Source organism: Siniperca chuatsi, linkage group LG15 (assembly GCF_020085105.1).
Source record: "Siniperca chuatsi isolate FFG_IHB_CAS linkage group LG15, ASM2008510v1, whole genome shotgun sequence".
NCBI classification, from domain to species: domain Eukaryota; kingdom Metazoa; phylum Chordata; class Actinopteri; order Centrarchiformes; family Sinipercidae; genus Siniperca; species Siniperca chuatsi.
In genome coordinates, this window is record NC_058056.1 from 5,067,172 (window position 1) to 5,139,260 (window position 72,089).

The window sequence follows — 72,089 nt, forward strand, 5'->3', positions numbered from 1 at the left end:
TGTTTTCTGCAAAAGTTACAGAAAACAAAGGCCAACAACTTTATACATAAAACATTTATTACTATCACTAGTAGAAAGACACAACGATAACACAATAAAATGCTAACTACACATACAACAATGTTATACCATTGTAGAAAAGGTTTCAGTCGTAGTCATCTGAACACTGTTTTCAGAATCAAATTCGAATTTGATTCTGATGATGTCCAGATGACTACGACTGAAACCTTTTCTACGATAGAACACTCTTGGACGAATGAGGGACTACACCGTCAACAATGCTATACTAACATAAATGAATAAATGCAACCATGAATAAAGATGAATACAGCAATGAACAACTATTAACTGAATGAGGACTAGTGTAGATACAGTGAATGAAATGCACCGTTAGGCAGCTGAGAGGTTTTGGGAAGTGCTTGTGAAATAGTTTACGATTCCATATCATGATTATATCAAAACGAGATCCTACTGTTAACCTAACTCTAAATTACATTTAGTAATCTATTAGCATCAACACCAAATATCACAGGAAAAGTAAAGTTTCACCTGTTGGTTCAGACAGCCAGGGGACAAGTTGCGCTGGAAGGGAGGACAGAGGATGATCAATGTCAATTCTCGCATGGAGCTCTCGAGCATCCTCGGGTGCACTCAGTCCCACGTGACGACTTGGCTTGAGTCGGATGGCTCTCTCTAGGCAGCAAGATGATAACATCTTCATACAAGTGGCTGGGTGTGCAGGATTCAGAGTTCGTCACAGTTCTGACTTTCCTAACTTTTGTCATGTTAGAAACGCAGGCAGTGAGCAGCCAGACTAGAGCAGGGTTTCTTGTAGAAAGTTCTTGCTTTCAAAGTTGGCTGGATGTTGGCCTTCAGCACATTCCATGCGGCTTGGGTTGATCTGCAGGGCGTTTGTTCCCCCCTGCTCTGGCCCACAAGCCAGAGGAAGAGGAGCTGAAGTTGACCAGTGAACTAAACCAGGGCAAAAACAAAGAGAGCAATCCCTGGGGTCACTCCTGGTTTTGTAGTCTTCTGTCCAGGGGGGCGGCAGTCTGATGTCAATGGCTCAAAACCATACTCCACCCCCATCTATACTTTTCCTGGCTTATTTCTTTCCTTGCTCTAATATATTTCTAAGGAATTAATCAAGTTTGTTACCAGTTTAATTCTCCCATGTTTAAAAGCGTGACACTTTCTGCTGCTGAATGATACCAGACACACACACAGATATATATATATATAGGATATTATCCAGTTAAGCAAGTAATAGACTGTTAATCCAGGTTTAAATGGAAGTCATGTACAACATCTGTTATTTATGACAATACATATACATATGCCCCTATATATATGTATACATATACCTACAACAGCAAATGAAATAGTAAAATAAAATTAATGCATGTCAGTGTCCATACATTTCAGTGTACACCAGAATATCTTCTATTACCTTGTATCAAAAGGAATGTGTCTCTGCCTTCTCCCCCCCCCCCTGAGAGGGGTGAAAAGAGGAGGGGTGAAGAAGAAGTGGGGCTAACAGGCACACGGACCGATATCTTATATGTCCCTTCTTTGTTTTCGTAGTGTGTTGTGAACTCTCAGCCCACATCTGGAAGTGTGGGGTTATTGACAGTTTATCTTTAGTGAAGGCTGTAAATTGGCCAGTTGTCACTCATCTTCCCTTTAATGACATACCTGAGTTCTGCCAGGGCCTGTTTTGTGACCCAGAGGGAAGTCTTGTAAACGACCAGGCTGGGGAGAAGTTCATTATGGAAGATTTAAAATTGTTCATCATCATCATTCTACACATCCTTTATCATGTTAGCATGCTTATGTTAGCATACTATGATAGGCTTAAGAATCATAACTGTGTTATCACTGGTTTACGGTCCTTAGACCTGCATTAATTGATTGCAGCATTCAGCATATTATTGCCATATAAAGTTGATTTGGCTAACATTTTAGCAAACATTTGCTTATTTACACATCCAGCATTATCATTCGTTTGGAGTTGTCTTTCTGTCCTCCTGATTAATCTAAGTAAATGGACTGTACTTGTATAGCACCTTTCTAGTCTTCCGATCACTCAAAGTTCTTCACACACTACATATCACATTCATACACGATTGAAAATATGAGCAGCATACAGTTTCAAAGTTTTATAAAAATGTTCTTCATTATATTCGCCACAGTAAAGATATATAATTTGAACATTTATTATTATAATATGTTAACCATGTTACAGTTCCATAACTGAAGGTTTGACCATAATATTATATCTCTGTAACAATTATATCTTCCACCATAAAGTCATAGATAGTATTTTTGACATTTTGACCATAAAGTTATATTTCTACAACATTTAAAATTTTGACAATAATTTCATACTTTTATAACATTTAAACTAATATTATACTTCCATAGAAACTAAAGTTTTGAACATGTTGTGATTGTGGAACAAGATTTTGTAGAGGTTCTTTAACAAATTAAGTACTGACCTTGATATATTTCCATACAAAAGTTTTGGCAATGTTTCATAGATCTATAACAACACAAGTTGTGAGCATAATGTCATTGTTCAATAATAGATGGACTTACAAATTCTTAACAGTATAAAATGATTACCATAACAATATAGTGCCATTCCCATGCATGCAAATAGAAACATACATACATTAGAGGTTACCCTTGATATTTATTCTCTTACAGCACAGAAACAGACCTGGACAGATGCATGCCAATATTAAAAAACACAGGCTGATCTTTTTAAAGCCTGCCATAAAATAGTATCATTTCTTAAAATGACAAGTATTTTAAAAAATAATTGAACAATAAATAGTAAAAACCTTCTCTTTAAAGGTGAGTTAGGGTTAAAGTTGTGAAACAAGCTAAGAGGACAGTCCAAATTATTAAGAAGATACTGTTTTAAGCAAGACTGTGTAGCTTTTAACAAAATAAAAAACAATCTTCCTCTTACAAATTTAAAGTTATGTTCATAAGCACTCTTGCACAATTAAATACACTTAGGGGTTTTGCGGCTACCTTGCTGTCTGTTATGACCACTAGCTTATGGTGACTAATGTTAGCTACATAGTAAACGCTACCTAAAGCAAACTTTAGGTAGCGATTGCTTTGTAACAGACATTACTGAGTCAGATTACTGACTTGATGACTCTTTTCTACTTGTGCTGCTGTTATACTATATTTTAGCATTTACCATTATCCCTTATTTTTCAATTATTGGCCACATTGGCTGTTAAAAGCTACACAGTCTTGTTTTAAAGCTAAATATTTCTAAATCAATGCTACTATGCTAACATCTCAAGTCCATGGACATTATATTATGCTGAACAAAACACTGTAGAAGGTTGGTAGTTGGTAGATTTCTGTCATTTTGTAAATTTTCATGGCATGGACAACTTTAATATAAAACCCCTACCCAGTAGCCCATTGGAAACAGAGAAACATTTTCCTCATCAGGTAAGTCATCAAACATCTGTAAATCCATTTCTATGTCAGTAATTGTACAGCTGAACTTAAGTATTCAACCTCCTAATTTAGCACATTGTGTTTATGCACTGAACAATTAGTTACCATGCACTTTGGATTTGCTCTTACTGCAGTTGCGATGTGGTATCAGCACCACTTACTGTGTGCTCTGTGCTGTTACTTAATCTCACAGGGTAAAATTAGATGAATGTGTCCTGAATTTAATAGTCATATTGTAGATTGCCTCTAGGAAGAGAGAAGAATCAGCATAATGGAGCATACATATGCCAAAATGACATCCTTTTAAAGGAACAGTGGTACCATTTTCTAATTAGTCACCTTTTATAAAAAAGTTATATTGAGTTGTAATTAATGGTTTTATTAATGGTTAATAAATAATTTACTTTAGAGATCATTAATAAGGCATTACTAAGAACAACAAAGAGTGTAAATTAATCTATTCTCAAATTTTATATTGCTGTTCCTGCTACTGTGTGGGAGTGATGTGCTACACCTAATTAAACAGGTAATTTAACAAGTAACCTTATGGTAATAGTTGACTGTGCAAAAATATTGTACCTAAGAGTCTTGCAGGTTGGCCCACCTGATTTTCTCTATGCCCTCCCACAGTATGATTTATGGGTTATAACTAATCTATAAATCATTGCTAAATAATTCATTAACCATTAATAAAGCGATTAGTTACAACTACCCTTTATAAAGGGCATCTTATTAGAAAGTGGTACCATAATACTATTGTTTTAAAAGAATACTGGCAAGTTCCCCTCCAAGGGTTCGGTAACCAAATACACTATTAATTGATCTCCTGAAGCATAAGAACCTTTTGTCAATCTCAAACTACACCTCCAATGTGTTGCCATGTCTACAAACCAGAGAAATGTAAACAGGGCATTTGCAGTGTCAAAACAGATGTCAGATTCATGTTGAGCTCTCACATAGTGTCGGTTGCTGTATCAGAGCTCAGTGAAATCACTTGAGAGAGAGAAGAAGTCTCTTCAGTCCTCTCTGTCTTTTGGTTCTGCTCTTCCATGGCTATCGCACAGCTGGGCTTTCCATCACTGTCCACACATTTGAGACACATTGAGTGTCTGTTATTTTGTACAATTAAGGGTATTATAGGTTTTTCATCTGTCTGTGTGATTAAAATTGTGTTTTTGCTGGAGGTGTCTGTTTTTAAGTTGTTGAGTGTGCTGGTGTGTGTGAGGAGCATCACGGTTGGAGGGTCATTGGTGGCGACCTCATGGGAATCGGTGGCTGGGTTGCTGGGGCTGGCGTTGCCGCGGTGACAGCAGCAGCATAGTATCCTGGCAACAGGCCGGAATATGGCTCTGTACAGGCCGTGGCGGGCATTTTCGCTTACGAAGCAGTATAGAGCGGGGTCAGCCACACAGTTCAGGGTGGTCAGCAACAACGACAGGTGGTAGTAGTTAAATATTCCTGAAAAATAAGAATACAGGCCACATAGTTAAGACAAAAAAGTTTTCATCCTTAATCACTGGATTACTAAGAAACTGTACCTGCAATAAAGTTACAGTCCCGCTCCAGCAGGGTGCGTACTAACAGGAACACATGGTAGGGGGAGAAGCAGACAAGGAATATGAGGATGGTGCTGCTGACTAACTGCCTGATCCTCATCTTCTGATCCGGCTGTGTCCCAGCGCTCCGACCCACAGCACGAAGGACACACAGGTAGCTGATCTGGACAGAAAAAATATGCATCAGGATCGGTGCCAAGATAACCAGCTTGACTTCATATTTCCATTGAATAATTTCCCTTTCTTCTTCCTCTCTAAAAACCTCTATATCGCGTCTCCTTTTTTTAATGACTTAATTTACACAATTGAACTGACACCAGATTTATATGTCTGAAGATAGTAATATAGGTTTGTATGCTCAAGGTAGTATACACAAAGCAAAAAGAAGTTAATTAAATATAGCCGCAAGTGGCAATTCGCGGGTTCAACCCCTTTTTCACTCAACAAAAGGAAGCAGCTCAATCAGCCAGATCTAAAGCTGCGAGCAGCAACGAGTGGGTTTCAGGCTCCACAAAGCCGAACAAAGTCACTACAGCTATTTTAATTCTGTTTAAAGAAAGAGTGAGACCAATCACACTGATTTATAGCCTGATTTTGTTGTAAGAACAAACTTGGCACCCAAAATCGGGACACATGGACAGAGCAGATCAAGCTGGCAGGCAGGCGTGGTTGAAGGCTGGGCTGGTCAGGTGAGGACACGTTGAAACTGGTACCAGAGTCCGATGATCACGAAACAAGGAAGTAGTGGCTGCTGGCGCAGTATGGAAGTCTCGGAGAACCAAGGACAGACGGAAGCGGTGATCACTGGCAGAGCATAAATTGGGTACGAGGACGATCTGGCGCTGGTAGTGTGGATGAGCCCGGTAGATAAATGGTGGTGGTTGATGATGATGAGGATCAGGTGTGCCGGTAATCAATTGCAGCCGGGAGATCTGGAAGCCAGCCCAGAACACAGACACGCACACACACACTTACACAAACAAACGGACAGGGGACCGCCAGGAAACACAAGGGAAGGCAGATACACAAGAGCACAAAAGGATCAGGGGGGCATCGTGGCTAACTATGACAGGACCCCCCCTCTAATGGGCACCTCCTGGCAACCCTCCCGGACCCTTCAGGGTGAGCCTGGTGGAACTCCCGAATAAGTTGTGGATCCAGGATATGGGAGCGGGGAACCCAGGATCCACCGATTCCGTCCCCCCGACCGACACAGTGCAGCTCGGGTCTCTCTCCAAATCTTGTGGCAGCGGCGAAGATGATGTTGAATGGATGGGACCGCCAACTCCCTCTCCTGGGACGGGAACAGGGGGGGCTGGTAACCTAGAGACGCCTCGAAAGAAGAGAGACCAGAGGCAGAGCTGGTTAGTGAGTTGTGAGCGTATTCTATCCAGGTCGACGGGTTAGTGGCAACCATGCAGCGCAAGGCTGCCTCGAGGTCTTGGTTAGCCCTCTCGGTCTGACCATTGGATTGAGGATGGAACCCTGGATGGGAAGAGGACGGAGCAAGCCTGCTGGTGGTTTATGGGAAGCCTTTCCTTGGGCGCAGATGCAACATGCTGCGACGAAGGCCCGGGTGTCCGCCTCCGTAGTAGTCCACCAGAAGTATCTCCTTAACAGGGAGAGAGTGCGAGTGGTTCCAGGATGGCAGTCGAAGCGTGAGTTGTGGCCCCACTGAAGTACCTGGGAACGGGCTGAGTCTGGGACAAATAGTCAATTAGGGGGCTCATTCCCGGGGTCAGGTTGGTCGCGCTGAGCTGCTCTAACGATGGACTCTATCTCCCAAGTGACGGCTGCCACCACGCAGGTTGACAGGAGAATGGTTTCCAGTACAGAGGAGCTATCCAGGGTGTAATGTTGCCGGGAGAGGGCGTCCGGCTTGGTGTTTTTTGATCCTGGACGGTATGTAAGGGTAAACTTGAAGCAGCCAAAAAACAGGGCCCAACGTGCTTGGCGGGAATTTAACCTTTTAGCTGTCTGAATGTACTCCAGATTCTTATGATCTGTGCATACAATGAATGGCTGCTCCACCCCCTCTAACCAGTGTCGCCACTCCTCCAGGGCTAGCTTGACGGCGTTCCCGACGTCATAATTCCGTTCAGCTGGGGAAAGTCATCGGGAAAAGAAGGCGCATGGATGCAGTTTCTGGTCAGAGGGGGAGCGTTGCGAGAGAATCGCTCCGACGCCGATGTCCGAGGCGTCCACCTCTACCGTGAACTGTCGGGAGGGATCAGGTTGGATGAGGATAGGGGCTGACATGAAGAGGGCTTTTAATTGGTTCCAGGCAACATCTGCCTCCGGGGTCCATGCGAAAGGGATCTTGGAAGAGGTCAGTCTGGTCAATGGCGCTGCCACCTGGCTATAATCCCGGATGAACCGCCGGTAGAAGTTGGCAAATCCCAAAAACCGCTGTAACTGTTTGTGGGTGGTGGGTATAGGCCACTCTGCCACTGCTTGGGTATTGGCAGGGTTGGTCCTCATCTGCCCGCTCTCCAGAATGTACCCGAGGAAACCTACTGACTGCACATGAAATTCACATTTCTCCGCCTTGACAAATAGCCTATTCTCCAGAAGTCGTTGCAGGACTTGTCAGAAGTGGAGGACGTGGCTGGACTGATCTGTGGAGAAAATGAGAATGTCATCCAGGTAAACGAAGATGAAATGATTTAGGAAATCCTGCAGCACATCATTCACCAGAGCCTGGAAGACCGCCGGGGCGTTAGTGAGCCCGAACGGCATCACTAAATACTCGAAGTGGCCCAGAGGGGTGTTGAACGCTGTCTTCCACTCATCCACCTTCCTGATGCGCACCAGGTGATAAGCGTTCCGGAGGTCCAGTTTGGAGAACACCATGGCCCCCTGAAGAGGCTCGAACGTGGAGATGATTAATGGCAGCGGGTACTTATTTTTGATGGTTATTTGGTTTAGCCCTCGGTAATCGATGCAGGGGCGTAGCGTCCCGTCCTTCTTTGTCACGAAGAAGAACCCTGCCCCTGCTGGCGAGGAGGATGCCCGAATAAGACCCACACAAAGTGAATCCCCGATGTATTTCTCCATGGCCTCCCTCTCCGGTCGTGACAGATTATACAGACGGGTTGCTGGCAGTGGAGCCCCGGGAAGAAGGTCGATGGCGCAGTCATATGGACGATGCAGTGGTAAAGACAAAGCTAGATCTTTGCTAAAGACTTCGCCAAGGTCGTGGTACTCGGGAGGAACTTGATACAGGTCTGGAGGATCCACTCTGGGCGAGGTGGAGCTGCTCTTTGGTGGTGAGTTGCAAGACAGAATGGACTCCAACTCCCTATTCTCCCCTTGGCCCAGTCAATATGGGGATTATGGAGATGCAACCAGGGGAAGCCCAGAACCAATGGTGTGTTGGGGGACGAGATGAGCTGGAATTGGATCCTTTCTCTATGGTTTCCAGAGAGCACCAGGGATATCGGAACTGTACGGTGAGTGACGCGAGCCAGAATCTTGCCATCCAGGGCCTCAGCGTTACATGGGCTCTCCAGTGGTTCCGTGAGGAGACCGGCCTCTCTGGCCAGCTCCGCGTCCAAGAAGTTACCCTTGGCGCCGGAGTCTATTAGAGCTCGTAGGGGAAGACACCCACCTTGGACGTAGAGTGTGGCGGGGACCTGTAGTCTGGGTGGACCTAGGTTACGGGGGTTGTCGTGGCTCACCAGAACCCCCACTGCGAACGGTGAGCCTACTCTTTTGGCCTCCGGAGACACTTGTCCCGGAAGTGCCCCTTGTCGCCGCAGTAAAGGCACTCCCCTGCAGCAAGTTGGCAACGGCGGTCTGCTGGCGTCAGGTGGGTCCGACGTAGTTGCATCGGTTCTCCCTCTGCGTCGGTTGAGGTCGACAAGGGCTCAGGAGCTGGGGCCGAGCTAGGCACACTGGTACGGCGATGGATGGTGGTAGCCGCATGGCGAGAAGGAAGGGGATGAAGTCTGTTGGAGCACTCCCGGGACCGCTCGCGCATGCGATTGTCCATCCAGATGCAAAGTGTCACCAACGCGTCCAGCTCCGTGGGGTCCTCACGGGCAGCAAGCTCATCTTTAAGGGTGTCATTAAGACCAGCAATGAACGTGGTGATGAGCGCCTCCTCATTCCATCCTGAGTCCATGGCTAAGGTGTGGAATTCCACAGCGTAATCCGCCACACTGCGGTTCCTCTGACGGATCCGCAGCAGCCGCTTACCCGCATTTCCGCCGTCGTCAGGATGGTCGAAGACCCTTCTCATCCTCTCCAGAAACTCAGCAAAAGACAATGATGAGAGGGGTTGACGGCATGAGTTGCCTCCGCCCAGGTTAATGCCTCGTCCCGTAATAGACCCATTATGTAATTCACCTTGAGTCATTGAAAACAGGTGTTTTCAATTACTCTGGCTCATTAGACATCTCGTCACATTAAAGCTGGTTGGAGCTATGCTTGGTGTTACATGATGTCACAAAACTCTGTATGTAAGAGTGAAAACAAGATGCAACAAAACTAACAGGAGAGAGAGGGAGATGCCAATCAAGTACAGTTTGTACACATCTACAAAGTTGTGACAAGAGGTCTAACCAGGGCTGGGTCCTTGCCTGGGTTCGAGTTGGCCCACAGCCCTTTGCTGCTTGTCATCCTTTCCCCTCTCTCTCTCTCTCTCTCTCTCTCTCTCTCTCTCTCTCTCTCTCTCACCCGTTTCCTGTCTATCTTTGGCTGCAGTATCAAATGGAGGAAAAAAAATGTTTAATAAATCTCAAATTAAAAATGCAATAAAATGCCACTGTATCAATATCTTATCAATAAAATGTGACCAATAATAGATTTGTAAAACAGTTATCCCACCAATAGAATGGCCAGTGGGAACATGAAACCAATAGTGAAGCGATAGTAGTTGATTGGATACTCCCACGGCTTCATGGGGTAGTGCTCGAAGCACACTGATTGGTTCTTGCGGTCTTGGCTCAGTTCTTTATGGTGGAAGAAAACCATGCCCACAGCGATCTCTTTTAGCCAGATGATGGTGCTAACGAGCCACGCAGCACTCATAGAGCGGAGAGAGGTAAACCTGGAAACAAAAAAATGAGAAAAAAGCATTAATTAGCATTAAATAAATGCTAATTAAGTTTTAAATTGATAAAACTGCATAAGCACAGAGGAACAGTGGTGGAAAGTTGAAAGAGCTTAAGGTAACAGTGGTGGTGACCTGCTGCTTGCATTTTTATCATACCAAATCAAAATTACCTTAAAGGATGGACCACAGCCAGGTAGCGATCCAGACTGATGCAACACAGGAAACCAATGCTGATGTAGATGTTCTCATAGAGCAGGAAGCCACACAGCTGACACAACCATTCCCTGTGATGCCAGTCATCATCCTGAAACAACACAATGCACATGAAACTAGACTCTAGGTAGATGAACAAACAACTGGTAGGTTACACGTGGATAAAGGCAGATGAAACAGGAGTATTACGTAGATAAATGAAAACTAAAGGTATAATTAGACTGACAGCACATTGTATAATGAGAAAAAATTTGCCTACAGTGTGAGACTGGTGTAGATCACCAAAAAGCATTTTTTATTCAGATAATCATTAGGCTTAAGAGCTGCATAAAAGTGCTGCTTAAACTGATAACACAAGTGCATATACAGTAATGTAATAACCTGCCTATAATGTAATGTAAAAAGGCTTGTGTCCCAGCAGCATCAGATCATCCGCAGATCACTCCTTCTGATCCAAAGCCATGTGGAGGCCCTCTCTGCAGCCTCCATGGTGGACTTGATGGCTTTCCTTTTTGTAGCCCTAGTGATGCCTGGTAGAGTGAAGACCTTGCACAGTGTGCATCCAGCAAAGCCTCTACACCCCACTTCAATGGGCTCGCAGCGAGCCTTCCAGCCTCTCCTCTGGCAATGATCCACCAGCTCCTGGTACTTGGACTGCTTCCGCTCATTTGCCTCTTCCATACGGTCCTCCTATGGAACTCTCAGCTCTATAAGGAGCACCTGTTTTGATGAGGCTGATGATAGCACCACGTCTGGCCTCAACAAAGTTGTCATAATGTGGTCCAGAAACTTGAGCTGCCTCACCACATTGACTTGCAGCTCCCAGTCCAACGCAGAGGTGAGCAGACCTGCTGATCTAGGCTGTGACTGAGGTTGCTCCCCAGCCCTGACAAAGGCAATGTGGACATGCTTGTTATTAGAGACGGCTTTGGAGATGGCCTCTGCAACTGTCTTCAGCACCTGGTCGTGTCTCCAGAAGTAGCGGCCCTCCCCCAGGGCTGTAAGACAGCTGCTAAGGATGTGTTCGAGTGAACCTGTCCCATGGCAAAGAGGACAAGCTGGAGAATCACTCTTACCCCAGCTTTACTGGGCTAGGTAGGACATCAAACACAGCTTGGACCATGAACTTGATCCACTGGGGTTCTGCTTGCCTGATGTCAGCCCAGGACATCTGTCTCTCCAGTGCACCCTCCCCCCATTGTGCTGGTCCGTTTCTCCTCGACACCTGCCCGCACCTCCTCCTGGACCAGATGGTGTCTCTCCTTGCCATGAGCCTTATTGTAGCGTGGTTGTGGGATGGCTACCAACCCTGCCCGTCCACCGTGCCCACCAAAGCCCTGTGTCTCAGATAAGACTCTGCTATCTCCAGGCCCTCCTGGGCTCTCCACTTCCTGCCTGTCCACACCATAATGCCTGCTGATACCACTCTAGAGTCCCTGGAGTCCCGATAAAGCAGCGCCTCTCTTGTGTAAGAAACCCTGAACTCCTCATTGAGACTGCTGATAGGGAGCTGGACTTTGTTGCTCCTCCCATGCAGTGCTGCACTGCTTAGGCTGCACAGCAGCCCCAGCCATCTGCAGAGGTAGCTACTGATCTTTCTCGCCAGGGTCTCCATTGTCGACAGGGTTACCTCATATACCAACAGAGGTCAGAGGACTCGAGGTAAGATGCAATGTTGGTAAATCCAAGGTGGCCCAGACTTGTCTACAGTGGTGAGACAAGTCTCAAGCTCCTTGATGGTTTCTTGGATTGCCGCTGCATCGCTGAGGCTACAGTCAAAGACCTTGCCTAGGCTTCTTTGTGATTTATGGGATTGCAATGCCATTCAAAAAGAAGCAAAATGTGTCTACCACTTTTCCCTTCTTCAACACCATTTGGCTGGTTTGAAACTCATCCTTGCCCAGGAGATGAGCTTTTCCAGGCCCTGGAGGATCCACCTACCACCAGGCACCACCGTTGTGGTGACAGTGAGGTTGTCCATAAAAGCTCTGATGCTGAGCTGCTGAACACCAGACTTGGACAGAGGGCCTCTGCACTCAGTTTCAGCTGCCCAGAGCTCAGAATCTGGTGGTCCATGTTCATGGCAAAGGTGAAGAGAATAACTGAGATGGTGCACTCAGTTATAATTCCCTTTTCAAGCTGGTGCCATCCTTCTGGATAAGACACTGAAAAAGATCTTCCCCTCCATGCTGAGAAGTGAGATCTGAACTGCTCCAGCTTGGTTGAGTTCTCTTCCTTAGGTATCCAAACGCCCTCTGCCTGCCTCCAGTGGTCCGCTACACTTCTCCTGAACCAAATCACATGCAGAAGTTTCCAAAGGATTCTGAGCTCTGGGCAGCGCTTGTTCATCTTATAGGGTACTCCACTGGGTCCTGGAGTGGAGTTGGCTCTGGCTGCAGTAACCACCTCCTAGACTTCCTTCCAGGTGGGCTCCACCGTAGGAGTTTTGAGGGGCCCTAGCTCTTGCTCTCTTTCACGGTCGCTCAGGGTGTTGTGCAGGAAGTGATCTACCACTTCCTTACAGCAGGCAAGATGGTGATTCTGTTCTAACACCTGCTTTGTGAATCCCAATGGATCAGCTATAAACATAGCTTGCTTCCTGGATCTCTCTCTCCTCTGTCTCCTGTGCCATTCTCCTCCTCCTTCCTGATGATGTTACAGAGCTCAGACAGTGGTGGTTTCTCTTCCTCAGTTGCTACCTTGAACTGTCTTGCCAGACCAAAGCTCTTGTCCCAGTTGGTGAATCTTGTCTGCTCTTCAGTTCATGGTGTAGTTGGATCTGGTGGTCTTGCCCTCTTCTACTCCAAACCTCTCTGCCGCAAAACTGACATCATCTGAAGCTGTCTGTCTACATCTCCCTTTGCTGATGATTCTGGCCGCATCAACCTGGCGCCACTCTCTGAGTTGGCTTGCTGGTGGCCACTTGATCCAACACTGCTGAATTACTTTGCTGGGAGCAAGAGAGCTTAGCGCTTGGAGGTTCCGTGGGGTTTCTCCAGGCCGGTGTCCTCCTGCGTCTCACCAGGAACATTACCTCTGCACTGAGCTGCAATTGCATTATCAGTTTCTTGGCTTCCAAGAAAAAGTCAAACCTGATGAGCTTTAGCTATAAAGGCAGTTATTCCATGTAAACAGGTACTTTAGCCTCCAGAGCTGTAGAGTCTGGATGTCTACTGCCCACATGTTCCTGCTCAACACCTACTGCTACAATTATTATTAGTCTTATTATTATTATCATTATTATTTTATTTGTATTATTACCACTACCATTACATTATTATTATTTTAAAATTCTATGTGGAATTTGTATTGTGCTACTGTTTGCTTTCCTCCTGCTCTCTCTCTCTCTCTCTCTCTCTCTCTCTCTCTCTCTTTCTCTCTCTCCAACCGGCAGCAGCAGCAGATGGCCACCCACCCTGAGTCTGGTTCTGCTTGAGGTTTCTGCCTCTTAAAAGGAAGTTTTTCCTTGCCACTGTCGCCAAGTGCTTGCTCATGGTGGGAATTGGTGGGTCTCTGTAAATAATATAAAGAGTACTGTCTAGACCTGCTCAATAGGAAAAGTGCAATGAGATAGCTTCTGTTATGAATTGGCACTATATACATACAATTTAATTAGAATTGAAATTAGTTTAATTGGGTTTAACATAATTCTAAAAATTTGCACTATTCAAGCTTCTACATCCAGATCAAGCTATTGAAGTTGATGCACAGCGGTACACTCTTGACAAGAAGAGTACTATTAATTTGGGAGCCATCCTTTAAGCATGAACAGAACATTTTTAAAGGCTTCAACATGCTAAAAGACAGAAGGAAATTGCAATGTTAAAGAACTGTATTCAGACTTTTTTTTTTTAAATGCAAATAATTATTTGAGTGAGTTACTATTCTATTCTAAATATGAATGAATCTGAATCATGATCAGCTTTATTGGCCAAGTATGTGTACACATACAAGGAATTTGACTTTGGTTTTAAGTTGCTCTCAATGTACTCACACACAGTTCAAAGAACAATTTTCAGGAAGATAGAAATAAATATACATACAGGTTAAAACAAGGACATCAAAGCTGAACTTCTTCTTCATCTTCTTCTTCTTTCAGCTGCTCCCATTAGGTGTCCCCACAGCAGATCATCTGTTTCCATCTCTTCTTGTCCTCTGCATCTTCCTCTGTCGTACCAACCACCTGCACGTCCTCTCTCACCATATCCATAAAGCTCCTCTTTGGCCTTCCTCTTTTCCTCTTGCCTGGCAGCTCCATCTTCAGCACCCTTCTCCCAATACACCCAGCATCTCTCCTCCGCACATCCAAACCATCTCAATCTCGTCTCTCTTGCTTTGTCTCCAAACCGTCTAACCTGAACTGTCCCTCTAATATACTCATTCCTAATCCTGTCCATCCTTGTCACTCCCAAAAAAAATCTTCATCTTCAACTCCCGCACCACCTCCTGTCTTTTCGTCAATGCCACCGCCTCCAAACGATACAACATAGCTGGTCTCACTACCATTTTGTAAACCTTCCTTTTTACTGTTACTGTTCTGTCGCAAATCACTCCTGACACTCTTCTCCATCCACTCCGCCCTGCCTGCACTCTCTTCTTCACCTCTCGTCTGCACACCACGTTACTTTGAAGAGTTGACTGCAAGTATTTAAACTCATTAATATTCAAACTCACCAAAGCTGAACAAAGATAAGTAAAAGTAAACATAGATATAATACAAGTGGGTGAAAAATAGGTATATATATATATATATATATATATATATATATATATATATATATATATATATAAAAATATACATATATAAAAAGCAACAATGACCAACAACATACAATTTCTATATACAAGTGTTTCTGTAAATTGTAAACAATACAAATAGTGCAAATAAATAAATATTGAATGGATATGCATGAAGTGGGTGGTTATGTACAGTATATGCATGTATACATGTCTATATACAGTATATACAGTGTGCAGGATTCATATTTGACAGTGATGGATGATATGTACATGTTTAAAACAGTGTGTATTTTAAACTGTTAATATTTAATTTGTAGGTAATGGATGTTGGATGTGGATGTTTGTTTTCTTACACTATATGACCAACTTAACTGTTCATTTAACTGAGGGATGGCTTGTGGAAAGAAATTGTTCTTGTTTTCTGGTTGTTTTGGAGTATAGTCCTGCCCGTTTCCTGACTCTGGAGATGTATAAGTCCTGAATGGAGGGCAGGTTGGCACCATTGATTTTTTTCTGCAGTCCCGAGTCTCGTTATAGTCTGTTCCTGTCCTGTTTGGTGGCTGAACAGACTGGATGATTGCAGAGTAGAACTGGATCAGCAGCTCCTGGGGCAGGTTCCTGAGCTAGCACAGAAAGTACATCCTCTGCTGGGTCTTTTTGATTATGGAGTCGATATTGGGTGCCCACTTTAGGTCCTGGGAGATGGTGATCCCTGAAACCTGAAGATTTCCACAGCACACACTGTGCTGTTGAGTGTGGTGAGAGGGGGCAGTGTTGGGGGGCCTCCTGAAGTCCACTGTCGTCTCCACAGTTTTAAGCGTGTTCAGCTCTGGCAGGGGGTGCAGTTGATTGTGTGAGTCTGAGTTGGAGTGGGTGAGGGTTGTGATTGTTGCCGTATCAAACTGATAGTAGAACATATTCAGGTCGTCAGCCAGTTGATGGTTCTCCACAGTGTGGGAGGATGGTTTCCTGTAGCTAGTGATGTAGGCCTCTCCACACTGACGTGGGGTCGATGGCTGTTTTTCATCTTTACAGTTCTCTTTGCTACTCTGATCTCCATTGTCAGTATGTTTCTGGACTGGTTGTACAGGATTCTGCCCCCACTTCTGTAGGCCTCCTCCTTGGCCTGACAAAGCTACCTTAGTTTAGCTGTAAACCATGGTTTGTTGTTGTATGTGCTGAAAGTTTTAGTCCGCACACACGTCCTCACAAAAGCTGATATAAAATGTCAGTGAGTTCATCTAGGGCTGTAGCTACAGCCTCAAAAACACTCCAATCAGAGCAGTCAAAGCAGACCTGTAATTTCACCTTTGCCTCGTTGGTCCATCTCCTCACACTCTTGACCACAGGCTTAGCAGACTTTATTTTCTGCCTGTAAATTGGGAGAAGACGAACCAGACAGTGATCAGAGGGTCCCAAAGCTGCATGTGGGACAAAGCAATATGCATTCTTAAATATGGTGTAGCAATGGTCCAGTGTGTGCTGTCTGTATTTTGGCAGTTCGTGGCTGAGGTTTGCTCTGTTAAAGTCCCCAACAACAATGAGCAGGAAGATGTTTGTGCTCCATGGAAGTTATCTGGTCAGCTAGGTGTTATAATGCCTTATTAACACAGGCCTGGGGTGGGATGTATACACCGACCAGAATAAAGAAGGAAAACTCCTGCTGTGAATATAACGGTTTACAGTTAATGTAAATGGTCTCTAAGTGAGGAGTGCATGTTATCCTACTGTGATATCTGCACACCAACCTTCTTTTATGTAGAAGCAGATTTTGCCTCCCCTCCTTTTTTTTCCCCGATAACTCCATTACGCGGCCCATTCGGAGGAGTTGGAAGCCCAGCAGATGTAGTGTGCTATCCAGGATGTGCTCACCAAACCAGGTTTCGGTGAAACACAGGACAGCAGATCTGGAAACCTCTGTGTTTGCTCTGTTGACAAGCAGCAGTTCATCCATTTTGTTGGCCAGAGAGCAGATGTTCGCCAGATGTATTGATGGGGGCACACTTCGAAATCCCAGCTGTTGCAGTTTAACCGTTTCCCATGTCAGCGTCTCCTGCAAATCCCATAGAGAGCTGGTGCTCCTCTGACTAAAAGCTCTGCAAAACGTTCTGGTTGTGTGGAGAATAGTGAAAAAGTTTGACAAGTGAAATGTCAAATGTTCAAAAGTTCCCCCCTGGTCAATGTTATCAGAAAGGGAGAGCTGAAAACTGAACAAATAAACAAAAACAAAGTACCAGAGAGTGCAACACCAAGGCTGCCATCTTTGCTCTTTTGTTTATATTTTGTTTTTATTTTAAAGATGCTGCATTCAGCAAATCACAGATATGACACAATAAATGAGTGGTTTTAGTTTACCTGAAAGATGTACTGTAGCCACAATGGCAATGATGCCAGGTATAACAGATCAGACACAGTGAGGTTCAGTAAATAAACTCCCAGCTCATTCTTCTGCTTCAGCTGCACAGCAGCGTGGTACAAAGAGTACAGGTTAGAGGGAACACCAATCTAGAATGAAGAAGATCATTCATTGTGATTATTTAGATTCTCTGCCCTCCTCTTCATTACCTGATTACTAAAGTATGTGTTTAGAATACTTGCCTCCCCTCTGCTCAGACAACCCTATTACCAAACAAGAACATCCATATTGGATGATTCTGCAAAATCCTGGATTACATTCATTACAACCTTATTAAAATTCATGCTTTCTACAACATCTGGTATGGTTATTGTTAGGAAAATAAAACACAGTTGAGGTACAGTATGATTAAAGTAAGGGAAAGATCATGGTTATGGCAAATAAAGCATGGCAGGTTATGGTTAGGCAACAAAAGCACCTGATTAAGGTTAGGGAAAGATTGTGGTTCCGGTTACTAAAAAGGCAAACGTTAATTACAGGTCTGGGACAGAACTCTTGTGTCTGCATGAAAGTAGGACTCACTACACGCCCATCTGCCACACTAACCTCCACCTCGCTACATAGAGGGCACACTACTTCCTACATTGGCACTGAATGTTGACATTGGATGTAAATTGTGAGTTACAGAATTGTCTTAAAGCTGACACTTGACTGAAGTGATTATACATTAATGAAGACATTCTTATGAATATTAAACCCTAGCCCTATTTCTAGGAAAATACACCTAATAACATACCCAAAATGAATCAGCAATAGCTCTTCAACCATAAGGTATAGATGCATATATGTGGTCCTTTGATAGATAATAAGCTAAAGAATATAAATCCAATGTAAGTAAACCTATGTCTATTACCATTCCAGAGTAAATGGAGATACAATAAAGAAAAGAAACAAGATTTTCATCCTCGCCTAGTATGAAATCTAAATTTCAAGGCAATATAACCATCATAACAAGGGTCCAGTGGCTAATAATGTAGCTGGATGTATTCTCAAACTACTTGACTACAAATGTAACTGTAAATGTGATGAAAATACACAAAAATACAACATCTGGACTGGAAAACAAAAAATCAAAGAGTATTTGGAGGGAAAAAATGGTTACAACAGTATTCTCCCATCGTGCAACACTTTGGGGATATCAACTTAACGTTTTAATAATTTAATTATTCTAAAACTCTTGTAAATGTAAATAAGACATTTGGTGTATAATTACACTGTTTTTATCTATGTTAAAATAGCCATTATTGAAGGAAAGAAGAAAAATATCAATATAACAGGTGACTCCAAACTTTTGAGGGGTAGTGTATGTATTTCACAGTTGGAATTGCAGGAGGGGCGGTGCCGCAGTGCCCTTAATGGACCACACGCCACTGCCTAACCGGCATGATTGTGGGTGGACACAGGGGCACCCAGAGGAGGCCCATAAGGTCTAGGTTTAAACCCAGAACCTTTTTGCTGTGATGTGACACTGTGCACTGCCCCACATCACACCTCATGAACTAAAAACTATCAAAAATGTCCACCTACAAAGACTGCTAATGCTGCAATTTGCACACATTAACTTAGCTTGTTCTTTAAGCATCAATGCTACCATATTGTGTATTCAAGGAGGAACTAGGCTTTCTAGAGCTTGAGACATGACATCACACTGACCTCAATTTAGAAACAAATCATTTCATCAATCAATCATTCAGACACCTCAACAGTTATGTTCAGGTATTCAAGATGTAAACACACTTACCAATAGTACGAGGATATACACACAGGAGAAAAGGTACTGGTGAATTTCATGGCTGATGGTGCAGTTAATCACGTCCTCCTCAGACATGGTGAACACACATCACACCCCACTCACACTCAAGCTACTTCACACACTCAAATTAATATTTTCAGATATGTTCACACATACATGTAACACACACACACACACACACACACACACACACACACACATCTTCATGTTGGTTGAGCATTCAGCGATGGCTTAAACTTGTCTCATTGGGTTGAGTATTTGTCTTCTCTGATTGGGTAGTCCAGTTTAATTTGGTCACTGTGGAACACAGAATAATTTATTTTATTATTTATTTTAGTTTATTAGAGATTAGAAACATTTTATTGTATATTATATTTGGTCCAATCACTGTGATGCTTCTTTGATGTGATGGATATAATGCAGTATGATTCCTTTCAGAGCCAGTGTTGCCAGATTTGATTGACAAAAAAGGAGCCCAATCAAAGCCTAGAACCCGTCCAGTCGACATAAAAGTAGCCCATTCATTTAGGATACATAATATATATATATATATATTTGGCACTGCAGTTATTTATATATAGCTGAATATAAGCAAGAGAAACAATAGTTACTTACATTACATACAATCAGTTCTAGGACACACTTCCAGTCTTCTAGATCTAAGTAGCCTAAATTATCACAAGCCACCCAAAACTATTTTTACCTGCTTAGTTAAATAGAATGTAGCCCAATTGTGCAGAAAACCACCCAATCTGGCACCACTGTTCAGAGCTTAACAAGACTAAAGCTACCAGTATATTACACAAATCACAGTTTAACCACTGAGTAGTCTGCAGAGGGCCCAAAGAATTTTTTTTTTGAGGAGAATATGAATGTCTGTACCAAATGCCATGGCATTCCTTTACATTAAAATGTAGCCAACCCAATGTTTTTTTTTAGATATTTCACTAAAAACTACAAACCTAACAGAGGAACTAGCAGAAAAGTCAGGGGATCACCAATGTTATTAGGATTCATTATTCAAAACAAAATCATGTAACCATTATTCACCTAGCACAGCTTAATTTAAACTGTTCTGTGTGGTTGAGACAGAGAGAATCGAAAGTAAAGAAACACATTGACTTCCTGTTTAAACCACAAATGCATCCTGTTCCTATAAGTAATTTCCTTTTTGTCATAATTTAACTAATGGTGATCGTGTCAGTGATTAAAATCTAGCACTATCTGTCATTACAGAGTCAATTGAGTACATTTACATTTACTTGCATGCATATACTGCTATTGGCATGTTCAAGAGCAGTGAGATGAAAATGGTGTGACACTGTGTTGTAGTCTACACAATATTATTATATCAATAGCCCTTAACCAGAGATACAATGTGAAATGGCTTTTGCTTTTCAAGATCACATTATGAAATTAAAATGATAAAGATTGCACCCTTCAACCTTGAACTCTCATTGAGTTCAAGGTTGCTCGTATACACTGCTCGTATCAACATGACAGCAGTTTTATTAGCGTGGCCAACAAAAAGAGGAAACCAAAGTCAGGATTTACTCTTACAGGCTTCCAGACCATGTTACAAGAGGTGACACTCAAATGCTCCTACTTAACTACTATTACAAACTGATAATGGCCAAGAGAGAACAATGACTGATGAGCAGTCATACTGTTGAGATGTGAGTGTAATGTGAAGCACGGCATTTCTAGAAAAATATATCAGCCTCTATGTACAGGCTAAGCTACAGTTAGGAGGGAAAATATAGGTATGATCTATATGATGCATATCCAGGATTCATCTTACACTGGTTAGATTACAGCAGCAGACTATACTGTACATGTTTAAGTTCCAAAAACCCTGATCTGATGGCTGCCTTCTGGCTAAAACCTGCACTGGGGCTACAGAGAACTACAATATCCTTCATCCAGTCTGCATTATTACAACTGAGACAGCAAAAGCTCCTCATTATGCATCTATCTTACCATTAGCAGGGGTGGCCAACAGTCCTCCATCCTGCATTTGTACCGCGTCACTACTTCAGCAGCAGCCGTTGTAATAACAGCTGCTTATGCTACATGTTTCAGGATGTTCTGTAACATCACACAACTAGAGGAAGTTCACATGTTGATTCAATTGATGTCTGCTGACTCCTCCCTTACTCTGACTGTTGTATGATGTAATGTTCATGCTCAGACATAAACAAAGATGGTGAGAATTCATTCACTATTTAATGTGAATAATGGTCTGGGCCTTTTATTAATGTACTACACAAGGCTTGTTACATATATGTAATGAATACATTGCATTACGTAGCTGTGGGCCCCTGTTTAACTCACTCCCGGAGTTAACATAAGTTCACAGTTCACTCTTGAGTAAGAACAATTTGATTCAGTAAAATGCACCATGTAAGCATAATATATACTGAAAAAATACTTAAATTACATTTTAACTCCACTCACCACCCCATTTAAAGGGCAGTAGATGTTGTATGGCACTAGAAAACTTTAAAGGGGATGTTGAAAAAGCACGTTGGAAGGCAAGAGTACATTTAAACACAAATATTATTGCACAAGAAGCGGAAATTCAACAAAAATAACTTAAAATTAAAAGAGAAAAAAAAACAACACCTAAAACATGCAGCTTCACAGCAAGCTGCCACATAGACCAGTGACTGGCTTTTTACCTTGTCAGTCTCACCTAACTTGAACCTAGCATCTGCTCAGGTTACCATAGGGTGGGCTAGACAGATACAAAGCTTTTAAAGAATATAGAAAAACAAACACATTAATATATGATGACTCTGTTACTGCTGACAATCTACTGTATCTATGGGCACAGACATGAGTGCACCAACTTAACAGAATATTATTTACTACATAACAGTTTCACCCTTGGTCCCTCAACTTGACAGTGCCCAGTCACTCACTGCTAGAGCACCTAATGATGCACACCTGTTTTCACTGTCAATGATTAAGGAGGTAATCTGCCCCAATATCACAAAACACTAACAAAATACATACATTATCACAGCAAGGCTGAACTAACAGAACATACCGTTGTGAAATACAAACTACACAACTTAAACTTATGTTCTGCTATTTGTGTAAACTGACTAATAAATATTGTTGGAAAACAGGGCCTAGTGAAAAGGGAGAGGAGCAACCTTTTCACAGGGCCCCTCCACAAGACTGGTTATTCAGCCTAGACTCAGATCATGTTTAACTGTACATAGTGGCATCTTTTTACACTGTAAATGCGTACAAGTACTACGTACTTGTTTTCACTCTTTGTACATATCATGCAGTATCTACTGTACACTCATTGTACTGCACAAACTATTTAGTGGTTCTGTCCATACTGTACATGTCAGAGTTACATTACTGACATAATCATAGCTGCATTCACTCACACTACATTTTGTATATTAGATATTGTTCATATTATACATATCATAATTACATTCCTTCATATTATACATACTTCATATAGGTTTATTGTTCATTCTGTACATTCATTCATCTTTATATGCAGTATTTCTACAGTATATCTACTTTGCTACAGTTTTCTACTGCGTTTTGTTGTATTGGTATCAAAATCTAAAAGAGTTATGTAATACACAGTACATTCCATCCATCCATACAAAAGCAGGTTAAATATTCACATTTATTTAACAAAATCCCAACTCAAGGTCCACCTACTAGCTTTTTCCTGGAGCTTGCAACTGTATCACATTGTCTTCATCAACAGATGGAGTTTGCTCATGCAGGTGGTTCGGCTGACATGCCAAGTCAGTAGAAAAACTCCTAATGAAGACCACGTGTTAATGTTGAATGCTTGTTGTTTTCTCAAACTGCCATTTCAAAAATGAAAGGTCAGGAATGACATTTCATGCTGAGTGAAAAAGATGTTTTTTAATACATTTTGGGGTTTTTTTTTCATCAAATCAGGACTTCAGGTTAGTCCAAAATGTATGCATAACTGTGGGGTAGTATGCCTACATCAATAAATCATTACTACAATACAGCAACCGAGGTAGAACTTACTCTGCATCTGTCTTGTATTACTGATATGGCATTTCTCTCCTCTCAAGGGTGGAGTAGTGGTGCAGCAAACAACTTCTTCAGACAGAACTTTAGGAAAAACCCACCGTCTAACTGCATGTTAGATGACAACCACCATATGTTCTATGCCTTCACTTCTGCAGTTTTGGAAGTCAATTTCCCCCACTGTCGTTGACATGGATATCAGCACATAATTTAAGATGAGCTATTCGATAAATGCCTTTTTTGCCTTCACTGTTTTGGCTGCACTATTTTCTTAACTACACTAAACTCTGGCATGTGTGCCTACAAGCATAAACCTATATGTGTATGTCATGGTACAGTTGTACCATTCCTAGTGTATCTGTCTGTTTGTCCCCTGGTGGTTCCCCTCCTGTGTTTGTCTGTATGTATGTGTGTGTGTGTGTGTGTGTGTGTGTGTCTGCTGGCAGGGCGCGGCCTCCGGTGAACTTCCAATCAGAGACTGACACACCTGCTACTCATCTGCTGCTGCTCACCTGCTCTCCATCCACTAATCAACACCTTGCAGTATATCTACCCGGCTCTTCTCACCAGTCTTCGTCAGATCGTCCGTTTACCCAAGTGGTTCATTCCTTTCACCTGCCTCCAAGTTACTCACCGGCTTTCCCAAAAGATCTCACCACGGATCCTCTGCTGCTCCACCTCAGTACTCTGTCCTTGCTCCGCCTGCCTGCTCTCACTAGTCTCCTGCAAGATCATACTCTCCAGCCAGGGCAGGGTTTTTCTTTGTGACCAAGAAGGACAAATCTCTTCCTCCCTGCATCGACTATCGAGGCTTGAACAAGTGAACAGTGAACAGTGAAGATCAAGTATCCTCTTCCCCTGATTAATGCTGCTTTTGAGCCGCTAACGGGAGCCATCATCTTCACTAAGCTCAACCTCAGAAATGCCTACTACCTGGTCAGGATTCGCGAGGGACACGAGTGGAAGACGCCGTTTAACACACCCGTAGGCCACTACGAATACCAGGTTTTGCCGTTTGGTCTTATCAACACACCTGCAGTCTTCCAGGCATTGATAAATGACGTTCTCAGGGATTTCCTCAATCGGTTTGTGTTCTGCAATTACAGCAGGGTTGCGGCACCCCTAACCAAACTCGCCTCCTCGTTGGCTCCATACATCTGGACCCTGTAAGCAGACCTTGCATTCACCAGACTCAAGGACCTCTTTTCTTCAGCACCCATCCTCACTCAACCTGACTCCTCCCGGCAGTTTATTGTAGAAGTGGATGCATTGGACACTGAAGTGGTGGCGGTGCTCTCTCAGCATTCCAGCGCCGACCAAGAACTCCATCCCTGCACTTTCTTCTCCCGTCGACTTACTCCAGCTGAACGCAATTATGATGTGGGCAAGAGAGAGCTCCTCGTGGTCAAGCTGCCACTGGAGGAATGGAGACACTGGCTGGAGGAGTTGGAGTTTCCATTTGCAGTGTGGACTGACCACAAGAACCTGGCCTACATTCAATCTGCAAAAAGGCTAAACCCTCGACAAGCCCAGTGGGCCCTGTTCTTTGGCCGATTCAACTATTCCTTAACCTACAGGCCAGAGTCAAGAAACATCAAACTTCTCTCGCCAATACATGGCCGAAGACTCCTCTCCTAATCTGGGCACCATCTTCATGCATCATTGTTGCTGTCACCTGCTTGATTGAGGCCTAGCTGAGGGAGGCCCAGCAATCCTAACCTGATCCAGGTAATGGACTACCCGACCATCTGTTTGTCCCTGACACTGCACGTTCCCATGTGCTTCAATGGGGGTACACTTCTAAATTTGCCTGTCACCCAGGTATTAATCGCACGCTGTGCTGTAGAGGCCGCCCTGCGCTGTGTGGCAGCCACCAATCCCAAATCCTGGAGCTCCCATCGGACCTGGGTAGAATATGCGCACAGCGCGCTAACTAGCGCAGCCACAGGTTAGTCACCTTTCAAAGCCTCCTTAGGTGGTGTCTGGTGTCTTCCAGCCCTTTGTGCCCGCCGTCCAGCTCCCCTCCACCCGTCCGGATCATCGATGAGCGCCAATTCATAACAGAAGTTATCTCATTGCACTTTTCCTATAGAGCAGGTCTAAACCATACTCTTGATAATATTATTTACAGAAACCCAACAAATCCCACCATGACCAAGCACTTTGCGACAGTGGCAAGGAAAAACTTCCAGAGAGAGAGAGAGAGAGAGAGAGAGAATTTTAAAATAGTAATAATGTAATGGTAGTGGTAATATTAATAAGTTAATAATAATAATAATAATAGGAATGACAGTCATAGGAATAATAATGACAATAATAGTTACAGAGCCAATGACAACAACTGTAGTAGCAGTTGTCGAGCAGGTAGAAATACCTGCTGAAAGCAGCAGGAAAGGAGAGAGGAGAGAAACGAGAAAGCACAAAACTACGGGAGAGAGAAGATGTCGAGTTAGTAACATGCATTAATGGGATAACAATGCATACAGATGGAGAGGGAGAGAAGGAGAGAGGAAAGAGGTGCATCATGGGAAGTCTACTGGCAGTCTAGGCCAGCAGTTCCCAAAGTGGGGGAGTGGAGGGTGGGGGGGTCGCAAGATGATTTCCAGAAACTTTATTTATTTTTTATTTTTTTATATGTTAAAAAAGGTTGTAATGATGCGAGTATAAATTTATGATAATTAAAATAAACTGGAAATAAAACTTTGTTTGATCTGATTAATTACGACAGTTAAGTGACAGCGTCAATCACAATTTACAGCACAACAACATGCGCTAGCTAGATGCACATTTAGTGTCTTGCTAAACAGCGATCGTCTATTTTGAGATCTAAATTTGATCAAAAATGAAATCGTTAGCAGTCTAATATTGAGGGTCGCGGTCTGAAAAGTTTGGGAACCCCTGGTCTAGGCCGCAGCATAACTAAGGGATGGTTCAGGACTCACCCAAGCCAGCTCTAACTATAAGCTTTATCAAAGAGGAAAGTCTTAAGCCTACTCTTAAATGTGGAGATGGTGTCTGCCTCCCGAACCCAAAGCCTAGTTGGAATGGGATCAAAGAGACAGGTTGATGGCTTAGATGAATTTATTGTCGAAGTTAGTTAAAGTCAATAGGAGCAAATCAGTCAAAATATATATCAGGTTTTACAGCTGTTTCTAAGGTTCCTGTGTTTGAAGATAAATCAGTACTGGTTGAGGGCAGGACGTGATGATTTTTTTCTATATATAGTAGTTAAGATTGTATTATTAAAGAAGCTCATGAAGTTGTTACTACTGAGTGTAATACATGGCTCAATAGAGCTGTGATTCTCTGTCAGCCTGGCTACAGTGCTGAAAAGAAACCTGGGGTTGTTTATATTTTCCTCTATTAATGATGAGTAGTAGGCAGCTCTGGTATTACGGGTGGCCTTCCTATATGTTTTATGACTATCTTGCCAGACTAAATTAGATTCTTCCAGGTTGTTAGAACACCATTTCCTTTCAAGTTTTTGCGATATTTGCTTTAATTTGCGGGTTTGGGGGTTATACCATGGAGCTAACTTTCTTTGTTTTATTATCTTCTTTAACGATAGAATCGAGTGTCGTTCGCAGTGAGCCTGCAGCGCTATCAACATGATGGTCATTTTGGGAGGGCCTGAAATTAGCAAAGAAGTACTCTGTTATATCGAGACATAGTATAGAATTAAATGCAGATTGGATCACTTCCTTAAATTTAGCTACAGAACTATCAGATAGACATCTAGAGTAGTAGTTTTTGCCTAATGGCGTGTAGTCCAGTGATAGGAGTTCAAAAGTTATTAAATAATGGTCCAATAATGAAGGATTCCATGGAAAGACTATTAAATGTTAAATTTCAATGCCATAAACCAGAACAAGGTTGTGGGTGTGGTTAAAACAGTGAGTGGGTTTATGTACACTATGACAAAAGCCGTACAGATCTAATAATGAGATAAACACAGTACTAAGGCTATCATTTTCAACGTCCACATGAATATTGAAATCACCTACAATAATTACTTTATCTGTTTTAAGGACTAAACTTGATAAAAACTCTGAGAATTCAGATAAAATTTCAGAATAAGGACCAGGAGTGTGATACACTATAACAAATAGAATTGGCTGTCGTGTTTTCCAGGTTGGGTGTGAAAGACTAAGAACAAGGCTTTTGAATGAGTTATAATTTAGATTAGGTTTAGGGTTGATTAATAGGCTTAACTCCTTCATTCATTTATGCTAATATATTCTTCATGACCCAGCCAGGTTTCAGTAAGACAAAATAAGTAAATCGTTCACTAGTACAGCTTTAGATAACAAAGATCTGATGTTTAAGAGTCCACATTTAATTGTCCTATTTTGTTGTGCTGTTTCAGCATTTATGTTTAAGTTTTTATGTATAACTCCTTCTGTTAACTTTTGATTTTATTAATTTAAGTGGTCGGGGGGGGAAACACTGTCACTAAGGAGTTTTGGGTGGGTAACTGCTCTGGAAGCGCAGAGAAGCATGTAGAACTGCACCTCTGCTTCCTGGTCATGATTCTGATTTCTGGACATAAAAGATGCTCCATCCAAAGTGGGATGAATGCTGTCTCTCAAAATAAGACCAGGTCTTCCCCAAAAAGTCCACCAATTATCTACAAAGGCCACATCGTTTACTGGACACCAGCTCGTCAGCCAGCGGCAGAATGAAGACATGCAGTTAAACATGTCATCACTAGTCAGGTTTGGCAGTGGCCCAGAGAAAACTATGTAGTCCGACATTGATTTTGCATATGTACACACCGACTCAACATTAACTTTAATGACCTCCAATTGGCGTAATCAGGAATCGTTACCACCAACTTGAATAACAATCTCAGTGTATTTACGTTTATCTATAGCCAGCAGTTTTAAATAGGATTCAACATTGCCCACTCTGGCCCCAGGAATACATTTGACTATGGTCGCTGGTGTCGCTAACTTCATGTTTCTCAAAATGGAGCTGCCAATAATCAGAGTTGGTTTCTCAACTAGTGTGTCGCTGAGTGGGAAGAACTTGTTAGAAACATGAACAGGTTGGTGGTGAACCATGGGCTTCTGCTTAGGGCTTCCTTCAGACAGTCACCCATCCTCCCTGGAGCTGCCGGGAGATGGCTAACAGGAGCTACCTCTGGTCGGTCTGCACCTGCTACTGGGGGCTGGCTAACTACAGCAGCTAATGATTGAGTTCCCATGGTGCGGAACCGCGTTTGCAATTCACTAAGCCTCACCTCCAATGCTACAAATAAACTACATTTATTACATTTCCCATTATCACTAAAAGAGGCAGAGGAATAGCTAAACATTTGACACACCGAGCAGAAGAGAGCAGGAGAGTGAGAGGGAGAGAGAGAAGCCATTGCTAGCTGCTAAGATAAAGAACGGTAGCTAGCAAAAATTAATAGCGTGTAAACTGTGGGATTTAGTGAGAAAATTGTTAAAAGAAGAGAGCTATGAGTGCTTGAGGGTAAATGTACGTTTAGATGTATAATAGTCACTATAATTGACAATTGAATAATGAATCAAAATTAACTGTGATGAGCTAGAGCAGCAAATATACGCTACTAGTAACACACAAACACCGGTGACCGGAAATGAGACAATACGCTTACCACACCACGTTAGCACATCTTAGTTCTCAGTTAAGAGAAGTAGCCAATGGCTGCTGGACGTGCGTCACCGAGGCAGGCGTCTCCAGTACCTCGTGGACTGGGAGAGATATGGCCAGAGGAACGCTCTTGGATTCCCCGATCATTCATCATGGACAATCAGCTAATCAAGGACTTCCACCGGCTACATCCTGACAGATCTGGTGGGTCGCCAGGGGGCTCCCATTGAGGGGTGGTACTGTCATGGTACAGCTGTACCATTCCTAATGTCTCTGTTTGTCCCTTGTTGGTTCCCCTCCTGTTTTTGTCTGTGTGTGTGTGTGTGTACGTGCGTGCGTGCGTGCTGGCGGGGAGCGGCCTCCGGTGAACTTCCAATCTGAGACTGACACTCCTGCTACTCATCTGCTGCTGCTCACCTGCTCTCCATCCACCAATCAACACCTTCCAGTATGTCTACACGGCTCTTCTCACCAGTATTCGCCAGATTGTCCGTTTACCCAAGTGGTTCATTCCTCTCACCTGCTTCCAAATTACTCATCGGCTTTCCAGAAAGATCTCACCACGGATCCTCCGCTGCTCCACCTCAGCCTGCTGTCCTCGCTCCACCTGCCTGCTCTCACCAGCCTCCTGCCAGCCCGCTGTCTTCGCTCAGTCCACCAGGTCACGGCGATTACTCACACACCTGGTTACTCCTTATGTTTTACAAATAAACCAAACCTAAATACTTCAATTCCTTCTGTGCTAGTCATGCTTTTGGGTCCAGTCTCTGTGTACCATAACAGGGTACATGCACACAGTCAAACACACCTCAAAAAGTGTGTTAGTGTGTGCAAGTATGAGTGCTTTCACAGTCATTTTGAATATTAACACCTGCACAATCATCCAGTGCAATCTCAGTTTGTTAGTCTCTGGTCATCCACTCATCCTGTGTTCTGTCTCTCTTATATTGACATCAAAAAACTAATATTTGAATTGTCAAGTAGAAAAATTTGAATTTTGTTGTTCATACTTGTTTCTTTAGGAAATCTATGTGTTTCTGCCTGCATTCTGTATCAATTTATAGTGAATATGACGCAGCAGCAATTAATTAATTAACATTCTCCACCATTTAACATGTAGTTAAAATTTGGCTCAGTTTTACACTAAGCCATTTCTCTTGATCAGTCAGGAGATAATGCAAAAATTAGCTTTGTGAGGGAATTAACCTGAAATCAGGCAGCAAGAGGTAAAACAGAGAACGGATACATAAAGGGACTGAATGTAAGTTACAGAAACCAAAGGCAATTATCTTTATATGTGAAACATTTATTACACACACAACTAACACACACACACACAACTAATAACTACTAGGCACACAAACGAATGGATAAATGCAGCCATGAATGTTATAAATAGAGTGATGAATAATTGATCAATGATAGAGGACCAGTGTGTAATTTTGGCATTAAACCAGTGAAAATCACCCTTTATGCACCATTCAGCAACTGAGAGAAGTTTTGCGAAGCACTTGTGAAATATTTTACGATTCCATGGGAGATTCTATTCCTGACCTCACACTAAATTACTTGTTAGTAACCGATTTAGCATTAACCCAAATATAAAACAGGAAAAGTAATGTTTTCACCTGGTAGCCAGGGGACAAGTTGTGCTAGAAGGGAGGCGCAATCGAGGAGCTCGGCATGTTTGGATGCGCTGAGTACCATGCGCAGTTCGACCAGTGATTCATCTTGTGGAGCCCACAAGAACTCTGGCTTTTTCGCTATCGTCGGTCCTGTGGTGCAACTCGGCTTGAGTCAATTGACTTGGAAGGTGGATCACATCTTGCGTACCCACTTAGCTGGGTGTTCTGTAGCTTTCAGATTTTGATTAACTCACAGTTCGTTTAGTTCTAACTTCGTCATGTTATGATAATAATATTGGACGTCGGCCATCAGCATGTTCTGTGTGGCTCAGAATTCAGTTGATTCTCCTGGGCCCACCCGGTGTCTGAAGAGAAGCATGGACCGCAGAGTTGAAGGAGACCCATGCAGAAAAGGGCAGAAGGCAAGAGAGCAGAACTTTAAGGGTCTACAAAGTATTGAAGAGGAGAGCAGCTTGAAGAGCAGAGAAGACGACTTGTTTGGGCTTTCTCTGTTGTAGTAGTCTTCTGTCCAGGGAGGGCCAATGTGATGTCATCGGCACAACACTTCACTCCCACCCCAGATCTTTTCTGTCTTAATTATTTTCCTGTACTAATTTCTTCCTAAAGAATCAATTGTTTGTTACCATTTAAATGCTTCCATATTAGAACTCTCATTAGTTGCTGAAAGACACTAAACACATATTATATGAATGACAGAATATCATCCTTATGAGTAATAGACTGGTAACCCAGGAAAATGTTATAAAATCATGTTACTATATTATCTGTTGTTATTAATACACATACATATGTTCCTATACATACATATATACATACATATATATATATATATATATATATATATATATATATATATATATATATATATATACATACATACATATATACACATATATACACACACATATATATATACATATATACATATACACATATAAAAAAAAAAAAAACTTTGTCCTTCACCCTCCGCTGGGTGGTCTCATCCTTCAAGCTCGGGTCCTCTACCAGAGGCCTGGGAGCTTGAGGGTTCTCTTGCAGTATCTTTGCTGTTCCCAGTACTGCACTCTTCTGGACCGAGATGTCTGGTGTTCTTCCAGGGATCTGCTGTAGCCACTTCTCCAGTTTGGGGTCACTGCCCCGAGTGCTCCGATGACCACGGGTACCACTGTTGCCTTCACCTTCCAGGCCTTCTCCAGCTCTTCTCTGAGCCCTTGGTACTTCTCTAATTTCTCATGTTCCTTTTTCCTGATGTTGCCATCACTTGGTATCGCCACGTCAACCACAACGGCTTTCCTCTGCTGTTTGTCAACCACCACGATGTCAGGCTGGTTCGCCATTACCATTCTGTCAGTCTGGATCTGGAAGTCCCACAGGATCTTGGCTCGGTCATTCTCTACCACCTTTGGAGGTGTTTCCCACTTTGACCTCGGGTTTCCAGTCCATACTCAGTGCAGATGTTCCTGTACACTATGCCAGCTACTTGGTTATGGCGCTCCATGTATGCTTTTCCTGCCAGCATCTTACACCCTGCAGTTATGTGCTGGATTGTCTCAGGGGCCTCTTTGCACAGCCTACACCTTGGGTCTTGTCTGGTGTGGTAGATCTGGGCCTCTATTGCTCTGGTGCTCAGGGCCTGCTCCTGTGCAGCCATGATGAGTGCCTCTGTGCTGTCCTTCAATCCAGCCCGCTCTAGCCATTGGTAGGACTTCTTGATATCAGCCACTTCAGTTATGTTCCGGTGGTACATCCCGTGTAGGGGTTTGTCCTCCCATGATGGTCCTTCCTCCAGCACGTCTTCCTCTGTTCCCCATTGCCTGAGACATTCCCTGAGCACGTCATCTGTTGGGGCCTTATCTTGGATGTACTTGTGGATCTTGGATGTTTCATCTTGGATAGTGGCTCACACACTCACTAGTCCACGGCCACCTTCCTTACGGCTAGCGTACAGTCTCAGGGTGCTGGATTTGGGATGGAACCCTCCATGCATGGTGAGGAGCTTTCGCGTCTTAACGTCTGTGGTCTGTATCTCTTCCTTTGGCCACCTTATTATATATCCCGCAGGGTATCTGATCACTGGCAGGGCGTAGCTGTTTATTGCCTGGGCCTTGTTCTTGCCATTGAGCTGACTTCTTAGGACTTGCCTTACTCGTTGGAGGTATTTGGCCGTTGCCGTCTTCCTTGTTGCCTCTTCGAGGTTGCCATTTGCCTGTGGTATTCCAAGGTACTTGTAACCATCCTCAATGTCTGCTATTGTTCCTTCTGGGAGTGAGACCCCTTCTGTGTGGACTACCTTCCCTCTCTTTGTCACCATTCGACTGCACTTCTCAAGCCCGAATGACATCCCAATGTCAAAGCTGTAGATCCTGGTGGTGTGGATCAGTGAGTCGATGTCCCGCTCGCTCTTAGCGTATAGCTTGATGTCATCCATGTAGAGGAGGTGACTGATGGTGGCCCCGTTCCTGAGTCGGTATCCATAGCCAGTCTTGTTGATTATTTGGCTGAGGGGGTTCAGTCCTATGCAGAACAGCAGTGGGGACAGAGCATCTCCTTGGTATATGCCACATTTGATGGATACTTGTGCAAGTGGCTTGCCATTGGCCTCAAGGGTGGTTTTCCACATCCTCATCGAGTTCGCAATGAAGTCTCTTAGAGTCCTGTTGATGTTGTACATCTCTAAGCATTCAGTGATCCATGTGTGCGGCATTGAGTCATATGCTTTCTTGTAATCAATCCAGGCAGTGCACAGGTTGGTGTGTCGGGCTCTGCAGTCTTGGGTGACTGTTCTGTCAACCAGGAGTTGGTGTTTGGCTCCTCGGGTTCCTCTGCCAATGCCCTTCTGTGCTTTGCTCATGTATTGATCCATGTGTCCACTTATCTTAGCCGCGATGATGCCTGACATGAGCTTCCATGTTGTGGAGAGACAGGTTATTGGCCGATAGTTGGATGGGACTGTGCCCTTTGCGGGATCCTTCAGGATCAGGATTGTGCGCCCTTCGGTAAGCCATTCAGGGTGCGTCCCATCTCTTAGCAGCTGGTTCATTTGTGCTGCTAGGCGCTCATGGAGTGCAGTGAGCTTCTTTAGCCAGTAGGTGTGGATCCTGTCAGGGCCCGGTGCTGTCCAGTTCTTCATACCTGAGACTCTTTCTTGGATGTCTGCCGCTGTGATGGTGACTGGATTCTGTTCAGGGAGGTTGCTGTGGTCCTTTCTCAGGGCGGCCAGCCACTGTGCATCGCTGTTGTGTGATGCCTCCCTTTCCCATATACTTTTCCAGTACTGTTCCGTTTCCAGCCTTGGTGGGTCTGCTCTGCTGTTATTACCCTGCCATTGAGCGTACACTTTCGCAGGTTGAGTTGCGAACAGCCGGTTTATTCTTTTGGCTTCATTATCTCTCGTGTATCTCTTTAGGCGGCTGGCCGAGGCTTGGAGCCTTTGTTTGGCAGTTTCGAGTGCTTCAGGTATGGGCATCTGGTTGTACTTCTTGGGTACTTGCTTTCTCATTGCACCTCTCTCAGCCTCTGTCAGTTGGCTCACTTCTCTCCGGGCCTCCTTGATTTTTGCCTCCAACCTTCGTTTCCATGGTGGGTATTGTCTCTCATGGCTCCCATGGTTGCTCTTGTAGCCAAGCATCTCTAGGATCACTGCTGCTGAGGCGTATATCAGCTCATTGGTTTCAGTGATGGTTGTGGTAGGGATCGCTCTCAATGCTGCATTCACATCTTCTAGGAGACTTTCTGATGGTACTTCACTTAGCCGTTGTAGTTGGCATCGGGTTGCCTTGTATTCATCCTCGCCATGATCTTATCTTTCAGGTCAGTCGCTGCCTCGTTCAGCGTGATTTCTCTTGGGGCTTCGTGCCCAATCTCTGGTTGGGGAGCTGCTGGTTGCTCCCCTCTGACCTGTAGTCCTGGCTCCCCCTTGCCGTAGCATTTGTGTTGTACCTCGTCAATCTCAAGTTGTGATAGCAGTTGCCGCTTGTGGATGTTGGAACACTGAGCTACTAGTTGCTTCGCCGTAAGCCTTGATTGTGGGTTTCGAAGTAACCATTCATCCCACATCCTGTGCATGTAACCCCTCTGACTAGGGTATATATATATATATATATATATACACTTATAACAGCAAATGAGAAAGTAAAATAAAATCAATACAGGTCAGTGTTATGTCCATATTCTTCACAGTCATGTATTTCGTTTGCCTCTGAGAGGCATGCAGAAGAAAGGGGAAGAACCAACCCCCTAGCAGAGTCACATTAGGTGTAACATTTGATATTCCAATTTACATCTCATTTCTGGATTAGTTCAGTTCCTGTATCAAAATCAGCATGTTGAAATAAAACTTCACATTATTCCTATAACATTAATTAAACATGGTATATCAATTAATGTACATTTGACTGAATTGCAAAGTTGGTTTCTTCCCTTTATTGATGAAGTCCAGATATCATCACTTGGGGGGATTAGTGAGGGTCACTATTTGGCTCACTGTCACATAACTTTTATTGGCGTCCTGGCAGGGGTTGTTTTATGACCCCAAAGACAGGATGTTTGGGGAAAAGTTTATCTTTGAATTCTCACAGAGCTTGTCTATAAATCAGGCAGGCTGTATAGGAGAGGGTATCAGTTTTCTGTGGAATAGTGATGTTGTTCATCATCATTATCATCATCATAATCCTTTCTCACATTCCTGACTGTGACATTTAAATGTGAGGCAAAAGTAATGGCTGTAAGTGCTTTAGCTTTTTCACTGACACTGACCCCTGAGCACTCTGCCTTCAGTGTGTGAATGACTAGTTAGTTTCTTTGGACTGATGAGCAGTTAACATCTGGCATCAGTGTGTGAATGGGGTGAATGTGACAGGTAGTGTGCTTTGAGTGGTCGGAAGAGTAGAAAGGCGCTATACAAGTACAGTCCATTTATCATTACTCCCACTGTGTTGTAGATGCCAGGTGCAAGTACAGGAACATAAGTGACACTGTACATAAATGTATAAGTATTTGTTACTTCCATTGATGCTGTTAGACTAAACCAGTGAGGGAAAGTTAGTTGGATTTATGAATAGCATCTAAATGCAGTTTTGCTTACTTTCTGTAAACTCCAGCTCTAATGTAACACAGAGTCAATGGACAGTAAAGCCTCTAAGTATAACCTCCACTATATTTCTTTGCTTTGGCATCCCAACATCTTTAGAATGGCTCCATAATAACATACTATAAAACCATTTACTGCCATTTAACACACCACACTTAATCCACAAGCATCATCTCTCTTTCTCTCACTCAGTTCAATACTGTTGTTGACTGTGCATTCTTTAAGAGTCAAGCTCACCCATGCTTTTAACCCTTATTCACCCAAGTGACTGGAATAAATTCAATTTATACACATACAGTAACACGGTATATTTTATCTGAAAAATAAGGACTGTGAAATTTCCTTTTTTGTAGAAAAAGATATTTGCTCTGTACACCTGCATGCCTTCCCCTGTTGACCCCGCCACAGAGGAGTGAACTGGGGTGAGGTGTCAGTGACTGCAACTGTGGGTCAGTGGCTGCAATAATGCATCATTCAACCTGTATCACCTTATCTCACTAGGCTCACATTGTGTCCTGTGTGGTCAGTACACAATCTGACCATAATGTATGTCAGAGTAATGTAGTCAGATGCTGGATGCAGACACAAATGTAAATATATCTAGTAAGCACAATATGCAGGTACATCCAGATCAGTTCAGATCTATAACAGAAACAATTATACCGAGATGACATGTGTAGCCACCGCCCACATATGTCATCTGACATACTTACTTCTTTATAACTAGTAAAAACAAGCATTTTACATCCAGACTGAAACATTTGTACAATCTGTTTGAGTTACAAATGGACATGATATTGGAGATGCATTCTCTTTATGCACATGCATTACAGCAGGGTCAATGACTGTTGCGTCTATACTCTGTGCCATCTTTCCTGCAGATTAACGTCACAGTGTGAAATGATAGAAAGTCTACAGTGGAGCCACACACAGCAGGTGCAGCAGACTAAGGAACAGAAAGGCATACTGCATCCAGTGTCTCTAAAAAAGTCTGAGTATCAAAAAAATAAGGTTGTACTGCATGTCGTCCAAACACATCAAAGGTAGGGATGCATCAATACAATTTTTTCTGTCCCCCTCAACTGAGGGTATCTACTGATCCTAAGTACCAATCCAATTCCAGTGCTCTTTTTCCCAAATTTGAAAATCCCCTCCAGACATGTTTTAAGTTGTATACAAATACTCAATTTACTTACTTACTTTGTGACTGATGTGGTTTTTGCACAAAAAATTACCTTGTTAAAAATTCTTAAAATATCATCTTCTTCTCTCTCATTACTCAATTAATGTAACTGATAGCATTAACATCTGTATAATGACTGACAAAGAAAATATGTTTTAAAAAATTTAACAACAACATGTCTTCAGGAAACAACAGACTATTTGACCACTTGGGGCTGCAGAAACAAGCTATAAATACAACACTGGAATATTATCACTTTTTAAATTCGTATAGTGAACTTGTTAGCAAACAATCCAGCCAATTATTTGGAGTCGTGCTCCAAAAGTCCAATATTCACTCTCCTTTTAGCTCTGTTTTGGTCTCCACCAACTCCTGAGGAAAATATCTAGCTGTTTAGCTGCTGAATGCTGCACTATTCTCACCAGCTAGTTGCTAACTGTGTCTGTCTGCTGTTAGGTGCTGAGCCGGTAGTGTACAGTGGATTTTAGAGCTTTTTCACTGAAAATAGCTGCCTCCCACAGCGAAAATAATGCTATGAGAGCTGTGAGAGTGAACCAAAACAAAGTTGAGGGCCACAAAACCAAAACAATTAGCTAAAAGAGGCTTAAAACCTCCGTAGAGCTTAGGGGAAGGGCAGCGTCAGATGATAATTCTACAGTATGTGGGTTCATCACTATGAGGTACCCTTTTCACATAGAAGGAGTTATGTGATCCATTTTTAATATAAAAATATTGATTTCAGCTGCTTCAACTGTTCAGCCACAAACTGAATATCAGTTTTGGTCTGGCATTGGGCACAATTCACTGTCTCTTACTATAAATTATTTTAATTAATTTTTCTTGTACAATAATAACTGAAAATGTCCTTTTCAGAAATTCTAGAAATTATTAAGACATTTAAGAGAAAGCTCAGCTGACTGCTGCAAGAGTGGCCATCGTAGTTTCTCCTACACACTTAGAAGGGGAGGGTGAGGCGAGCGGTATTCAAATGGTTGCAAACTGCAATTTCACCGTTAGATGCCACTAAATCCTACACACTGCTCCTTTAGCATAAAACTGCATGCAATTCCATTACACATTAAACATCTTAATCTGGATTTTAGTTTGAAATAAATCGTTTGAATGTATTTTGAATGTTTTTCATTTACCACTTGCCTATCAGGCCATCACTTTTCTGAACTTGTCAAGAGACAGCAGCCACAATTAATTTCCTTTCTTGACTGTAATATCCTGTTAGGTGTAATAATCAAAAAGAGTAAATATGTTATATTTACACTTTTCATTGGAATAGCATTGTCAGGGAACAACAGTTTACTATCTGTCTGCTATCTAGATTTGTAGTGCTATTTTCATTATTCTAGTCCGTATCCATCAGTGCATAAGGAAATAACTCTGCTTTTTGGAGTTCCTCAAAAACATTATATTTTATGTTTTACCAGCATGTGAAGTCACTAAAGCCTAAATTACCAATGGAAAAGTGGCAAATACTGATTACAACAAAATTGTACCTAGTGTTTCTAGACAGCTAAATTGACATTAAGGTCAGCCAGATGACACCAGTTGGCTGACAGTTATCAATACACAGTGAAATATGCCACAAATTGGGTGAGGATCCCCGACAATGACTTCACCTTTCCCCTAACCCCTCCCACATCTGACATGGACTTATTAATGGACCTATTCCATGGACCTTTTCATCTGACTTACTAGAGTTCATTTATTGGATTCATGTAGTTGTGGTCCCTACACTAGTATTAAAACCTATTATAATCCTATTGTAGGTTTGTAAACCCCCTCTGCTCTAAATTTTTACAAACCGTTTTCCTCACATACAGCTCTTGTTGTGCCATATGTGAAATTTGGCTATAGAAATAAACTGGACATGGGCTTAACTTCTGGCCTTAATTCATTTGCTCACCTGCACATTGTAAAAATTAAGTAATATACTGCTGAAGAACAATTCAACTTTTAAAGGATAGCTCAACAAAACATCGGACCTTAACTCAACAGACCACTGTTTGTTTCCCATTTCCTACCGTCAGCGTTGGTTTTTTTTATAGCATGACCATGATCATTCCATAATCTTAACCATTTGGTTATTATCGTAACCATTATGGCGAGGCTCCTCTAACCTTAACAAAGTAGTAATTTTAACCCAAGCTATAATGTTTCCCTAACCTTAACAAAGTACTTATTTTAACCCAAACCACGATCTTTCCCTGAACCTAACTCAGTTGTTTTTGTGCCTAAACCTAACCAAACCTTAATCAGAGTGTTGTCACATCATAAAACAGATTTACTGTTTAACAGTGATTTGGAAGGCACAGAAAAATTATGTTCTCCTGCTGATGTTAAGAAAACACATGCAAATAGACAAAACACAAGCAAATTAAGAAAACATCTTCACCAACTTGACAACACATGTGCAGCATTTAGAAAACAACCAAATACAGAAAAGCAGCAAATACACACAACACAACCAAATACAGAAACACAGCAAGTAGCACAGACGACAACGGAAACTGTTTCCAGGGGACACTAAGTAAAAAAATCCAGGGTAGCAGACATGTTAATTCTGGAAAGATGTGTTGTTATTGTTGTTATTGGTGAACCAGCCCTCAAAAAAGCACAATAATAGTAAGAAATGCACACCTATTTGGCATGACAGAGCGATAACACACAGAGTAAACTAATAACACATGAAAGGGAGGGTGACATTGGCAGTAGTGTGCTGCAGATGTATGCACAAGGCTGAAGGCATCAGAGATTTTGTAGGTTAATGTTAATGGTGAATCAATCAGTTTATTTAGGATAATTATTAACCATTATGTCGAAGCTCCTCTAACCTTAACAAAGTAGTCATTTTAACCCAAGCCATAATTTATTTGTACTTGCTACATAGTGAGGACTGAAACACGTTTTTTACCTACAGAGTGAGGACATTTTTGGAAAGTGAGGACATTTTGGCTGCTCCTCACAACTTCAAAGGGCTGGTTAAAGGTTAAGACTTGGTTTTAAGGGTTAGGTTAGAATTAGGTTATGGTTAGGGTGAGGGTAAGGGTTAGGCATTTAGTTGTGATGGTTAAGGTTAGGGTAAGGGGCTAGGGAATGCATTAAGTCAATGACGGTCCTCACAAAGATAGAAGTACAAGGATGGGTGTGTGTGTGTAAGTGGATGTGTGGGTGTGTATGTGTGTATTATGTATACAGTTGTGAGTGGGTTATTCTTGTACAAATAGTTTTACAAAGGTAAAATGGAAAACAACCCTATCATGTTATCACATCAATATGCAATTAAATCATGTCTTTAGTAGGTCCTGGAGATCCCCAAACAGTTTTTTTGTCGTCAAAATGTGTCTCTTGTGGTACCCTGGGAAAGATAAAAACAATATCTGACCCAGTGTTTCATAGAAATGAACAAAATCTGATCAGACTTCTGATTTTTCTCTCATGAAACAAACTACTTTTACTATCTTTGCGAGGATTCTGCATTGACTACAGTCAGAACAGGAGACCTAAACCATCAGAACTACATGTATGGTGTTAGGCTAATCCTTAAAATCCTTAAGGATAAGAAACTTTCCAGAAAGAGAGTGGTTACCGTTGTGTTTGCAGCCCAGTTACATTGGTTTTCTGTGTTTTGTGTGAGCAGCAAAAGGTCACAACACCACCACCAGCTACATCTGATCCTACTAATGACTTGTACCATATGTTACAGGTTGCTGCTATCCACCAGGTCTAATCACATCATGTAGCCAGAGTGGGCTGTACCTTTATTTTTTTTTAAAAAGGAAATGGTTAGCAATATGACATGATTACTATAGCAAGTGTAGCTAACAAATGTCAGACATTGTTTATTGGCCGAGATCTGATAATCTAAGATGATGCTGCTCCAAGACCATTTTTGTTGATTGATTTTTTTGTTGATTTGTTCACTGCTAATGAGGTGTATAATTCAAATAATAAGATACAAGCTCTTACGCAATTTCCTTGGTGTGGTTTCTGTGGTTATGGTTATTCGGCAAGCTGCGTTTGGAAGATTAAATAAGTTCAACAATCAACAACTCAGAGAAGCAACAAATAGCCATGCAAATTTGCAAAGGCAGCAGCTTTTGAGTTACATATTGACCACTTTTAAGTAAGCTAACATGTTAGCAAACAGTTGTGTTCATGAGGACGGTTGTGATTATGAGGTCTGTCCCTTTATGAAGTTAATATTTTCTTTTTTGTTTCTCTCTTTCTATTTTGTCTCCAGCAAACAGACCCAGGTCCAGACCATCCAGGTGCTCTCAGTGTTGCAGAACTGCACGCCAGCAATTGGATCTGATGTCTAGAGCCTTCTGGCTCATCTGTCAGAAATTAGGTGTACACAGTGACAATTTGTAAAACTGTTTCAGACTGTGATTTTTATCATCTGGATAAATTACAATGATGTTGATTTAAGGTTTTTTAAAGCGTTTGATTTTTATTAGGTCATGGATCAACACACACTATTAGCTATTGAATTGTTAGAGAGTTTAGCAGACTCAGTAGCACACAATCTTCAGAATGAGTCGGGTTTTCAAAACGATTTAAATGAAAATGGTTTGAATAAAAACGACACAACCACTACATCTAACAGCTCCAAACAGCTGGTAGATCATCTCCTTACTTTAAATCAAGCTCTCACTAACCTTGAACAGTTAGAGAATGAATCATCACTAGACGAGACAATCAGAATAAATAATGTCCAACTCGAACAAAATCCCACTGTCTCAGACCCTCAGACACCCACAAACCATATCGATCTCAGCATACCCAGTCCTCCTGTGCAGCAAGGAGCTGCTCGTATTTCACCACAACCAAGCGTTGTGCGGCAAAGCCGATTTGCAAATTATCAAATCAGACAGTTGTTAAACTTTCCACCCCTTCTTAACACAGATGGAATAGTGGACTACGGCGTTTATTACAACACAACTTTGCAACAAGCAGATGCGTTGCTACAGCAAGCATTGGCATACGCGACTCCTCGAGATGCAGTACAGTTAGAGCTGTGCGGGCAAAATCTTCATAGTAACGTCTCGGTCGTCTTATCTAATGACGAGCTCCCCAGCCTAGTCGACTTTGAAAGGCTCTTACTCCATGTTGTGCAGTCTAACTGGGCCATTATGGCCGATGGTCAGCTAGAACTTATCGTAGAAATGATCCAGAACCCTAGGGGTGGGGGGAAACGAATTTTGGGGAAAATGCTAGACTATGAAATCATAAAAAAAAGACGTTTTCTGTACATCGTCCAGAACAGAGAGAATCAACTATGTTTTGCCATCTGTCTGGCTCATCTGCTACATCTCGATATCAGAGATAGAGAAGCCCTCGAACACAGTAGACAGCTTCAAAATGAAGTAGGGTTAGACGATCAGACCGCTGTATCCTTTAGCAACATCCCAAAATTTGAAACCGCGTTGGACTGTAAAACTGTAGTGTTTTATAGAACCAAGGATCACAGGGCTCTCCGCAAATTCTTGACAGATAGCCCAAGACGGAGTAAAACCCTGATTTTGTTTCTCTTCCAAAATCACTACTATGCGGTTAAAAATCTCAAAGCCTTTCTAGGTTTGCCTTATGTTTGTGAACACTGCTTTACAGGTTTTAACACTGTGTTAGGCTATACTTGTGACACTCTTTGCACCGTATGCTTTGACACTAGTTGTACACAGAGAACGTGTCAACCTGTTGTGTGTGACCAGTGCAACAGAACGTGTCGCTCGCCTTTCTGTTTGACCAAACACAAAGAACCTACAAAGAGATCGAGAGGTCAAACATATGCCAGCGCTTGTGCCTTGAACAAAAAATTTACCAAATGTGCAATGCTGTACTACTGTGCTATGAACAGTAATGGTAAACAACACAAGTGTCAGACTGCGAAATGTAAAATTTGCAGCGCAAAATTGATCAGTGTTACATCCAAACGTTACCCCCTGAAACAAAACACAATGAAAAAGTGGTGTTTTATGATTTTGAAACCTACGTCAATGAGAACGGCGTTCACATTCCATTTTTAATGTGTACACGAACCTTAGATAGTAAAACATGGCACTTTCAGGGTACAGATTGTGCCAAAGAGTTTCTACTGCATTTCAGATGATCTTTGTACAAAAATGCAGTATTTATAGCATACAATGCCCAAGGTTTTGACAGATATCTCCTTATCAAAGCCATGGTCGAACAGGGTTTAAAGCCTTCTTTGATTATGCAAGGGTCAAAAGTCATTTGTGTCACCAATATCGATTACAAAGATACAGTGGTGTGAAAAAGTGTTTGCCCCCTTCCTGATTTCTTATTTTTTTGCATGTTTGTCACACTTAAATGTTTCAGATCATCAAACAAATTTAAATATTTGTCAAAGATAACACAAGTAAACACAAAATTCAGTTTTTAAATGAAGGGAAAACAAAATCCAAACCTACATGGTCCTGTGTGAAAAAGTGATTACCCCCTAAACCTAATAACTGATTGGGCCACCCTTAGCAGCAACCACTACAATCAAGCATTTGCAATAACTTGCAATGAGTCTTTTACAGCGTTGTGGAGGAATTTTGGCCCACTCATCTTTGCAGAATTCTTGTAATTCAGCCACATTGGAGGGTTTTCAAGCATGATCTGCCTTTTTAAGGTCATGCCACAGCATCTCAAAAGGATTCAGGTCAGGACTTTGACTAGGCCACTCTAAAGTCTTCATTTTGTTCTTCTTCAGCCATTCAGAGGTGGACTTGCTGGTGTGTTTTGGATCATTGTCCTGCTGCAGAATCCAAGTTCGCTTCAGCTTGAGGTCACGAACAGATGGCCAGACATTATCCTTCAGGAGTTTTTGGTAGACAGCAGAATTCATGGTTCCATTTATCACAGCGAGTCTTCCAGGTTCTGAAGCAGCAAAACAGCCCCAGACCATCACACTATCACCACCATATTTTACTGTTGATATGATGTTCTTTTTCTGAAATGCAGTGTTACTTTTTCAGATGTAATGGGACACACACCTTCCAAAAAGTTCAACTTTTGTCTCGTCAGTCCACAGCATATTTTCCCAAAAGTCTTGGGTATCATCAAGATGTTTTCTGGCAAAAATGAGATGAGCCTTAATGTTCTTTTTGATCAGCAGTGGTTGTCGTCTCAGAACTCTGCCATGCAGCCCATTTTTGCCCAGTCTCTTTCTTATGGTGGAGTCATGAACACTGATCTTAACTGAGGCAAGTGAGGCCTGCAGTTCTTTGGATGTTGTTGTGGGGTCTTTTGTGACCCCTTGGATGAGTCGTCGCTGCACTCTTGGGGTAATTTTGGTCAGCCGGCCACTCCTGGGAAGGTTCACCACTGTTCCATTTTTTTCACCATTTGTGGAAAATGGCTCTCACTGTGGTTCACTGGAGTCCCAAAGCTTTGGAAATGGCTTTATAACCTTTTTCAGACCGATAGATCAATTACTCAATTACTTTCTTTCTCAATTTATCCTGAATTTCTTTGGATCTCGGCATGATGTCTAGCTTTTGAAAATCTTTTGATCTACTTCACTTTGTCAGGCAGGTCCTATTTAATTGATTTCTTGATTGAGAACAGGTGTGTCAGTAATCAGGCCTGGGTGTGGCTAGAGAAATTGAACTCAGGTGTGATAAATCACAATTAAGTTATGTTTTAACGGGGGGAAATCATTATTTCACACAGGGCCATGTAGGTTTGGATTTTGTTTTCCCTTAATAATAACAACCTTCATTTAAAAACTGCATTTTGTGTTTACTTGTTTTATCATTGACTAATATTTAAATTAGTTTGATGATCTGAAACATTTAAGTGTGACAAACATGCAAAAAAATAAGAAATCAGGAAGGGGGCAAACACTTTTTCACACCACTGTACATATGTGGGAAATAATAATGTTATTGTGGAATTATATTTTCATTTCCAAGTTTACATTATCATTTTAATATGGTCTCCTATACGCTTCCATACAGTTTCACTAACTGATGTTTAATTAACATTTTTATTCAAATTATTTGATGACGTAGTATAAATTATTGATTTGCCTTGAAGTGAATTTGAATTATTGCAAAAATTAAAATTTAGTTGATTTGTCTTGAATTGAATTTGAGTTGTTGCTAAAGTGATGGGGCTAGAAGAGGTTAGATGCTACCTCATTAAACCGGGCAAGGCTCTTGAGCCCAGTCTCGAGTCTCCCGCAGACAGCCTCTCTCTGGCTATCTGAGGTACCACCAGATTCTCCTAAAAACTGCAGCACATACACTTGGTTGTTTATCCGGCCTGTCTCTGAACACTTACTAGGTCATTTTGGGCCTGAAAGAAGTGATATAACCAAGCTGTTAATGTAGCTTAAAGATGCTAAGGTGGTGGTTTCCCTGTGGCCCAGTGATCTAAGACTCATACCATTACCAATTTCAACAATGATTGGTGATTTCATTGCTTGCACCTTCATTTTCAATATCATCATGATCAAAAATAAAATAATTTTCCAAGTGATAAAATGTAACCAATATAAAAATAACTCCACTACTGTATGGTTTCTTCCTTCTTCTCCTCCTCCAGGAAAATCATCTTAATTTTGTCCAGGAGGCTGTAAACCAGCTTCCATCTCTAGTCTTGTTTTTGATTTATAATCTGCTTCAGTATGTGCTCTCCAACACATATGATTCATTGTGTACAGTAAGCATCCAGAAAGCAGCATGACATGCATCTTACTATGTTGTTCGTCAACCCGTGTCATGTCAATCAAGAAACACATGTTCAACTCGAATGTAACATGTCTTGGGTGATGAGTACTGTGCTGGTCTGTCCCACTGCATTCACACGTGTGGAGATGACCTATTCTTACTAAATGCATTTGAAATCATCATCATCATCATCATTGACACTTTCATCACAATTCCTGTCAACATCAGCAACAGTCTCTTTATCACGCTTTTAACGATTAAAACCACATGTCTAAATTTCCTGAAAACAATTTTATTTCTAATCATGACCTTCTAAAATTAACATCATCTCAACCCATGTCAGCTTCAGACAGCTGATTAGTAATTAGTTTATCACAGAGAAACAGAGATCAGATTTTCCTCCAATTTATGTCATAAACAGTCGATAAAGTAATTTTGATTCCTTTTTTCTTATGACTTACTGTAAAGGTAAATCAACTGACATAATGTGTTTTTCTCCTGATACTGTAGCTCACAGAGATTGGACCTCAGAGATGACATAAAATGTGATTTGATATCATAATTTTTTATCATCTAGCACCCCCTTCACTTCGCTGTTAGTTGTGTTCACTCAACAGTGCTAGACTCTAATTGCTGTGGGGGTTATTTGCACTGAATTTCCTAGAGATCACCTGCCCACAAAACAGAACTGTGACATATTTTCTTTGGGATTTCACTCTCTATTTTTTTCATCCAAGGTGCTTATCTTTGCTCCTCCTAACTATAGAGTTATTCTTCTGTTTATTTAGAATGAACTGAAATATAAAGCGTGTCATTTCTTATATGAGAATGATATTGTTACTGCACGTTTACTTCCAACAACGAGTTGTGTTTGGATAAGAGATTCCGTAAGTGTTCAAAATCACAGGTACCTAACTACTTGAGTGCAATCACTCTGCTCTCTTTAATTAACCAAAAAAACTAATGAAGTGACTGCTCTGTGCATTGTGTGTGCACCTTTAAGGTAAACAAATTCATGTACCATGACAGCACAATATGCTTAAATAATGAAGGTATTTAAATTAATTGACACAGGGTCCTACAAGATAGTGAGTAGATAGGATCTCATCATTAAGTAATAATGCAGGTCCTGTTGAAAGGCCCTTGTCATTTAAATTTCAGTTGAAAATGCAATATAGTGGTGCACAGTCACAAACAAATCTGCAATTCATCAAATGACCACAAACCATACACACAATGAACCTGGGACTTTTGGGGCCTCTGAGGGTCTGGAGCCCTGGGGCAGCTGCTTTGCAGCCTTGCTCAAGGTGATAAGTTATGGCCACATCACAGCAATAAGGCAATACAATATGCCTTATTGCTGATAAATAATAAAGTATGGCTATTATGTGTTGGTCATAGAGAGTAGAAAACTAAATACATTATTCACATACATTGTCTGCTTCCCGATATCCCCATATACAGTATGTGAATAAAAAACACACTTTGTAAAATGATCATGCCTACACTGTGAAAAGCAGCAGTAAATGTGATAGGGTGTACACATGGCTCAGTAACCTCGCATTCCAGACAATCTTATCTGTGGTATATTCAAAATGAGGATGAAAGCCTATCCAACTTATTGTAAATAAGATATGAGCTTTACGTGAGCCAGCTTCAGTTCATAATAGTCTAGTATCCTGAGTGACAGACAAGTAAAAGAATACTTCAGTAATAACAGGGCTACTGGTGGAGGGAAACCCAAGGGGTTCCAGCGTCCATTACATTTATTTAGCTGACGCTTTTATCCAAAGCGATTTAGAGCGCTGAGATGGCCTTTTCATGGATGAATGACATTAGTGTTCACAAGACAGAGTCACTGCACTCTGTCCATCTTGTGCCCAATGTCTGGGCCTGGACCCAAGGGCAGGCTAAAGGAGATTTAAAAAGGGTGCCTGAATTATCTGCGAACAGCACAAGTCAAAAGTAATTACACTGTGATCAACAGTTATTTGTGAGTTCTCTTCTGACTGGTGATCACAAAAACCTCAATATGAGGAAAAATCAATTACACTTACAGTTTATGTGTGTTGCTGGTAACAACTTAATTGCTTTTATTTCCTGTTTTCTATTATCTGTTTGATTTCTTAATTTAGTATATCAAGTACTGAATTAATTCTCTCTGTGATGTGACTCATGCTGTTAGTGTAAATGATGAACACTAATGCTTTGTGGTGCTTTGACTCAGTTCTAGTAAGCTGTAGCAGTAGTAAGTCAGTGTAAGATAGCCTGATAAGAATACTTTCGGAGACTCTAGGAACCACAAGTAACCCTGCATTCTGGGAGCGCAGTGTCCTAACTGAAGACTCGCCTTTATGAGAACACTGACATATCATACCAATCAATATATAGTTTAAGCTTTGTGTCTTCTTTGATGGGAAGTTCTACAGATTTCTCTCTCTCTTTACCCATATACAGTTACACACAGTTTAGGCCTCTGTCTTTTATAACTGTTAATAAATTCAAACCTTGAGCTTTTTCAGGTTTAATTCAGAATTCAAATCTACCTTTCTGTCTCTGTCTCTTTCTGTCTGTCTGTCTGTCTGTCTCTCCCGCTCTTACTCGCTGCCTGTTTGTCTGTCTCTCACTCTTGTTTGTCTTTCTGTCTCTCACTCTCCATTCTGTCTGTCTCTCACTCTCCATTTAGCTACAGAAACCATTCAAATATTAAAATATTCTGCTCTTTAAGGGCATGTGTGCTATGATTCAGCTATTTACTACCTTTTATACTTTTTTCAAAAAGATTTTTATAATGGGAATCTTCAAATCATAATCCTTAATCCACAATGCAACTCTACCTGTCTCATACACACATATACTGTAGAAACACAAATAATGACACATTCAGACACAATTTAATAAACTACCACACACACAACTGCTTTTTCTTGCTTTGTAGGGAGTTACACACACTCAACCCTGCTTTTTATATCTTTGTGGGGACGTCAACAGTAAACAGTTTTTCTATCTGCATGGGGACTTTCAAACACATACTGGTTTTTCTGTCTTTGTGAGGAATTCCACACACAAAAACAGTTTTTTTCTATCTTTGTGGGGATTTTTACAAACACACACAACACACACAGACATACATACATACACAACAAACTGTTTTTGCTATCTTTGTGGGGACTTTCTTTTATCTTTAGCTTAGCAGCTAGCAATGACTTCTCTCTCTCCCTCTCACTCTCCTGCTCTCTCCTGCTCAGTGTGTCAAATGTTTAGTTATTCCTCTGCCTCCTTTAGTGATAATAGTACATGTAATAAATGTAGTTTATTTGTTGCGTTGGAGGTGAGGTTTAGTGAATTGGAAACACAATTCCACACCATGGGAACTCACTCATTAGCTGCTGTAGCTGCTGGGTGACTGTCTGAAGGAAGCATAGTCCTAAGTAGAAGCCCATGGTTCACCAACAGCTTGTTCACCTTTCTAACAAGTTCTCCCCACTCGGCGACACACCCACTGAGAAACTAACTCTGATTATTGGCAGCTCCATTTTGAGAAACGTGAAGTTAGTGACACCAGCGACCATAGTCAAATGTATTCCTGGGGCAAGAGCGGGAAACACTGAATCCTATTTAAAACTGCTGAATAAGGATAAGCGTAAATACTGCTGACGTGAATAAGATTCTTATTCACGTCAGCAGTAACAACTCCCGATTACGCCAATCGGAGTGTGTACACATGCAATGACAATGTCGGACTCCATAGTTTTCTCTGGGCCCCTGCAAAATCTGACCAATGATGACAAGTTTAGCCACATGTCTTCATTCCGCCGCTGGCTGTCGAGGTGGTGTCCAGCAAATGATGTGGGCTTTGTAGATAATTGGCGGACTTTCTGGAGAAGACCTGGTCTGATTGGGAGACACGGCATTCATCCCACTTTGGATGGAGCAGCTCTCATATCTAGAAATTTGGCCGAGTTTATTAGTGGACCAAAACCATGACAACTCAGAGTTGAGACCAGGAGGCAGAGTTGCAGTCCTACACACTTCTCTGCACTTCCATTAGAGCAGTTACCCACCCAAAACTCCTTAGTGATGGTGTCTGACCCCCGACCACTTAAATTAATAAAATCAAAAGTTAACGGTAGAGGAGTTATACATAAAAACCTAACTGCTGAAATAGCACAGCAAAATAGAAGAATCAAATGTGGACTCTTAAACATCAGATCTCTGTCATCTAAAGCTGTACTGGTGAACGATTTAATATCAGAGTATCATATTGACTTATTTTGTCTTACTGAAACCTGGCTGGGTCATGAAGAATATGTTAGCCTAAATTAATCCACTCCACCCAGTCATAATAATACTCAGATTCCTCGAGGCACCGGCCGAGGAGGTGGAGCTGCATCCATCTTCGACTGAAGCCTATTAATCAACCCTAAACCTAAACTAAATTATAACTCATTTAAAAGCCTTGTTCACAACCTGGAAAACACAACAGCCAATAATATTTATTATACTGCACTGCGCTCCTAGTCCTTATTCTGAATTTGTATCTGAAATCTCAGAGTTTTTATCAAGTTTAGTCCTTAAAACAGATAAAGTAATTATTGTAGGTGATTTTAATATTCATGTGGACGTTGAAAATGATAGCCTTAGTACTGTGTTTATCTCATTATTAGATTCGATTGGCGATTGAGTGTACATAAACCCACTCACTGTTTTAACCACACCTTCAACCTTGTTCTGGTATATGGCATATGGCATTGAAATCGAACATTTAATAGTCTTTCCACAGAATCCTTCATTATTGGACCCTTATTTAATAACTTTTGAACTCCTATTACTGGACTACACGCCATTAGGCAAAAACCCCTACATTAGATGTCTGATAGTGCTATAGCTAAATTTAAGGAAGTGATTCCATCTGCATTAATTCAGAATCAGAATCAGAATCAGAAATACTTTATTGATCCCCGTAGGGAAACTCTTTAAAATACACAAGTTACTCAAGAAAAAAGGAAAGTTAAAAGTTGGAAAAAGTAAGACAACGAGACGGAGCTACGGCAACAGGCAGCAGGCAGGCTGGCGCATGCGCACTAAAATATTCAATGCTATGTCTCAGTCCCTCCCTATTTCAGTCCCTCCCAAACTGATCATGTTGTTGACAGTGCTGCAGGCTCACTGCGGATGGCACTGGACTCTGTTTCCCCTCTATAAAACAAGATAATAAAACAAAGAAGGTTAGCTCCATGGTATAACCCCCAAACCTGCAAATTAAAACAAACATTGTGAAAACTTGAAAGGAAATGGCGCTACACTTATCTGGAAGAATCTTGTCTAGCCTGGCAAGATAGTCCTAAAACATATAGGAAAACCCTTCGTAATACTTATCATTAATAGAGGAAAATAAAAACAATGTAGTCAGGCTGACAGAGAGTCACAGCTCTATTGAGCCATGTAGTATCGACTTCATGAGTTTCTTTAATGATAAAATTTTAACAATTTGAGAAAAAATTCATCACGTCCTGCCCTCAACCGCTACCGATTTATCTTCAAACAGAATAACCTTAGAAACAGCTGTAAAACCTGATAGATATTTAGACTGCTTTTCTCCTATCGACCTTCTTCAACTAACTTGAATGATCTCTTCATCTAAGCTATCAACCTGTCTGTTAGACCCCATTTCGACTGGGCTGCTTAAAGAAGTTTAACCCTTAGTTAGCACTTCTTTACTAGATATGATCAATCTGTCAACCTGGTGACCTGCAATTTTCTGATGTTAAACTCTGATGAAACTGAAGTTATTGTACTTGGCCCAAAAAACCTCAGAGACACGTTATCTGAAGATATAGTTAGCATTGATGGCATTGCCCTGGCCTCCTGCACCACTGTAAGGAACCTCAGATTTATCTTTGATCAGGATTTATCCTTTAAATCCCACATGAAACAAACTTCAAAGACTGCCTTTTTTCACCTATGTAACATTAATAAAACCGGCACATCCTGCCTCAAAATGATGTAGAAAAACTAGTCCATGCATTTGTTACTTCTAGGCTAAATAATTGCAATTCCTTATTATCAGGGTGCCCGAATAAGACCCTTAAGACTCTCCAGTTGATCTAGAATGCTGCGGCATGTGTACTGACAAGAAATAGGAAAAGAGATCATATTGCTCCAATATTAGCTTTTCTGCACTGGCTGCCTGTAAAATCCAGAATAGAATTTAAAATCCTTCTACTCACCTACAAAGCTCTTAATGGTCAGGCACCATCGAATAAAGAGCTCATAGTACCTTATTACCCCACTAGAACACTGCACTCTCAGAATGCAGGGTTACTTGTGGTTCCTAGAGTGTCCAAAAGTAGAATGGGAGCCAGAGCCTTCAGCTATCAAGCTCCTCTTCTGTGGAATCAGGTCCCAGTTTGGGTTCAGGAGGCAGACACCATTTCCACATTTAAGAGTAGGCTTAAGACTTTCCTCTTTGATAAAGCTTATAGTTAGAACTGGCTCAGGTGAGTCCTGAACCATCCCTTAGTTATGCTGCTATAGGCCTAGACTGCCGGGAGACGGATGCATGATACACTGAGCTCCTCTTGCCTCCTCTCCATCTCCATCTGTATGCATTCTTATCTCATTAATGCATGTTACCAGCTCAAAATCTTCTCTCTCCCGTAGTTTTGTGCTTTCTCATCTCTCTCCCCTCTCTTTCTGTCGCTTTCAGCAGGTATTTCTGCCCCCTGAGCTGCAGAGTCTGGATCTATGATTGCGGGCCACCTGCTGCCCCCCTGCGGCCTTCCGGTTTCCACTGCTTTTCTAGCCTGTTAACTTACTACTATAATTTCCCATAGGTTAGAGAGTTAGCTAACCTTAGTGATGAATAATGAGAAGTGGTTAAAGTTAATATATTCTGTTATGATCAACAGTTGTCTTCTTACACTTTAAAATGTTGCTGTCTGTTGATACTTTGATCCTTTGGATCCTTTGGAAAACTTTGGATCTAAACATTGAAAAACAAGGCAACTTTGCTTCTTCGTGTCGAACCTCCCCCTTCTCCTATGAGAAGGATGATTAGCCGAATTAAAAACTGATTGACAACTGGTTCAGGCTGCGTATTGATGAAATTCGTTTTTGATTGACAGGATTGTAAGCCTCCGATTGGCCAAATTAAAAAGTGATTGACAGTTATCCCGCCCATTCAAAGTCTTGGGCTGTAGAGATACCCTACTCCCTCCCTCTGCTGCTGCTGCGATTCACTGCAGGTAAGTTACCGCTGGTAAAGAGAGGAGGGGCTGGTTTGCCTCAGCCAGCAGTGAGTTTACAAGAATTTGCCAAATTTTAAGATACATGCCAAACTAAGCTAAACAGTTAGACTACATACAGAGAGCTTTCCTTTTAGCTTGTAACAATTCGCTATTGGCCGAGCTAGCGCGCTGTGCTACTTTTTACATGTTTATGCTTGTTGAACAGGTGTATTGATAAAGTATTGGCTATTTACTCGCAAAGGTTTTATGTCACTTACAGTAACGAATGTAGTTGTCATCAACTTGAGTAATCTCCACCGCCTCTCTGCTGACTCTGTGTGTGTGTGTGTGTGTGTGTGTGTGTGTGTGAGTGCTCAACCTTGCAAGAGCAGGTGAGAAGCTGCAGTCTAATAAATAACACCTAAGTTTTTTGACAGCAAGGTTTCTTTAGTTTATTTCTATGATTTCAACACGTATTTATAATAATAAAAACTTTATAGAGCACTTATCAAAACAAAGTACAAAGTGCTTCACAACAAGTGAAATAAAATACCACAGTGAATGACGAAATATTAAGAAATACTCAGGAACAGACAGGAGATCCCTGCCCGAAGATCTCAAACTACGTGAAGGTTCATAAGGGACTACAAGCTCTAAAATATAGTCTGGAGCCAGGCCATGAAGAGCCTTAAAAGTAATCAATAATATCTTAAAATCAATCCTAAAACAAACAGGGAGCCAATGTAAAGAGACTAAAACAGGTGTGATGTGGTCATATTCCTTGGTCCTGGTTAACAGCCTAGCAGCTGAGTTTTGTACAGTCTGCAGTCGTGTCAAAGTTTTTTGATTAAGACAAGTGAACAGGCTGTTACAATAATCAAGGCGTGAGGAGATAAAAGCATGTACAACAGTTTCTGCATCACTAAGATTTAAAATAGATCGGATTTTTGCAATGTTTCTGAGGTGATAAAAACATGATTGGACAAGCTTAGTGATATGTTGCTCAAAACATAAATTGCTATCAAACAGGACACCAAGATTTCTTGCAACAGGCTTGATATGTTGTGACAGGTTACCAGTAGATGGCAGTATTTGTTTAGTGATGTGTTGGGGCCCAATAACAAGGATTTCAGTTTTATTTGAGTTGAGCTGAAGAAAATTTATCGACATCCAATTTTTTATGTCAGACAGGCAGACCTGCAGAGAACTCAGCATACTAAGGTCGGTGGGCTTGACAGGGAGGTACAACTGTGTGTCATCCGCATAGCAATGAAAAGAAATACCATGTCTGCGGATTACATCACCCAAAGGAAGCATGTATAAGGAGAACAGTATTGGTCCCAGAATTGAACCTTGAGGCACACCGCACTTGATATGGGAAAAGGATGACAGGAAGTTATTAATGCTGACACAGAATTTCCTATTGGACAGATAAGATGAGAACCAATCTAGTGCCAGATATACCCACCCAGTGCCTCAGTCTATCTAAAGGAATGCCATGATTAATTGTGTCAAAGGCAGCACTTAAGTCCAGCAGCACAAGAATTGAACACATGCCTGTGTCTGCATTCATTAAAAGGTCATTGGTGACTTTGAGGAGGGCTGTCTCAGTGCTGTGTGTGTTGACGAAAGCCAGATTGGAACTTTTCAAAGGTATTATTGTTTTCCACAGCAGCAAGAAGCTGCTTAGATACAAGTTTTTCGAGAATCTTCGAAATAAAAGGCAATTTGGAGATTGGGCGATAGTTATCCAGGAGGGTAGGATCAAGCCCAGGTTTTTTTAGGACTGGCTGGACACAAGCTGTTTTAAAGTAATCTGGGATGCAGCCAGTAGACAGCAAGCTGTTAAAAATAATTTGTAAAAGGGGATGCAATACAATCCATAACTTCCAATAAAAACCTAGTTGGGGATTTTGTCCAGAGGGCTGGAGGACACTCCCATATGCGACATGATATCTGTGAGTTCAGGCAGCGTAACAGCAGAAAAATTGCTCAAAGAATCCCTGAGCGGGTGATCCACATCTAAACAGGAAGGGTTGGGGGTGATATCAGATCTTATTAACTCCACCTTTCCAGCAAAGTGCAAAAGAAACTTTTCACAATTAGCATCACAATCAGCAGGGGCAAAAGGAGAGGCAGGGTTAACTAACTGATCCACAGTCTTAAATAGGAATCTGGGGTTGTGCTGATGGGCAGAAATAAGTGCAGAGAAATGGCATGTTCTTGCATCCTTCACCATCCTATTATAAAAGGCATAATAACTCTTTTATGGCCACAAAGTGGACCTGGAGACCTGATTTCTTCCATCTGCGTTCTGCTCTTCTGCATTTCCTTTTACAGCTTTGAATACTGTCATTTAACCATGGCTGTTTTCTAGTCTTTGAGTTTGGTCTATTTTTCAGAGGAGTTATGAGATCTAAGGTTGAAGAACACATAGTTAAAATAATCAACCAAATCGTTGGTGTTGGAGGAATCGGGACACACACTGCCAGGAGAATTGAATAGGGTACAGAATTTTGAGGCACTATGCTCATTAAGGACGCGTGTGTACTTAGAGCGGGATAAGACAGTACTGGCAGCCTGTAATTCACAGTTAAAAACAATGCATAGGTGATCAGATACAAACATGTCCCTGATTTCCACAGATGGGGTTTTCAGGCCCAGACCAAAGACTAGGTCTAAGGTGTGGCCACAGGAATGAGTTTGGCCAGACACATGTTGTTGAAAGTTAAAAGATGTGATAGTTAAAAAATCAGCAGCAAGAGTATTAGAGGAGTCATCAACATGCATATTAAAATCACCACAAAGAAGAATTCTATCATAATTTAACACAAGACTGGATAAAAACTCAGGGAGTTCCAACAAGAAGGAGCCAGCTGGTTTAGGGGGGCGATAAATAATGCAAATATGACCGGAAGGGGACCACCAAGTTTAAAAATGAGCACTTCAAAGGAGGAAAAATCATTGCAAGCTATGAGGTTACACTTTAAATGCTTAGACAGTAACAAGGCCACCAAGGTATTTCTTGTTCATAATGTAGCACTGTGTGCGTTGATAGTGAGTTTACTGCATCCTTTTGGATTTTAATGCGTCAGAGACGCAGGACACGTACCTAGCAACATCACTGAGTATAACGCATTACGATTCAACAGCAACAAAACTTTCGGTACCTAGGTTTATTAGGTATATGTAATAAACTGGTAATTGAGTATATATACAGTGTATATATGTGTGTGTGTGTGGTGTGTGCTGTCATACAGTGTGGAATAGATGATCAACTTAAACAACAAACTTAAGCTGCATTACTTGATTTTTTGGCAAGTTGTTAACACAACATCTGACCAATTATCAAAGTTGATATGGCTAATGTGTTAGCAAATAGGACTTATTTAGATGTACAGTAAACAGTAAAGTTGCAGGCCGTTAAACCAAAACAATGAGCCAAAGGACCCTAAAAGGCTCCAAAGAGCTGAGGGGAACCGCCGAGTGGGGTGATAAATTCTCTGTGGGTTAAGCTTGCTTAAGAGGGAACTCTGTATGTTAAGAGACTGAGATCTATCTTTTCACCAAATCATATTTCAAACACATCTTTAGTCTTACAGAGTTCATTTGCAGCCGGGACACATGTCTGAAGCTCACTCTTCCTCATTATCACAGCAGCATACATCTCAATAGGATTCAGGTCAGGACTTTGACTAGTCCACTCCAAAGTCTTCATTTTGTTCTTCTTCAGCCATTCAGAGGTGGACTTGCTGGTGTGTTTTGGATCATTGTCCTTGCCAGACATTCTCCTTCAGGAGTTGTTAGTAGACAGCAGAATTCACGGTTCCATTTATCACAGCAAGTCATCCAGGTCCTGAAGCAGCAAAACAGACCCAGACCATCACACTATCACCACCATATTTTACTGTTGATATGATGTTCTTTTTCTGAAATGCAGTGTTACTTTTTCAGATGTAATGGGACACACACCTTCCAAAAAGTTCAACTTTTGTCTCGTCAGTCCACAGAGTATTTTCCCAAAAGTCTTGGGGATCATCAAGATGTTTTCTGGCAAAAATGAGACAAGCCTTAATGTTCTTTTTGCTCAGCAGTGGTTTTCGTCTCAGAACTCTGCCATGCAGGCCATTTTGCCCAGTCTCTTTCTTATGGTGGAGTCATGAACACTGACCTTAACTGAGGCAAATGAGGCCTGCAGTTCTTTGGATGTTGTTGTGGGGTCTTTTGTGGCCTCTTGGTTGAGTCGTTGTTGCGCTCTTGGGGTAATTTTGGTTGGCCGGCCACTCCTGGGAAGGTTCACCACTGTTCCATGTTTTCACCATTTGTGGAAAATGGCTCTCACTGTGGTTCACTGGAGTTCCAAAGCTTTAGAAATGGCTTTATAACCTTTTCCAGACCAATAGATCTTAACGACTTTCTTTCTCATTTGTTCCTGAATTTCTCTGGACCTTGGCATGATGTCTAGCTTTTGAAGATCTTTTGGTCTACTTCACTTTGTCAGGCAGGTCCTATTTAAGTGATTTCTTGATTGAGAACAGGTGTGTCAGTAATCAGGCCTGGGTGTGGCTAGAGAAATTGAACTCAGGTGTGATAAACCACAGTTATGTTTTTACAGGTGGGGCAATTACTTTTTCACAAAGGGCCATGTAGGTTTGGATTTTGTTTTCCCTTAATAATAACAACCTTCATTTAAATACTGTGTTTAAATTTTGTGTTTACTTGTGTTATCTTTGACTAATATTTAAATTTGTTTGATGATCTGAAACATTTAAGTGTGATAAACATGCAAAAAAATAAGAAATCAGGAAGGGGGCAAACACTTTTGCACACCACTGTACATAATTTCCAATTTCAAAGACCAAATGCATTGTTGTTTTTAACCTGTTTTTAATTTGATAAATCTACTGTTTATCAGACCACAAATGAGACAATAATTAGGTTGGAAAACGATAGACACTGCAGGAGCGGAGTGTTTCTGGGGGCCAGGCCTCACTGATTACTGTACAAAAACTGATTTTGGTGAAACTGGATCATGTTTTATGGAGAAAATATTTCACGGTTTCCCTCTCATGTCCTCCAAGTGCTCTGCCTCAACTCTGTGTGATTTACGGAGTTTCCTGATGGACAGATAGCTTTACTTGTTGCTAAAGTACTAACTGCTCCTACCTGTAGCTGCCGTTAGCTAATTTACTCATTTTGCCATGCAGCTAGTGGTCCTATTAGATTTTAAGCCTAAATAAAGCTTTAATAGCTTTATTAAACCTCCTCTTCCCGGCGTCCAAAGCCCCTGTGCTAGCGGTACAAAGACCAACACTCCTCCGGAGCTCCAAGCTCCCAGTCCAGGCAGAGTCAGCTAGTGTTAATAGGACCGCTAGCTAGTTAGCAACAGTTAGCGGTTACCAGTCTATAGCAGTTACTTTAGCAACAAGTAAAGCTATATGTCCATCAGGAAACTCAAATCAACAGGAGTTGATGCAGAGCAGCCGGAGGACATCAGACACCGTGTACAGGACATTTGTGTACACTCTGCTAAAAGAATGTGGCCATATGTAACCCAGACCACCTCTGAACTTTTAGCTGTCCACTTCGGACACCCAGGACGCATGTTAATGCCAGGTGTAAAGAGGGCACAGAAACATTTTCCATCACTGACTGGACTTTATTTACTGTGTGAAGCTGTAGGAGAAACAGCTGCAGATTCAGTGAATTCAAATGGCAGTTCTTTTCGTTGTTTGATGGCCTGTAGAGCTTCATGTAATATTATATCATAGAGAATTACCATGTGTGGAAACACTGACTGGTAAAGAAATGTGAGGTACCTCATTTTCACCTCTTGTGGTTCACTGATTACCCTTTATTATTATTACATATCAATCAGAATCAGAAATACTTTACTGATCCCCGAGGGGAAACTCTTTTGTTACAGCTGCTTACTGTCACGTCAATGCACACTTGAGAATAGAAGGAATCGAAGTACTAAGCAAATCAAATATAAAAACACTATAATACAGATAAGATAAATTAAGTACAAGTGGATATAAAGTATAAAAGCTAAAATATGTAAGTACCAAAGTGGATTTAGAGGTTGATAAGTAGGTACGGTATAATACAATGTAATAAAATAAGTAATAAGTAATAGTGCAATAATGATTACTGTCAAGTTAAGTGTAGCTTATTAGATGATTATAAGACGGTGGATATTTCACAGTAGTAATAGAAGTATGAATAAATATCAATAAATTAAACAAACTATCAAGATACTATAAAAAAAAGGTCATAGAAAAAAATTACATTTTAACTACTTCAGGTCAATGTTAACTTCTATTGAGCTCAGGCAAATTTCAAGTTTTAACAGGAATATCATAGGAATATTATGAAGATGCTATTGGACATAACAATACCAAAGCTTCTTGACATCACAGACACACACACATTTCTTAGTATTGGTTGTGTTGATTTTGGGAGTGTTCAGTGTGCTGCTGTGATAATGAGGAAGAGTGGGCTTCAGACATGTGTCCTGGCTGCAGGCCAGAGATGACTGCTGGCTAATATTTAAATGTGTTTGTTTCCCTTAATAATAACAACCTTCATTTAAAAACTGCATTTTGTGTTTACTTGTTTTATCATTGACTAATATTTAAATTAGTTTGATGATCTGAAACATTTAAGTGTGACAAACATGCAAAAAAATAAGAAATCAGGAAGGGGGCAAGCACTTTTGCACACCACTTTATGTGTTTATTTGCACATAGAGCGGGGTGATCCGATCACAAGTAGTCACTCCAGAGGCATGTGGAGACGCATTCTAATGCGAATGTGAAATGACACTTGGAGCTGACCACTTGTGATCGGATCACCAAAGACTCATGTTAATGCCAGGTATTTCAGGGCATCTGTCACTGACTCCAACACTGTTTGTCTCCCAACAGAAGCCTACTCACTGACACCACTTAATAGTTAAGATGAATAATGAATAACTCTGGACTTTAGAGCCTGTACAGGCATTCTAACCTTGTCCAAATCAATCCGTCACAATAAGCAAATGATCGCTTTGACGTTTCATCCGCTCTAAAATAATCCATATTCAATAGCAATCCGCTGATAAGTCACTTCAGCGACATACCAAATATCAATGACAATCGCTAATGTAACAAATAACAAAACTCTCCTTAATTGGTTCGTAGAGGCAAAAATAAACCAGCTCTACTGTGGAAATCTCAAGTTCAACCAGCAGTTTACATGTTTAAATGAAATAAAGACGCTTTTTTCTTACCGAATCTCTCCGGTCTGTCGGTCTGCATCAAACTGAAGGCCAGCTCCCTCCCCACCCCACTCTCTCTGTCTTTCTCTCGTTCACACACACAAGCGCGTGGTCTCTCTCTCTTCCTACTCTGCCTACACACACCGCAAATGCCAAATGTTTGTCAAGATGGAAACAAACCAAAGTATGATGTTCAAAATATATGGAACTTATCCATAACCTATATGTCTTGTGATGTATTTATATCTTAAACGTATATAATAAATATTTGCACTCCTACAAGAATGTGTAGAATATGGAAATGTTTATACTGTATATTTTGACTATTGTTTCTTCACATTAAAATAATGTATACTGAAGTAGGCCTAGGCTATATAGCATGTGAAATTTAATTTCAAAGTGCATTTTTTACCTTGGAAACAATAGTTGACAAAACAACCTCACCTCACTACCAGATCATGGAAATGTAGATGTTAAATTTCCATTTTTGTTTTGTTATAGTATGTTGCAGCCAGGGCTGAGCATGCATGATTCTAGAAATACCAAGTCCAAGTCCCCCCCAAAGCAAATACTCACCACTATAAATCTTTTGTATCAATTATTTAAATTTTTAATGTTCTATTGATTGTTAAATATTAAGTTTTATACATATACATTTGTATTTTTTTTCCTTTTTCTACTACATCTTAGAGCTGGGCAGGCAGTGTACAGTGGATTTATCAAAGCTTTTTTAGACTATAAACAGACGCCTGTGGCCAGTGGGGCTGATGAGAGCTGTGAGACTGCCAAAGCAGTAAATTTGCGGTCCAGAACACCAAACAATTAGCTTAAAGATGTTGAAAAACTCAGCAGAGCTGAGGGAAACTGCAAGGTTGGGAGATAATTCTCTGTAGGTTTGTCTCTATGTTCAAAATATTGTTTAGTGCAGCTTTAAAGTAGTCAAATTTGAATATATTGAGTCTAAAAAATACTGGAATCCACCTACTGTGTAAAACACCCACCACGTTTAGGTGCACATAGCTGTGTACAGACTAATACAGTCAGTCCTATCTTGGGATTTGTTGGGTCTCTGTAAATAATATAAAGAGTACAGTCTAGACCTGCTCTATAGGAAAAGTGCAATGAGATAACTTTTAACTGAATTGGCGCTATATAAATAAAATTGAATTGAATCTTCATGGAGATTATAATGTAAAATATGTTTAAAATGTTTTTATTGATTCAACTTCATGGTCATTTTGTGCTGCTGTTAAATTGTAATGTGTAATATTTCCAATATTTTGCCCCAATTATATCAGTGAGGGTGAACACCTCTCAGTATAACCACCTATGTATATAAACTAACTTATTATCCATAAATATTTATTTCAGCACAGTATGGCCCACCTTTACATAAAATCTTTAGATTTACTTTATGTTTGATACTAGAGTCAAATTCCTTCTATGTTAAAACATACTTGGCCAATATAGATGAGTCTGACTCTCATAATGAGTGGGGAGTGTGAGGGAGCTCCAGTGATTCAGATTTTCACATACCAGTTTCCTATTGCAACAACTTTCCCTCAGCAGTGTGAGACCACCATACACAAAGTTATCCATCTCTTCCATGTGTTGTGTGCACTCATGCATCGCATGTCACTCTCCTCTGGTGGAATATTTCACTATGTTGTGCATCTATTGTCATGGCCGTCTCAAAATGGCAATTAACGGTAGGTGACAACACGTTAAAGCAAAGAAACATATATTTATTTGAAACTAACACAAACAAATAAAAATGTCAGAATGTTAAGAGGTGTGGCAGTGAATCAGTAGTGTGGGCATGTGTGCATGAATGATAGAATAGTGAGTGAAGTGTTGTATGGCAAAAGGAAAAACAAAGAAAAAGATGTGGAGTGTAGGGAGCAGAGTTTCCCCTTTCTCCCCACCAGAGGTATACAAACAATGAGACTGTAACATAAGAGACCATAATTAATCTTTGATTAGGGGATTTCAAAGAGTTCAAAAATGTTAGTGGATTGTGGTCAGTAAAGACAACCGGCACTCATGAACCCACATACACATCAAAATGACACAAAGCCCAGACTAATGGCAGGGACACACAGGGCGCGGAAGTGCCGCAATGCGCCGTGAATCGCCCCGAAGTGCTGCCCACTTCCTTTTGGGGCCCATGTTAACCAATTGGGATGTTCAGAAAGAGTATGCCGCGGCAGCAATAATTACGGAGTATAGTCCATTTTTTCCATGTGCCGCAAGTGAATCTGGCAAGAGAACACATTGATAATCTATTATAAACCATATAAATTGATACTATATATATATATATAATATAAATGATCTGATTCTGATAAATAATATCCTATGCTTGCCAACCATGTTCCCCACTGCATCATGATGAAATATCAAGATCTGCCCATCCACTACAATATATTTTTTTGAAATAGTATCACTGCTGTTTGTGATTGTGTTTTTTAAATTACGTACTTATTTCACATATAGACGAGCAGACACACACACCTCAAGTGACCCATGGAGGGACCAATGGCACAAAGAACATGTTGGAAAAATGCCAATATCCAACAACTCTGAAAGAAAAAAGGCTGCTAAAAGGAGGCTGTGCCATTTCTGAGATCTAACACTAATAAACAAATAAACTTTTTGACTCACGGGCCACAATGGGTTCTAAAATTTTGCCCGTTCCTGTGTTGACTGCTTGCTAGCGTAGTTGGCATGCTTCGTACCAAAGTGACGGCTGATATTGTACTCTTTGAAAACTGCGACAGTTTCTTGGCATATTAGGCATACAGCCTTTGATTTCAGTGAAAAAATATTTTGTTGTCCACTCCGTATTAAACGCTCGGCGCTCACTATCCCCTTTTCTTTTCTTTGATAAGCAAATTTTTGCAGAAGGGCTCATAAGAAGAGAGTAATACACGCGAACAAGGTCAATGTAGCTGAAGTGCACCATCTTTTGGGGAAACATGGGCATTACAGGGGTAAGGTAAATTGAACAAGGTTTACCCGTACCTATTTTAATATAATTTGATCACGTTCAGCGGGCCGGATTAATAAGCCCAACGGGCCATGTGTGGCCCGCGGGCTGTAGTTTGCCCATGTCTGTCATAGACCTTAAAAACAGCAGCTTTTACTGATGCATAACTCAAGTAATCTGTCATAGACAAAGCTGAATATGCCTCCTGCGCCTTACCGGCCAATAGCCTACCACTGCAACATGATTGTGCGATCGACATCAGGCCAACCCCTAGCATCAGCCATTCTTTCAAATAGAAAAGGGTCCTCTCATTCAACCTCAGAACAAGCTGCAAATTATCCACCAGATCAAAATGCGACGAGGAGTGGTTACCTGAAGAAAAAATATCTCCAGCTTGCCCTTGACCAGCTTCCAGGCTCAGCCTACCTTTTCTGATCGAACTTAATTTTTTCATGCTCCAAAGTGATCCTAGCCTGCTCTGTGTAATTTTTTCCACAGCCAGTTGCTTATCAACTTCATTCTGATACTTTAACTTTTCATATTCCATTGGCAACAACATTAACTCCTTCTGCTGTCTTTGAGCCTCTTATCACTGATTTCCACCTTATAGTGGACCACAATTTTCAACAACCGCTCCTTTGTGCAGCCATCCAAAAACAAGTCTGATGGACTCTCAAAAAAATCCAATGAGCCATTTTTTCAAACCCAGAAAACAATGGAACGTAAGTATAGTCAACACAGTCAAGGCTGTAAAAAGGAGCGTCCCCTCTACCTGCCTTACCAAATACTAAAGTAACTCACCCCTGGTCTTCATGTGGTTACTTGCAGCAGGTAATTATGCACCAAAGAGCCACTGGCAACCACCGCACAGCCACGAACATTCCCCCAAAATAAAGCTCTAACCGCATTCACCCCAAAACTACAAAAAGAATAAACCAGCGAAACTCAAAGGAGCAACGCTGATATGTCTAACAGGGGAAAATAGTTTTAGCTACAAAACAATTATACACCAGCATGTCAAACTTACCATCCATTGGTCAAACAGGTCTTCCAATCCACAACTCCAACCATGCCCTTCTGGACACAAATAAAGACATTCAGCTCACCAAGGTTTTTTTCTCGAACCTTAATTACACAGAACAAGGCACAAAACCAGAATATGCAAACAAATCAGAAAATTCCCTAAGAACCCGCCCTCTAGGTGACATAAGTACCAACGAACCCCGTCACTGATTGTCCCACAATCAACCGCACCTGGACGTGCTTAAACACAAAGACGATACATCTCGCCCTGTCTCCTAGAATAGGTTCTTCTTTGTTTTTCATACTATCATCATTTCCTGTTATATTTTGCTACTCACCTCTCCTCTTGTTTCAGATCACTTCACTTCCCGCCCCTCTGTTTCCCGCCTGTCCTGATTGCATGCCCTACCCTAATCAGCTGCACCTGTGTCCTATTGTCTTCACCCACCTGAGTATATAGTCTGCTGCTTCTCTTCACTTCACTAGTTCGTTGTAGTACTTTCAGTCTCACGTTCCAGCCTTTTCTCCTTGTGTTTTGTGTTTCCCAGTGTTTGGATTATTGCTTGTGTGCCCAACTCTTCCTGTCACCTATCCCCTGGATTTATTTGTATGTGCTGATTGACCGCATGTGTACCAAACCTGTTTTTTGGCAAGAACTGAACTTTATTCCTCCTTGTTTCTGAGTTGTGCTTCTGAGTCCTTTGCCAGTGCTTCACCAGACATTACAACACCTAGGAATCAAAATTAGACGAGCCCCCAATTTGTCATGGCCAGCTCAAAAACCATGGCAATTAACAGGAGGTGACGCAAAACAAGTTAAAGCAAAGAAACCATTAATTTATTTGAAACTAACACAAACAACTAAAAATGTCAATGTTATCAGGTGTGGCAGTCAGTGAATCAGTAGTGTTTGCTTGTGTACATGAATGATAGAATAGTGAGTGCAGTGGAAAAAAGGAAAAACAAAGACAAAGCTGTAGCGCACAGGGAGCAGTTTCCCCTTTCTCTCTCCATCATGGAATAAATGGGGTGTGCTCTTATAGTACTGGGAACACCGAGCCCAGAAATAAATGACGACCCGACCACACCTACTGGGCATCCACAACAGAAGACAATTCAATTTAATTTTATTTATATAGCGCCAATTCATAACAGAAGTCTCTCATTGTATCTCATTGCACTTGCCCTATAGAGCAGGTCTAGACCATACTCTTTATAATATTATTTACCTCATGTCCCACCATGAGCAAGCACCTAGCGACATTGGCAAAGAAAAACTTCCTTTTAAGAGGCAGAAACCTTGAGCAGAACCAGACTCCAGGTGGGCGGCCATCTGCCGCTGCTGGTTGGGTTGAGAGACAGAGAGAATAGCGTAGAGTAGCTGCACCAAAGATGAGCTCCTGAATACATCTCAAACTTCTCAAAGTTTGAGACATCTCAAAGCTAGGGAGAAACACAAGGAGAAGACACTCCATGAAAACCCAGAGGTCGTCTTCACTGACAACGCCTAACAAAAAGAAGGAAGGAAGAAGAACAACCTCATATTCTTCACTGATTCCATCTACATCTAGAAAGATACTCTGTGCAGCAATTATGTGTAGTAGGTTGGAAAAGGCTACATATAAAGTTTTATGGAGAAACAGACACCCCCTTTATTTTTTTGTATTTTCTAATGTGTCTTTTATTTGGGGTACATCCACACCACTAGAGGGTGCTCTAAGCGCTACTGTGGGGATTAGAGGGACGAAGCACAAGTGCCACTTCAGAATTAAACAAGCTGTGGCAAGACTAATACGTCTCCTCCTCTTCTCTCCACAGGTATGACTAAAAAGTTATTTTATCAACTCAAACTTGGTCCAAACACACTTCAAATTGCTGTGTAAAGATTTTGTACAAACTGTAAATGTGTCAGAGTTTAGTTTAAACTAAAATGTATTTATTTTTGTTACTGTTTCATGTCGTCTTGTTTTCACCACAAGTCCGCCATGTTCAGGGTAGTTATAATGTGTTTAAAGCCTTATTTAAGCGATCCAATTTGCTAAAGTGCTTAGTAGTGCAAATTTAGAAAGTTTTAATTGTAAATGTTACAAAATTTCAAATTAAGGCAGCCGCCATGCCAACTGTTCAGACTGTAGGGAGACAGTTTTGCCGCCATTCGGAGGCGCTTTTTCTTTTATGTCGCCGACCTGCGTGTGTGTATGTGGTAAAGATGTGAAAGAGAAATGTTAAAGTATGTATTTTTATTTGCACTTTATGGTTTATTTTGTGGTCTATTATTGTTTTTAGCCAATTTAGATATTATTTTAGTGTTTATTACCAAATCTGCGTTAATTTATTTACTGTTCTTTATATTTTTATCAATTGATTTTTGTAAGAATGAGATAATTGAATGATTGTCAGAATTAAACAAGCTGTGGCAAGACTAACGCATCTCCTCCTCGTCTCTCCACAGCTACACCACACCTTTAGGCTACACAGTCTAACCCTAGCTGTGTGCCACTTGCTACCGCCCAGCTTCCCCTAGGGCTGGTGGTGGTAACATATGCATATGTATCCAGCGAGGGCGTCGGCTCAGGAGACAGATTAAAGATCTGTAAAGATGAACACCTTGACAAGGATGACCCTCTGCTTACCATCAAGAGGATCAATGTCCCCTCTGAGAGTGAAGATGATGAGAGCCCATTAGGGAACCCCACCACCTTGTCCATCTCTGCTCCTCCCACCCTTGCCAGCGCCACCAACCAGCTGAAGGAGATTATGGCCCTGCTGGAGCTGGACTTTGTTGAATTCAAAGAGCTGACCCAAGCCAGGCTGTCTGACCACCCAGACAACACTCTACAGCAGCTCAAAGAGGAGCTCCAGCAGCTAAAGAGAGACAACCAGGCCTTGGCATCTGACCTCAGAGGAAGTCTAGAGGCACTCAAACAGGAGGAGAATAGAGAAAGGAGCTTCACCAGGCAAGTCCAACACCTGACAGACCAACTCTCATAAGTCCCCACAATGACAAGTACAGAGACTCAGACTCTCCCTACCAGTGTCCGAAACCCCTTCCTTGTCTCTCTCCCACCCTCTCTGTTCTGCACTCAACCCAACAACACCCTGGCACTTGCTGATACATCCACATAGTCAGCAGCCAGCAGCCAGCTCTGCCCATCCCAGCTTCCCTCCACTCAGCCTGAAGAGGAAGCCCCACAAGGTCCTGCTGGCTGACTCTAATGGGAAATTCCTGGACACAAACAAGTTTTTCCTGGTAAGAGAGTGCTATCTAGATGCTGCAGCACCAGGCAATGAAGCTTTTGAAAAAGGAGATCCTCAAGAGTTCTCAATGCCTAGTGATCCTCACAGGAACAAATTACTTACACAGCCTTCGTAAAGACACTGCTGAGGCAGTGAGGAAGATAGCAGAGCAGAGCAGGCCAGTAAGGAGTTCCCTGACACCCGCATTGTGGTCTCCACCTTGCTCCCTAGGACAGACAACGCTCCTCATGTCATCCATGACATTAATATGGAGATCAGAAGATATGCCACCTTACCTAACGTCCACCTGGCCCTCCACCCAACCATTGGCACCTGGGACCTCTATAATGGACTCCATCTACACAGAGAGCGGGTGAGGATATTTGCAAAGACCCTCAAAGACACAGGCCTGACGCAATGCCCCTACCAGCTCCTCTACTAGGAACTTTAGAGACCATCCCAGACCTTCTCCTCCCCATCACCACCCCAGGATCATCTCCCTCCCATGATAATATTAGTGAAAATACTACATGCCTCCATGTAATCCATGTAAAATTATTATTCAGTATTGTAAATGTATAGATAGTTATAGGTGCTTTTATATTTGTCTCACTGTGCAGGTTCATTTTGATTGTTTTAATGCATTCATTTCATATAAGCTGCTGGAATATTCAGGGTCTACACTCCTCAACCTTTGAGCTGAAGAGTGAAAACCCTGAATTCATGAAATCTATCAAAGATCTTGATGTAATTGTGTTAAGAGAAATATGGTGTCAAAATGATCTGCTCACTCACTGTCCTCCAGGATATATAAATTCATGGTGCCATCTATAAAATTAAAAAACATAGGCAAGGTCAGAACATTGGGGGGGATTAAGGTGTGGTTTAAAGGAGATCTTTGCCATTAGATCTTGCCCATCAGATCTCGCCCTCCTTGAGGGCATTTTTCAGCTCATTCTTGGCTCCAACAAAGTTGGTGCCTTGGTCACATTTGATTTGGCGCACTGCTCCCCGTAATGCAACAAAACAGCGCAGGCCATTGATGAAGGCATCTGTAGACATGTCATTTAGCATTTCAATATGAATAGCTCTGGAGCTGAAACATGTGAAGAGGAGGCCGTACCTTTTATGTTCTTTCCGACCCTGTTTAGTGACAAAGGGACCAAAGCAGTCCATATGTGTGAAGGGTGGAGATGGATTTGTACGCTCCGAAGGGAGGTCGGCCATTCTTTGTTCTTCGGTGGGTCTCCTGAGCTTCCGACATGTCACACAGTGATGCACATGGGATGCTACTGCTCTGCTCATTCCTGGAATCTAGTAGCCTTGTGATCTGATCTCATTAATTGTAAGGCCCTTACCTTGGTGCTTGACATTCTCATGACATTGAGAGATGATCATCTTTGTTATATGGTGATCTTTAGGAATGATCACCAGGTGTTTGACTGAGCTGGGTAGGGGTGCATCGCAAAGCCTTCCTCCCACCTTGAGTATTCCTTCTTGATCTAGGAAGGCAACTGAGATGACCGCAGCGGTCAGTTCGAGCCTGGGAATAGTCTGGACCTTAATGGGAGCAACTCTGGATTTACCTATGACCAGGGCACAATGGATGTTACCTTCTTCGTTTGTGACCCTTAAATAGGAACACTGGCCATATCCGCTGTTGCTCGCATCAGAGAAGTGATGAAGTTCTCTTTTTATGACCTTTCCAAAGTTTGCAGGTACATAACAGCGGGGTATATTGATCTTTTCCAAGTTCATAAGATCAGCTTTCCAAAGCTCCCACCTTGGCAGCAATTCTTTAGGAAGAGGGTCGTCCCAGCCTGTTCCGTTTCTGCACATTTCCTGAAGCACTAATTTTCCACTGAGCACAAAAGGAGCAATAAAGCCCAGCGGATCATACAGTGATGCAACTGTGGATAGTATGCCACGGCGTGTTGCTGGCTGGTCTTTGAGGTCAACAGAGAATCTGAGTCTGTCAGAATCAATGTGCCAGTGGATCCCTAAATCTCTCTCCAAAGGGGTGTTATCGAAGTTGAGGTCAAGGGCTTTTACTTCAATGGCTCGTTCAGAAATTGGAATGCTATCCAGGACAACTCTGTCATTTGAAATAAATTTGTGTAGTCTAAGACCACCTGAGGCACACAGTTGTCGAGCTTCTCTTGCTACCTGGACAGCTTCTTCTGCACTGGCTACACTGGTGACACCGTCATCTACATAAAAGTCTGTTGTGATGAATTTTGAGCCAAGAGGATACGTACTCTCATTCTCCTTGGCGAGATGTTTCAGACCATAGTTGGCGCATCCAGGTGATGAGGTAGCACCAAAAAGATGGACCTTCATGCGGTATTCTTGTGGCTGTGAAGTTAAGTCTCCGTTTTTCCACCAGAGAAAACGGAGGTAGTTTCGATCTGCTTCTTCCACATGAAATTGGTGAAACATCTGTTCGACATCACACATAAAGGCAACTGGATGTTGTCTGAAATCTCACAAGAACACCAGTCAGCTTATTCATTAAATCTGGGCCTTGGAGCAAATGGTCATTGAGGCTGGTTCCCTGGTACTTGGCGGAGCAGTCAAAGACAACACGGAGCTTGTCTGGCTTTTTAGGGTGATACACCCCATGATGAGGGATGTACTACTTCTCTCCAACCTTTCCTTCATCATGCACTTCTTCCGCATCACCTCTCTCAATGACCTCTTCCATAAACCTAACATAGTGTTCCTTGTACCTTTCATCTTTCAACAATTTCCTTTTAAGATGACTGAGCCTTACAATGGCAAGCTGCTTATTGTTAAGCAAGTGAGGTCTCTCTTTGAATCTCTCGTAATGCCCGTGATCGTTCTTCCTTATGCCTTGCTGCAGTTTGGTCAAGAAGAGGATCTCATCCTGCGACACAGTTTTATTATCTTCACCAGCATCTTTGAAGTCAGACTCCAAAACCTTAATAACATCTGCTGGAGTCACTGGGGGAAGCTCTTTAGTGCTTACTCTATGACAGATGGTGTTGAAGCTTTGCGATTCATGGTGTGTGGGCAGATGACCAACAATACTCCATCCTAGGTCTGTATGGACTGCATAAGGCTCATCGTCTCCTCCTAAAATCACCTGTTTTGGTGCCAAAGCCTTTGGACAGCTGTAGCCTATTAGGAGACCAACCTCACAATCCTGAAGTGGTGGAATTTTGTCCACTATTGTAGAGAGATGCTTCCAGTGTCATGCTGTGTCACAAGTAGGGATGTGAGTACGGTTCACTGGAATGGAGTCCTTAGTGTAGGCAGGAGGAAGGTTGAGTACAACAGTGGAGCTGAAGCCTCTTACTTTGAGACCGGACACCTTTTCACTCGGCATAACAACATCTTTTGCAGTCATGGTTGTCAACTTCAGTCTCACAGGACAGGAGTCAGCTTGTAGCTTGTTGCTCAGATCTCGGTTGACAAACACAGTATCACTCTGGGTGTCAAGCAGAGCATAAACAAGTTTTTCAGAGGCTGGATTCCTCTCGGTTGATACCCACACTGGCACTATCATTGAAGTATTGGTGGATGGCGCATCATTCTCTACTTTGAGAGACGTACTAGTAGCCATCTCTGTGTCACCTTGATTTGAGACTGGTGCAGTGTTGACTTTCTTTGTGTAGTTTTCATCATGTAGACACGTTGGATGTTTACCTCTACAGGTGTCACAGGACAGACGGTGACGGCAGTCTTTTGCGCTGTGGCCTGGTCTCATGCAACCATAGCAGAGCTTGTTCTCCTTCACATATTTCCATTTCTCTTCTAATGACTTTGCCACAAATTTAAAACAGCTGTGAATCTTATGCTTGCTGTCTTTGCAGAAGAGACACATATTATAATTTCCTTTAGTGGGCCTTTGTTCGTTTTTATCATTTTGTTTATTTTCTGTAGCTGTTTGAATGTGAAAGACGTTAGCCCTGTTCCTGTTACTGTCCTTAAGGTTTCGTTCTTCTGAAGTGGGGTCAGAGGCACGAAGAGCACTGAAGGAGGTGACTGGATTGCAAGTAACCTCTGCTTCCATTGACATGAAGGTCACAAAATCTATAAACTTTGGAAAGTCATGAGTCTCAATAAGTGTCTGCGTGACCTGGCGGTTCCACCGTGCTGCTGCCCAATCTGGTAATTTGTGTACAAGTTTCTGATTTTCATCACAATCATCCAATATTTCAAGCCCTTTGACATGAGGCATAGCTTGATGACACGCATTCAAGAAGTCAGAGAAATCTCTAAAACCTTCAGCATCTTTAGGCTGAATCTTAGGCCATTTAGCTAGTTTTTCTCTAAATGCCTTCTGTATGACAAATGGCTGCCCATACCGTTGGTTCAACTTGTTCCATGCATCATTATAAGCCTCATCATCATTTCTGTAGAAGATACCATCAAGAGACTTACGAGCTGGCCCACCAACATACCTTTTTAAATAGTGCAGCTTGTCAGCAGAAGAAATGGCCTTTCCATCAATGAGCGACACAAATGCAGCCTTCCACTCAATGAACTGGATAGGATCACCACTGAACACAGATGGTTCTGTTGTAGGCAGTCTGTTCACGGCTATGCTATCTTGGATAGCTTGAGCGAGATAAGATATATCAGATTTTGGAGGAGGTAGTGTTGCTGTGATGTTGGTAGGACATTGGATGGGAAATGGAATTACATGCTGCTGCACCGCTACACTTACATCCTGCTGTTCCCTTGTATGTGAGTGTGAAGAATGTATGCTGACTTCCTGTGCCATTTCTTGATCATAGTCCTGCAGTCTGGCTCTAGCTGCTTTTAGATCCTTCTCTGCCTTTAGTTTTTCCAGTTCACACTTTCAAGCTTCAATCTCTTGT

General features: G+C 41.7%; 1 protein-coding gene and 1 long non-coding RNA gene across 4 annotated transcripts; one reads left to right on the top strand and one right to left on the bottom strand.

The window, feature by feature from the left end:
• Positions 1-2,144: 2,144 nt before the first annotated feature.
• LOC122861670 (ovarian cancer G-protein coupled receptor 1) lies at positions 2,145-60,069 on the bottom strand. 3 transcript variants are annotated; one of them, XM_044166413.1, is made up of 7 exons: positions 60,006-60,069; positions 19,215-19,523; positions 17,413-17,562; positions 10,275-10,408; positions 9,876-10,098; positions 5,028-5,208; positions 2,145-4,947 (listed from the first exon to the last, which is right to left on the bottom strand). In XM_044166413.1, the coding sequence occupies exons 2-7, from the start codon at positions 19,299-19,301 to the stop codon at positions 4,442-4,444; spliced, it is 1,281 nt and encodes a 426-aa protein (XP_044022348.1). In that variant the 5' UTR covers positions 19,302-19,523; positions 60,006-60,069; the 3' UTR covers positions 2,145-4,441. The 3 variants fall into 3 exon arrangements, with proteins under 3 accessions (XP_044022348.1, XP_044022347.1, XP_044022346.1); XM_044166412.1 differs by lacking the exon at positions 60,006-60,069 and adding an exon at positions 21,207-21,319; XM_044166411.1 differs by lacking the exons at positions 17,413-17,562; positions 19,215-19,523; positions 60,006-60,069 and adding exons at positions 16,366-16,429; positions 16,806-17,158.
• LOC122861671 lies at positions 28,696-36,654 on the top strand. The gene is made up of 3 exons (XR_006374548.1): positions 28,696-29,337; positions 29,440-29,550; positions 36,506-36,654. It is a non-coding gene; the product is annotated as an uncharacterized LOC122861671 (long non-coding RNA).
• Positions 60,070-72,089: the final 12,020 nt, after the last annotated feature.

What these genes read in the sequence shown, in the direction of transcription:
- LOC122861670 (XM_044166411.1), bottom strand. Translation starts at nt 17,011, where the DNA reads ATGGATGAACTGCTGCTTGTCAACAGAGCAAACACAGAGGTTTCCAGA. An exon ending in CTGCTTCTACATAAAAGAAG is followed by an intron (nt 16,430 to 16,805) that starts GTTGGTGTGCAG and finishes CCCAATTTACAG; the next exon opens with GCAGAAAATAAAGTCTGCTA. An exon ending in GATGGACCAACGAGGCAAAG is followed by an intron (nt 10,409 to 16,365) that starts GTGAAATTACAG and finishes GTGTTGTTTCAG; the next exon opens with GATGATGACTGGCATCACAG.